We start from the raw sequence: 60,948 nt of genomic DNA, 5'->3' as shown, positions 1-60,948 counted from the left end.
CCCGTCCAATTCTTTTTTAAAGTCCTGAGTATATTAAAGAACAGTGACACAGATCAGGCAGCCTTTCCTCCCTTCCAACCATGCTTATGGGAGCAGTAAGAAAGCTCCTTCTTTGTGGCAGTGCTGGCAGGCCCAGGAGAAGCCCCCAGCATTCCTCCCACCAAGAAAAATAACAGCGGAAGAATCCAGAACAAGACCCAGTGTTTCTGGACAAGAATGTTCTTGGTGCACAGGATGGGAGAGGGGCCTGAAGGGGCTGCAGGGGCATGGAGTGCTGGGATTCTGAGATAGAAAGTTGCTTCTAGGATACAAGTGTGGGCAGCGTGTGCGTGTGAGGTGTCTGGGAAGATGGCGACCACCGTTAGGAACTGCAGGAAAGAGTGTCGTGCTAATGAATGAGCCACTGTTTATAAAGCTATTATTACCCCAGGGATGCTGGGTGTCTCTAGGTGCCAGGCTGGCTCAACCCACAATCTCAGGGGATACAGCTGTGGCTAGGTGGATTGTACAGGATGGTGCTCAGGGGTCTTGCCCTCTCCCCTCTCATTGCCTGCACAATCCCCCTGGCCCTGTGAATTTTCACTAGTCAGAAATCCTGGGTTGTGGGGAGGTTCCTGCAGGAACTGTTGGGGGGTGGGGGAAGCAGAGAAAGTCATGCTGTTCTGCAGGGTGTTTGGGGAATGGAGAAGAGGAAGGGCTGTGGCCCCCATCTGCTCCCCACCTCTCTCTCACAGTGGCACAATCTATCCAGACTGTCTGCCCCTGCAGCAGGTGGTGTCCATGCCTGATTACGGTTCCTGCTGCCTCTCCCCCACATGCTTACCATGAGTGCTGGGAAAGAAAGAGTAGGGGCCTTAATCCCAGCCACCCCCTTGCCACCTGGGGGAGTCCATCTCCCCACTCTCACACACACACCCCCATCTGTCCCAGGTAGTACGACACTCCAGGCAGTGAGGGCAGCAGACAAAAGGGCAGTCCTGTGACTCCTCCCCCAACTAAGCTACTGCGGATGCTGGAGCACTGGCGAGAGAGTCCCCAGGCCTCTCCCTGAGAAGCATGTGTAGCAGGGCTGGCTCGCTGAAGGGAGTGGAGTGGGACATCCCCTCCTCCTCCCGGTTATAGGGGCACATCCTCTTCATCCTCCTCCTCCAGGTCCGTGGAGCGCAGGCTCAGATCCTTGAGGATGTCTGAGATGTTCTCAGCAGCAGGGCCAGACAGCTCCATCTCCTCCAGCTCAGCGTCAGCAGCTGAGACAGAGCGCAGCCCCTTCCCCTCCTCAGGGAAGGGCGGAGGCTGTGGGGAAGGGGAGCTGGAGGACAGTGGGCTCCCCATTCCTGAGTCTGCAGCTCCTCTCACAGGCACCACACAGCTGTCCTGTCGGCTCCACACCTGTGAAACATGGCTACTCTGGTCATTGCTGACTGAGGTCCTGTTGGTGTCACGGAAGCTGGCGAGGGGCGGACGGAGGCGGACACCAGAGCACGTGGAGCCCTCAATTGCCTTCTGGAGCTATTGGAGGGGCAGAAGGTTAGAGGAACAGAGAAGGAATTAAAGGGCAGCTGATAAACCACAGCACAACAGTTCAGCTACTCTCCAAAATAAGGGGGCAGGAGACTAGCCCCTGGAAAGATCAGATTTTGCATTGCTACAGTGCCTTTCATCCCACAGCACTTGGCAAACTCCATGCCATCTCAATGTAGCCACTTCTGGGAGGGACACTGGCTAAATGGATTCGGCACGAGCCAAACAGGTAAGAGCCTGTCTCTCACAAAAAGGAGTAGGGGATCTTTAATATCCATGTAAAGCAGACAGGCCCTTAGTTTGTTAAGGCCCCTTCTGAAAAACTCACATCCAGAAACGGAATTTCTCCCCTCAGAAGGGAAAAGGGCTAAGTCAGTGTGCTGCCACGACTCAAAACTGGAATGCTAGGAAATGTACTGACTGCAGAGCTGAAACTTCCATCCCAAAGCTGGTTCTCGCCTGCTGTGGGATATTGCGATAACACACAGAATGTCTGAGGCTGAGCAGGAGGTGGGAGTGTCTGCACGAAAACTTGACTGTATTTACCTCTTCCAAAGCCAGCACTCCCTTCAGCTTCCCCTTACTGGTCACATAGGCATGGCTGAGGCCCAGCAAGGAGAACAAGGTGTGTGTCTGTGGGAGAAAACACAAGAGAATCTCCATTACCAGTTGCATAGGGCTTGATGTCCTCAAAGGCTGGGAATGAGAGTCTTGGTGCTAAGCCTAGGCCTGAGATCCCCTCTGGGCTCCAAAGCTAGGAGTGGGAATCCCAACTCAAATTCCTTTGGGTTTGGCACCACCCTGGTAAGAAGCTGCCCTAGGAGTGGGAAATCTAATGTTAATCCTTGGTGGGTAGTCTCATTGCACTTGCAGGGTGGTAGTGGGGACTCCGGAGGACCTGGAACTCCTGGTATATACCAGTAGTTAGCCCAGAGCAGCAGTCCCATACAGCTCAAACATTCCTTTTATTCCTGGGACTTCTAATCAGCCAGGACTCCCCTCAGGTCACACTGGTGCATGCTTGGGATGCTTTAGGGACACCCAGAACATTCTCACACTAACTCACATCCCCACACCTGGCATATGGCTACGAGGGATCAGATCCCAGTCCACCCAGCAGGGACCAATGCACAGTGGGGTAGATCCTGCTGTGCTCTGGGACTGAGAGTGTGGATTCCAGCAATGCTATAATCAGTGATAGACCCCTAATAAATACAATGATAAAGGCATTCTCAGGCAGGGAGGGTGAATCCCAGGATTCATGTGCTGGTATGGAGATCCCTGGTCCGAGAGGAGCCAGGAGTGTGAATCCCACCCCACACTGCTGCACGTGGACCGGCTAATGTATGAAACCCATCATTACTGTATCATTGCTTTTACAAACACCTAAGGTGTGGCTGCTTCTGCACTCAGTGCCTGAGAGTGGGAATCCCAGTGCTAATGTATGTGTATCTAGACAGCCCCCAGAGGCTGGGAGAGGGAATTCCAACACTAATGCAATGGCTGGCTGGATCCTAGTGTGGTTCTCTGAAGCTCTTTTATTAAACTAATCTGCTCACGTTCCAGGAGACTGCAGTCAGACACTGTGCTGATGGGAGCTCAGTGAGCTCCTCAGATAGCAACGGCAACAAAGAGAGAGCAAGAGAGAGAAAAATGCAAAGCGAGGGGAGGGAGACGGGGAGAGGGGAGGGGATGAGCCCTGGGGTGGGCTAGCACAGAGACAGACAAGTTGGAGAAGGATGGACTGTAGCTGGGAGGGAGGTCCGACCCACCTTGTGCAGGGAAGTCCTCTCCACTAGCTGAAAAGGGGAGGGGTCTATGCGGCAGCTGTCAAAGCACACCTCCTTATTCAGCTCGTCCTGCTCCCAAGCATCTATCTGACACAGGGAAGAGGGGATCACAATCACAGTGACCAACACTGCTCCCAGCCCATACTCCAAGCCTCCCCAGTCTCCTGCTGCTGTTTCCCGCTCCTCCCCATCTGCCGCCCCCAATATATTATTCCTCTGAGGTTTCCCATCCCTCCAGCATGAGCTGGAGCCTCCCTTTTGGAAACCTGGTGGTGCTGCAGCCACTAGAGGTGTCATTGATTGAGATGCCCCCAGCAAGGGTGACACACAGTGACACACAGTGAGAAAAATAGCCAGGAAGGTGAGGGCTTCCCCAGGCCTGCTTAGAGGGGATGAGAGCTCCTTGTCTCTCCTTCCTGCTTCAGTCACTCCAGGATAGGCTGCTCCATTTCCATGGGATGAGGGGATAGTTTCTCTCAGGATGGCCTCTCCTTGTAGCATATGAGCATATCCTGGCCACTGGACCCTCCCAGGAAAGAGACAACTTCCAAGGGTGAGAGGAGAGATCAGCCCGCCCCCCCTCTCCTCATCCAGACTTACCTCCTCTGGCTTCATTGTATCTGTAACCTCTACAGACTCCTGGGGAGAACAGAAAACACGGCCATGGTCAGTGAAAGAGTATGCAGCTCTAGCTCCACAGGAGAACCCCGGAGTACAAGACCCCCTTATTCCTAATCTCAGCTGTATCACCCACTCTCTGGCAACTAACCCTCCTGTCGCCCCACCCCATCCCTAAGCCCAGAAAGTCTTCATTATACTCAGGATCCCCCGCTTCCTGCTCCCCCTAATCCCCACTGTTCACCCCCCAGATACTCAGGGGCCCTCGTCCTTCCCCAGATGTCACCGTCATGGAGGTCGGAATCTGTGCACTGGGATGCTTCTGACCTGCACACTGATGCAGGTTCTGGTTTGGTGTGGGGTTTTGCTTAGGATGCCTTTTGGACAGCCCCCTTGGCCTATACATTCTTTAGATCTGAACAGATCATCATAAAGCCTGCCTCAGTACCTGCAGTTTGCAGTCTGCTTCCTTTCCCAGAGCTAGTGAAGAGCTCTGTATAGCTCGAAAGCTTGTACCTCCCACCAGCAGAAGTTGGTCCAGTAAAAGATATGACCTCACCCACCTTGTCTCTCTCAGTACTGGCAGCACAGACAGCACCTAGCCAGCAGGATCCTCACTTCCCCATGCATGCCATAGCCATTCTCTTCTGCGGAAATCCCTAATGCTTTACCAGGAGCTCAGTGTAACAAAGAGGGGATTTTCCCTTGTTATGTGGTCTGTGAGCCTATGTGAGTCTTACTGTTTTTCATGAATACTGTGTGTGTCTCAGTTTCCCTCTGTGCTGCACCAATGCCTAGGTGGTGGGACTTTGACTGAGACCCTCAGAAGCAGGTGAGGCTGCTCCAGCTGCCAGCCCGTAGCCGGTGCCCTTCGTAACCTGAGCCCCAGGAGGGGAATGCAACCAGGTGACACATTGCCTGGAAAGTGAGACAAAGACCAGGAAGAGGCGCAATGGGGGTCTTTGAGGTTGGGTCGCTGGTAGCTGGCCGATCTGCTTGGAGGGACTGGAGCGGGGAGTCCAGGGCATCTGGCCCAGGATTCCCCCAAGATGGACTTGGCTGAAAGTCACTGATTTCCGTGCTAACAAGTTCTGTTCTACGCTGTGTTCCTGTCGACTAATAAAGTCTGTTTTATACTGTTTTATGCTGGTTGAGAGTCACTGCTGACTGCGGAGTTGGAGTACAGGACCTCTGGCTTCCCCGCCCAGGCGGACTCGCTGTGGGAAGTGCACAGTTTGGAAGGGGATGCTGAATGTTCCGAGGTCAAACCCAGGAAGGTCGAAGCTGTGTAAGCTTCTTGCCCTGGCAACAGTATGCTCAGAGAGAGGAGGCATGCTACCCCAGAGTCCTGACTGGTTTCATATGGAGTAGTTCCAGAGCATTGGCCCAGTGACGCCATGACACTCAGCATCATTCATGCATCTCCCTTTCTGACACCACTGCCCCCACCCTATGACCAAGACCTCTCAGAGGGAGCCTTCTTTCCTTCACCTTCCCTCCCTCATTACTGTGCAGGTGAGCTCTCTGGGTCCCTAACCTGGGCAACACTCTCCATCTCTGGTGGCCGGTTGTAATGACACAAAAGCTGCTGGATCAGCTGCCTCAAGCTCCAGAAACTCCTGGCTGCAGGAAGAGAATGAACAAAGAGGAGAAAAAACGAGGACAAGTGAGAGACTAAACACAAGGCACCAGGCCTCGCCCAAGGCAGGCTGGGGAGAATTCAGTGTTAGTATGAAAGGGTCCAGCCAGTCAGAATACACTATTCCATTGCTGATGGGGCAAGATCTGAGACAGGCAGGAATCAACCACACTAATCCATGCAATATCCCCTACCTACTGAGGGGAACTAACTCTGCAAAGAGAGAGCCTTGGAAGGTGGCTATCCAGAGAGCAATGATTTCAAGAAGGGGCCAGAAGCAGAGGGTCACCCACGTGCAAGGTCCCAGTGCCATGCTGTTCACACAGAAAGGGTTGTAGAGACCCTGAGAGGACTCGTAAAGGAGGGGTGATGATGTCAGAGTGGTGGGTGAAGAACAGGAGTCTGGCAGCATTTTGGTTAAATTAGAGGGGAGCAAAAAGGGTGTGGCAGAGGCAGGAATGTGGTTTGGGCAGCAGGGACAGACAGGGCAGGATGGGATCTGGAGATGCCATCATAGACAAAGCAGCAGCTGAATTTGTCAACAGTCTGGATGTGAGGGGTGTAGGAGAGAGAGGGGTCAAGGATAACACCATGGGCCTGAGGCTGGGAATGGAAAGGACCATGGATTATTCATCCTGATAGGAACAAGAAGAGAGGAGAGCTGATATTGATACGCAGATTTTAAGCTGATGGTGACCCAGGAATAAAAATGAGGGAGGGGAAAGCCCTGTTCGGGCACATCTGCTCCATCCCCTCTTCCTCCTGCCACCTCAGGATGGCTCCCTGCAATCTATTCTGCAGGGCTTTGTCTAGCCTTGTTTAAAATGGCTCAAGCAATGCCCCCCCACCCAATTTCCTTGGGGTGACTATTCCTCAGACAAGTAAACCTTTGCCATCTGGTAAGTAGGGGGATTAGCTGGTATACTGCTCTGCAACCACACTGAGCATATAAGGGACCCTATTGTGCCTTAAAGGCACTGGCCCACATTGGTGGTGCTGCAGAAAGGGGATTGTGCCCAATGCTACACCCCAATGGAGTGCAGCAAGGAAGTGCTCTCTTCCCTGGCCAGCCAGCTCCACTGGCCAGGGTAGGGTGGAGAGTGAGACTATGGTCCCAACTCCCCTCTTCCCTTTTGGACAGCTACAAACACTAGCCAGGAGCCCTGCCTTCCTTGCTCACCCTCAGGAGCTAGCCACCATTAGGCTCTCTCTGTGCACAGGAGGCACAGAGAGAAACTACAACATGGAGCAACAAATGTGATTCAGGGATCAGAGGAGAGACGTGACTAGAGTCAGGAGAGCTCAGCTCATATGGTTCCAAACTGGGGAAGACAATATGTCACTGCACATACACCCCACAGACGGAGCTGGATAAGTAAAGATGTGTGTATATGTGGGGCAGGGAGGCCATTCAGCCTCAGGAGATGGCACTAAGGAGATAGTCTAAGCTATTAAGGATGAAAATGTAGGATAAGATGTCAGGACAAGAGTCTTCACAGGCAGGACAATGTGGAGCAGGTGGGCAAGTGGTGGTGGCAACTTCACCACAGGTTCTCTAGAGCTGGCTAGAAGAGATATTAGTGAGAAAGACGGTGTGATGAGTCCTGCAATGTGAGGGAGACAGACTTGGTGAGCCTGATCTGTCCACATTACCACGAGTCTACAAAAGGCTACAGAGGAAGTCACATGCTCATAGTATATGGTAACAAGGCACATTGCAGATAGTATTTCAACACAATCCCCTTAACATGCGGAGAGCAGATAAGCTCACAGCAGCCAGCACCTCCCCATCATCACTCATACAAACAGACACAGTGTCTCAGCTACAGCTGGTCAAACCTCACAATTTCCATTTTGCAAGAAATTTCCACATTTTGAAATTTGTTTTCATTCTGAATTGGAACAAAACAAATATATTCAAAATTTGTGTGCTTTCCCCATGAAACAAATTTCTATACAATGTCCATTTTGGAAAATGTGCATTTCAGAAAGTTTTGGATTTTTGTTTTGGAACTGTGAATCTTCATTTCAAATGTCAAATTTTCATTTTGAATTTTATTTTATTTTTCATCTGTATGCAATTTTTACCTTACTTCCTGACGTCAGTAGTAGTTGTGCATAATATTGTTAAAATCATTAAGAGCAGCTGCTACTTTTAAAAATAAACTAGCTCCACTATTATATTATGACATGTTAATAACAGTAGTGCATTACATGTACTATTCATATGGACATGTCAGGACACACTATAAGAAAAGCAAAAATAATGTAAAAATGAAAAAAATAACATTTGAAACAAAATTTCAAAATGAAACAAAAACATTTTTGTTTTGAGAAAAAATTCTGTAGTAAATTTTGTCAAAACTGACACAATTTGGTGAAAAAATAATTTTGAAATAGTTTTTCCAGTGAAAATTTTCCAGCCAGCTCTAGCCTCAGCCCCTCACACTCACACAAGCAATAGGCAGTGAGGCTTTCCCAGTGCTGACTGGGACGTGGCAAGCTGGGGCACTCTGGAGGTCACAATACCTGGGGTTTCCTGGGGCCCCAGTGTTTCTGGCATTGGTTTATGAGGCGCCACTGGGCCATTGGGTTCCTCAGGGTGACTGGGAGCAGGAGAGGGTTGCTGAGGTGGCTACAGAAGGAAAGGAAATAAAACAAGAATCACCCTGAATAGCTCCTTTCCCTCCCTTTCCCAGTGCCTCTCTGCTTCTCAGGGCTCGTGTACGCATACAGTGCTGCTGTAGCATGTAGTTAAGACTCTGCCTACGCTGTCGAGAGAAGCTCTCCCCTCAGTGTAGGTTCTCCACCTCCCTGACAGCAGTAGCTATGCTGGCAATGGGAGAATCCCTCCCAGGGACATAGTGCTGTCTACACTGGGAGTTCAGTTAGTATATCTGCGTCACTCGGGGTGTGGATTTTCCATACCCCTGAGCAACGGAGTTATACAGACATGTTTCTAGTGTAGACCAGGGCTCACTCTCTCTCTCCCCCTCATCTCCCCACCTCAGTCTCTCGCTCCTCCCCTCCTTACCTCAGCCTTCTCCTCTTCATCCTCATCCTCATCCACAAAAGCAAAAGATTCGCGTTTCCAACTGGGCATGGCTGCCCACTGGCCTTTGCTGTGCCCGTCATAGGGCGCCTCAGCCAGCTTCTGCTGCATCTCCTTGATGATGTGCAGGCGCCGTTCCTGGCCAATATGCCTCTGGAGAAGAGCCTGCAGCTCTGACCGCTCCACTGAGCCCAGCAGGATCATGGACTCTGCAGGAGGAGATAACATGGGGAGCCAGTCGAAGGATGTGTGTGGGCCAACACTCCCTGCCCAAACTGGCCACATTAGCCCTGAGGATCCCAAAGATGGTGTGGCAAGAGGTCCTCCTCATACTCATCCCAGCTCGAGGCCTCTACAAAACACTCCTGACTCCTTCTCCCTTCTGCTACCCAACAGATGGCCCTGACATGACACCCCAGCCAACTGACCTCCCACAAGTCCGAATTGCTGCTGAGCCCCATCTCTGCCTGACAATGAATCAGATCAGCCTCCTTCTGAAATACAACAGCCATCCCTGCAGCCAAAACTTTTGGCCAAAGTCTCCTTCCCGCTTTCTGCCCTCACCCACTCACTCCCCAGTGCCCCACCCTGCCAAGCTGCCCTCACAACCCGCACAACAAATGCCTATCCCACTCCCAGCTGTGAAACCCTCCTTGCAATCCCTTCTTCTCAAAAGTGCTCAGGCCTGAGTTTTTTCCCTCCCAGACAACTAGAGGTATTATAGTCACCAGTCTCTTCTGTGACAGGGGAATCCCTGTGTGGTGAGAAAAGGCAGCTACAGAGCCAGAGAGAACAACAGGGTCTGTCTTCTCCAACAGCCTCAGCAGAGAATCCCCCGAGTGGCATTACAGCCAAATCCTGTGTCTCTACCACAATGGCCAATTGACATCCATTCCAACCAAAGCAGAAAACTAATCATGTTCTTCATCCAAAGATCTCAAAGCACTTTATCCACGTGGATAAGGAGCATGATCATTCCCATTTTACAGATAGGGAAACTGAGGAATGGAGATGGTGGTGTTTTTTCGGACAAGGTCATACAACAAATCAGCAGCAGAGCTAGGGTCACATCACTGGGTTCCCAGGCTGGTTCCCTATCTTCCAAACTACATACCTCTGGAGACAGACTCTTTCAAACAAGGAAGGCTTCAGAAAAGGTCAGATTCCCCATACTGCGTACCTGGTGAATCTACCAGAGGCAAGGTCTTGACAGTGGTGCTCTGAAGCAGGGTCTGCAGGTCCTGGTATGTACAAGTAGAGGAGATGAATTTCACATCACAGACCATAATATCCTCAACAAAGATATTGTATTTGCTAGAGGAACAAAGAAAATAAAGAGAGGGGTTAACATACCATTCAAATATGTCTAAAAGAAAAGCTTCCCAAAGAGGAAAGCAAAACAGGAGCTCCTTTCAGGTGTGTGCTTTATACAGCCAGATACATACTTGCATGTGGGAGTAACTACAGGGGAAGTGAGACCATCCACAAACCAACTGGGTTTCTACTAAGGCATGGTTCTGCTCCCGCCCCTCATGGATGATCACCTCCTTCTCTATTGCCCTCCCGCTGTTTCTCTGCCTCATCCCACTCTATTTATGTGTCTGCCACCCCCCATCCCTGCTCCATTTCTTTGTGGCCTAGCCTATCCCCCTTCATTTCCCATTGCCAGACCCTCTTCTGCTGTGTTCTCCCTCCTCTCCCCAATCCCCACTGGTGGTACCACACCTTATGTAATTCCAGCCCAGGTCAGGCAGGTAAGGCAGCTTCTTCACCTGGATGATGCTGTCATAGAGACTGGGCTGCAAACTCTGGGCCACCATGTTGGCGAGGATGACGGCAACCATCATGGGCAGGATGTGGGAGATCTGACCCGTCAACTCAAAGCAGATCACTGCTGTGGAGACAGTGTGGCTCACTGCTCCTGTCAGGGCTGCTGCACCTTTCCCAGTTGTGGGGGAAGAGGAAAGACAGTGTCATGCAGACCAGGGGATTCATGGAGGAGGGATAGAAAAAAGAAAAAAGAGACTCACCAATGACGGCGTATCCTCCAGGTAAGATTTTGTAAACAATGCCATCAAAGAGGATCCCATCAGGGAAGAGTGATGCCATGATTTCACCAATGAGACGGCCGAATGCAGCCCCTGGAAAGCATCACATGAAGTCAGTGATTAACACCCATCCACCCAAAATGGCTGTGCTCTTCTGCCGATAAAAGCCATATGGTAATTTACCAGTGCTTATATGTTAAAACAAAAACTACATTATGACGGAGTTAAGGTAGAGATTTTGTATCAGTAATAAAAGGACAAAAACCACTCCAGGGAGGGTGTATTTATCCCAAAACACAGAAATACAAATCCAGGAAATTTAGAGTTAAGTTTACACTTAAAATAAATCCAAATATGTTCAAGTCTGAAAATGCACAGTTAAGGCACTCAAATAACCTTAACTCTGCCCTGTAGTGACACCATGCAATGACCATACAATTATGATTACTGTGAGTCTGTGGTCCCAGACTGGACAAAACTGGGTTTTGGATCATATTTTGCATGATGTCCATATAGTGCAAAGTTAAGGGTTCTTTGGGTGTCCAAACTGTGCGAGTCCAGCCATGTTTGGATATCTTTTAAGTGCAACCATAACTGAATTTCCTGGGATTGCAATGCTTGGTTATTACAACATTTTAATTGTTGGATAATTGCTTGGATAATTACAACATTTTACTCTAAATTACAGTAGAACGTCAGAGTTATGAACACCTCAGGAATGGAAGTTGTTCATAACTCTGAAATGTTCGTAACTCTGAATAAAACATTATTGTTCTTCTAAAAGTTTACAACTGAACATTGACTTGATACAGCTTTCTTACTATACAGAAGAAAAATGCTGCTTTCTCTTTTTAAATTTTTTTAGTAGTTTACATTTAACATGTATTGTATTTGCTTTTTTGTTTGTTTTTCTTTTGTTTCTGCTTCTGCCTTATTGTGTACTTCCAGTTCCAAAAGAGGTGTGTGGTTGGCTGATCAGTTTGTAACTCTGGTGTTCGTAAGTCTGAGGTTCTACTGAACTAATATGTACTCTCAGTACAAATGACACTTTAACATAGTTTTTTTTCTGTTTTAGGATTAACAATCAATAATCAGTCATCAACCACTTGTCATGAATCACTTGATAATCCATGGCTGAGGTTGTAAGGTACTGGTTCTGAGTGAAGGCTGGATGTTGCTGTCTTGTAGCTGGGCCCACAGAGAGGACAGGGGACCTACTATTAGTACTAGTTAGGGGAGCTTTTCTTCAAGAGGCAGGGACCTGAGTTTTTGGAACTGAAGTGTCAGGGTTCAAGTCCTGACCCTGTGTCTGATTTATCTAGTAAGTATGTCTGTTGTTTACTGTGCACAGTCCATTATGTGGAGAAACTGCAGGAATTTCCAGATCAGCATCTGTGAGTTTGGGGAGAAAGGAAGAGGAGCTGAAGGTCAGAGGCTGGGCAACTGGACTGTTAATGAAGCTCCTCATAGACAGCTTGTGGGAGCCATGATCCGAATTCCCTCTTAGAAACACCATTGTGAGCTTGCTCTCTCTGTCTCCCTGTCAATGATAATTTCTCTCTCTCTCTCTCTCTCCCTCTTTCTCTCTCTCTCTCTTTCTCTCTGAGAAGGCCAAGAAGGAGGTTAACACTCACCCAGTACAAAAACAGGCATGAAGCCTCCACAAGGTATCGGCATGGTAGTGGCGACGACAGACATCCAGAACTAGGACAGAGGGATATGGGGTCACAGTTAGTGTGTGGTAACAGCATCTCCTGCAGCTGCACCACATCCTCCAGCCTGCCTGCTTATGAGGAAATGCCTTCTGGGGAATCTGACAGACTCAGCAAGGAAGCCAAGGGCAGCTGGGAATGTGGGGAGCAAAGGAGAGTGGGAAGAATTAATGCAAACCACCATCACTCCCAGAGACTGTCTACTGCACAGAGCTTCCCAGTGACTGTTGTGCTGCTAGGGAAGCTAATCCATAAGGAATGGGCTGAACTTGGAAAATTACTTTCCCTTTGATCCATAGAGATGGGCCCCCCCCATGCTGCAGGAAGTTTTATTTATTTATAAAATGGTGCAGGCCACAACCTCTGGGAGAGCCACAACAAACTATCATGCTGGAACTGGGCACCCCTAAACCTCTCCCTAGCTGATCTCACAGTCACCTTCTTCAGGAAACAGACCAGCCTTGTCCCATGCCCTGACAGCCAACACACTTGGCCTTCATCAGATTAAAAGGGTGAGTGAATTCTACCATTGATGACTCCACAGAGAACTCTGCCACCCATCCCCAGACAGCTCACATCAAGGGATTCTCAGCAGGTGTGGCCCAGCAGATCTCAGCTGTTGAAGTGGTACAGTTCCTAGGGAGAGAGGCGCTGTCTATGGTATCCAGAGAGCAACACCTTGAATTTCCTCTAGGAGAGCTGAAAGTCAGTAAGCGCTTCAGAAAGTGGGTGTGACACACTCTGCATCATGTAGTTGCTGAATGCCTTTCAAGGGTAGCTTTGTGCAGAGTAGTTGATGTAAAAGGGCCATAAAGCTAGTATATCCAGCTACACCCCCAGCAGATGGAGAACCTCCAAGTGGTGTGGAGCCAGCAGAACAGCTCTACAGCTTCTAGTGTAGAGACATGCTAGGGGTGAGTATCCATGGCCTGAGCACCTCCACACTCTGGCTATTCTTGGCTGCTGCAGTGGGCCCTTGGGTCAGCAGCCCTGTGGCTACTCTAACAAAGAGGACCTGATTGGTTCTTGGCTGGTCCCAGAATCTGGAAGCTGCAACAGAGGAGTACAACCAGCTCTGCTCCCTTTCCACTGAGCAGTACCAAACTCAGCCCATATGCAGCTGAGTATTGGGACCAAGGTGCAATGCAGTGCAGAATCAGGCCCATGGGCGATGGATCGCATAGACTGGGGGAGACTTTGCCTCCCCAAACAGCCAGGTGTGACCCCAGCCCCTGCTTACCACTGCTCCCTGTGTGCGGCTCCAGTCCTTCAGCCCGCAGTGCTCCAGCTGGGGAGGCTGGGGCCGCATCATCCGCCTTCCCGGCACTCCGGGGCTGGGGCTGCTCATGCTCTGGAGCTGGGGAAGCTGGGGCTGCGCACCGCTCGCCCTCCTGGCACTCCTTTGGGCCTGGAGCCGGTGTCTGCGGTGGAGGGGGGGCAAAGGGGCAGGGCCTTGGGTGGAAGGTGTGGGGCTGGTTCACGCACGACCCATGATCAGGCCCAACCTTTGCCCAGAGCCACAGAGGCAGGGCTTCTTTGTGCGGTCTGCTCCTCTTTAACACAAACCAACACCAAAATAAGCAGCCTGAAACAGCCACTCTAGCAGTTTGTCACATCAGCAAAGACTCTAGAGGCAGGAATGACCTATAAAACTATATGGGAACATTCACATGACTCTAGAAGGATACACTTCTTGCATTGCAGATCAGATGTACACTGCACTGCTACTCCCCATTGCCCACCATCTCTCAGTTCAAATAATTAACCCTTTATCTGCATGCAATGACAAGCAATCCCAGCATTACCAAAGAAGCAGAACCTGTTAGCGTCCGTTGGAAGTACATACAGTCTGCCCAGGATGGTATATTGGGACCCCTGTGCCCACTGGCCATTATTGTCCAGTCCTGATCTGGGGGATGCTGTCTCTCTTCCTTCCCCCAGGATAACACACAGTTTGTCCTCATCATTATTTTTCTGTAAGGAAATCTCATTCTTGCTAGTTCCTATTTTGGTCACTGGAGTAGAAAATCTCTTTCTGTTTCAATCTCCTCTCTCAGGTAGAACTTTGTCATCAGCAGGTCTCAAAGCACTTTACAAACAGCAGGGTGGTGTCAAGAGCTCTGACCCCCACAAGAGGGGCGACACACTGCCAGGTCAGGATGGGTGGGCTTCCTACCTTCATGACGAAGAAAAGCAGGATGATGACGAAGACACTGACTTTGGGGTGGATCCAAATGGCAGATTTCCCTAGGATTTGTGGGTCCCCCATGTGCTTTGCCCAGGTGTAGTTATCAAACAGGGAGCTGATGGCTTCCCTGGGCATCAGCTTCAAGGAAAGAAGACAAGAAAACAGTCAGTGAGTCTCAAAAGATTAAATGGGGTCAATGTTATACCCAGGGTCCCCACCAGAGAGGAGAGAGGATCCCCACATTTGATTCTCTTTGGATATTTCCTCCTAGAATATGAAGCGTTAAACCTTAACCCGCTCAGAAAAGAGAGAGGGCTTTGGATGGAGGAGAATCTATTTAATCTCTTCTAGTGTTCAAGGGGTTACATTTCCACGCCTAAACCCCCTAGGTGGGAATGGAGGGACCCTCCCCAGATCTGCCTGAAGGGGAGCGTGGAGATTATTACTCTCAGAGAAATCTCTCCTTCCAGCCCAGGAGAGGTCAGACTCTTCCTAAATCTCTCCCTGCCTCCTGCTCAGGAAGGGGAACCTCAGAGTTCTTCTTACTCACCATGGTGTGTGTTTGTTGATTTGGGGATTCTTTCAGGATTACACATTTACTCCTTTATAACTACTCTTACCTCTCCAGCCATGAACTGCCCGAACCCCGGCGGGAAGGTCACTGTTGCTATCAGGAAGGTTATAACTCCTGGGTATACAAGGTGGCTGAAACAAGAAAGAAAGAAGTTTAACAAACTGTAATATTATGTTCTTTTCCTGCAGTCTTATTTCCTTGGCTGTGACTATGTCAGATCATACAAGCAGAGGTGGGCCTGGGGAATCACTCAATAATTTGCACTGTTCTGTTCACACCCTCTGAAGCATCTGGCACAGGCCATTGTCAGAAGACAGGATACTAGGCTAGATGGACCATTGTTCTGCCCCAGTGTGGCTGTTCTTATGTTCATAATGCTTGCAGAAGAGTCAACAACTAAGGTGTTAGACAGACTACAGAGAATAACTCACTAGGGGATGCTCTCCCCTCTGAGCCAGCACTGACCCCAAGGTGCCAGTGTGGTGCTAGGGGTCGCTGTGCTGCAGGCAGTGGGGTGGGTGGCTTAGTAGTGGGGAGGGTGCTCTCCCCACTGAATCAGCACTGATCCCAATGGCCCAGTATGATGCTAAAGGGAAGTATGTTGCTTAGCTGAGATGTAAAGTTGAGGCAATGGAATCCTTTGGGCAAAAATATGATTTTAGTGCAAGATATTATTGTTATTCATCACACTTTTCTGAATTCCTCTCATGCAGCTTTTAGTATTAAACACAGGTTACTGGGCTCAATACAGGAATAACTGGGTGACATACAGGAGATCAGACTAGATCAGGGGTGGGCAAACTTTTTGGCCCAAGGGCCACATCTGTGTTGTGAAACTCTATGGAGGGCCCGGTAGGGAAGGTTGTGCCTCCCCAAATGGCCTGGCCCCTGCCCCCTATTTGCCCCCTCCCACTTCCCGCCCCCTGACTGTCCCCTTCAGAACCCCTGACCCATCCAACCCCCCTGCTCCTTGTCCCCTGACTGCCCCCTCCCGAGACCTCCCAACCCTAACCACCCCCCGGGACCCCACCCACTATCCAACCCCCCCTGCTGCCTGTCCCCTGACTCCCTCGATCCCTGACAGGCCCCCCAGGCTCCCATGCCTATCCAACGCCCCCTGTTCCCCATCCCCTGACTGCGCCCCGGAACCTCCTACCCCTTACCCAACCCCCCACACACACACACTGCCCGCCCCCTTACCATGCTGCTCAGAGCGGCAGGAGCTCGCAGCCCCACGGCCTGGCCGGAGCCAGCCACACTGCCTGCGCTGCCTGGCAGGAGCGGCGAGCCAGGGCGCTGGTGGCACGCTGAGGCTGCGGGGGAGGCGGAATAGCAGGGGAGGGGCCAGGGGCTAGCCTCCCCAGCTGGGAGCTCAGGGGCCAGGCAGGACGGTCCAGCAGGCCGGATGCGGCCCATGGGCCGTAGTTTGCCCACCTCTGGACTAGATGATGTAATGGTCCCTTCTGGCCTTAAACTCTATGAATCTATGGAAAAGTTGTTCACAGATATAAATTAAAATACTTGCTTCTCGGGCTCTGCTCTCCTTTTACACTTACTTTGTCATATTTTAGATTGTTCTGATGGTACCCCAGCAAAAGGCTCCATAATGAATGAAAGAAAATTCTGCCTCCACATCATTAATCCAGTTCTTTTGACACTCAAAGGGAAATGTCACTATTTTCCTTTAACTAGGAGCTCCTCACTACTCAGACCTGCAAATTGCTAGCTGTTGAGGCCACTCAGCAACTCAGAGGGTAAGGACCTTAAAAATTTTAGGAGGCAATACAATATTTTATTTATTCTTTAAATGAACAATGCTCACTTAAAACACACATGTTGCAAACAGACATGTTTCTTTCTCTGTGTTGGTAATAATAATTTAGGATTTATTAGAGGTGAAAGATATTTCAAAATGTCCTGCACAAATGTCATTATTTTAAAGCTCTTTGTTATCTTTCTTTTTAATATGGCTTTCAGCTGGGACAAAGAACATCAACAGAATCAGTTTCACTGTTTGTTCTCAGGGATGCAATATTTGGGTTGATGTAAGGCAGTGTTTAATTGTTTTTTTAAAAATCACTTTTTCACTGGAATTTTTTTTAACATGGAAACATTTCTGTCAGCCCTAATTTTATAAATGTCTGTTTTACAAAACTGAAATACTGGGTCAGATTTCAACTGGCATTTTCTCTTTGATATATTCTAAAAATAAACTGTGGCTGTTATGAAGAAATTATTGATTTTCTACTTTAAGAACATTTCCTTTCTAACCAGTTATATTTTCTCCTCCTAATAAAAATTGCAGGGGGTTGTTAGACTGTCTCTCCTGGACCAAGAAGCCATTTATGGCTTGTAAAGACAAACGTTCAGCCCAGAAGAGATTTTCTTCCCTGCAGATAAAAATATTTTATCATGAATTAGACTCTTAGGGCCAGATTCTGATACTCTTACTGATGTTGAGTAGCACCTAACTCCACAGGTATTATCCAGTGTCAGGAAGGGTAATGGCCTCTAAGGCAGAGTACTGCTGCTCAAGCACACTCACTATTTGGTGAGAAATCGGCTCAGAGCTGTATGCCGTCGGACACACAGAACCACCTGGCGATTGAGGTAAACGAAAAAGGCTCCAAGGAACCCACAACAGATCCTAAAGTGGAGGAAATGAAATAAAGTAACATGAAGCACAACCCACAAAATGCCATTTATCCACCAGGGAATAAAGTCTAAGTATTTTTCACATATGGATATTCACCTGCCTTTTAAATGGCAACAAATGGGCAGAATCAAAGTTTGCACCTAAGGCTGCGTATCTCAGTCAGAGCAGCCACTTACTGATGTCACTGGGGTTTCTGGTAAAGGGATAAAAAACGTATTATAACTCCCTTCTCCCCCACTTTATATCTTAAACATTCCCATGTCCAAAAGGGGATCCAGAACATGTGTTAGAAAGGGACGCCCCAGTCCTGAGTGCCACAGGAACCTTCCAAGGGTGTTCTAGTCTTTTGTCTGCTGCTTTCCAGCTTTTTATTTATTTTTTGGAGAGTGCCATCTGTTACAAAGGCCTCCAAAGATGCTTTCTGGAGGCACACACACCCCATAGGGAAACCCCACAGTCAGTCTGTGTTACGTTGGTTGCAGGGATCCGGTGCAATGGAGGGGATACCGCTTTTGCTCAGCAGTGGGATATAAGACTTGTCAGAGGTTCCACTTGGCATTACCAAGATGGAGACCAACCACACTGCACATCATTGTAGCTATGTGTACGAGCAACTGACTAGTTGCTCAGATACCAGGGTGATGGGCGAGGTATAAGAAACTATGAGAGTTTGATAGATCCAATGGGGGGATGAAAGAGGGGATCCGGGTCAAGGTGGAGGACCAATCTGGCCAGAAGAATTGAGAAGTCAGATTGGACCAGGAAATACAATCATACAGAGTATACAGAGACTCTGGCCCTGATTCAGCAAAGTAATGGTACCACTCATGTGCTTTAAGGAAAGCACATGCTTAAGTGCTTTGCTGAACAGAAGCCTATGTTCCTAATTATTCATTATTTTACCAAAAAGTGTGACGGACTCTCTGTGCTAGCATTTGCCTCTGTACTTCCTGCTGTAATCAGGACCAGGGAATGTAACCTGAGAGACAGGGTTGCATCTCATTCACCCAATGAAGTTAAAAGGCAACATGCTGGAAACTGGTAAAAGGAAATACTGTTTTCACAGCACATAATTAAGCTGGGGAATTCATTGCCACAAGATATCGTCAAGAACTCACTTTTCATTGCATGCATTTTCAAAATTGATGAATTTTTCATTTTATGAAATTTTCTATAGAATTTTTTATCTTTTTAATTTCCAACTCAGCCATTCCAAATATTATTTTTTATTTCAAAATTGAAAAATGACAAAAAGATACATGTCATTTTGAAAAATTCCAGCCATGTGACTGGCCCCACCAATCAAAACTGGCAATGGGAACAAAAACTACTCACAACCAACCACTGGGCCTCACTGGCTGCACAGGCCACAAAAACCTCTGGCCAAGCTGCACGGGCCACACCTGCCACATCACAAACACCAACAGCCCGACAGAGAAACAAAGACAAAAACACCAGCAACTGAGTGTTTCACATACAGCATCTGTCCATATTTTTCAAAAGAAGAAAAACCCTAATGAGGAAACTTTCACCAAAATGTTCATTTTTAAAATAAAACCATTTTTCAATTAAAAAGAGTTTTGTTCAGAAAATGTTGACCAGCTGCCTTTACTCAAGAGAGAAATATTTTTACAACCAGACCTTTAACCAAGCTCTAAAATATTTTCTGGGTATATCCACAAGGAAAATGTAATCTTACTGCCAACCCCAAGCACTCAAACTCATGAGTCAGGCCCCAAAAAATCTTGAGATTGGCTTAAAAATCATGAGATTTTTAAACAATAAACAGGGGAGCTGTATTTCTTGGCCTTCCAGTTTTGGAGCCTTTGACGTGCACTCAGGTGCCTTTTCAAGCTTTTCTTTGAAATCACAATGGCTAGAAACTTACTTTGTTTCAATGAAAGCTGAAATTCTCGTGAAATCACATAACTCCAGGACCTGGTGTTTTAACAGAAGTGCCAAACAGCATAAGACATGATAAAATCACATGTGTTGTCTACACTATGTTTGTAACATTGGTTCATTTTCTGGTTTTAATAGAAAAGAAATTCCCTTTGGTGGATTCAGGTGTGCTCTCTCTAATCTGACGTGGATTTCTGTGCTCTCCTCCCCACCACCCTGGCACTGAGGGGAGGCGGTGCTCCTCTTAGAACAGTCTTGTACATTTACAAGCCCAGGAAAACAAAATCTGTTCACTCATGTTGCATGGACTTGTGTCTTTCTTTGTGCTTCCTGAAAGTGAGGAAAGATGCTGGCTAGAGTGGGGGAAATGCATTTCTAAATGGGTGGAGGATTAGAGCTATGCTGCAATGAGCTTTGTGAGTTCCAAGGTGGCACCTGGCTTCCCCCAGGGGAGGTCGCTCTCTCCCTTTATACCACACTGATCGCTGTGATATTTGACACTCCTTTTCAGCTTCAGAAGGGTTTTTTTAGTGTCCCATCAGTACACCCCTTTCCCGGAGGGGTGGTGCTGGAGAAGAACAGAACTACAGTCTGAGGCAGCTCAAAAGACATCTGCAGGAGCTGTCACAGTCCTACAGTTTCAAAGTTAAAAAGCAATTTCCCCTTGCCCACCCAAACAAATGGACTCACCTACAGTCAGTAAGTGAGTGGACTTTTGCAAGGCAGCCTTAGAAGCAGGAGAACAAACTGGATGGGTGGGATTTTCAAAAGTGCCTAAGTGACTTTCAGTGGGACTCGTGTTCCTAGCTCACTATGGTATGTCCACACTGTGAGCTGGAGGTGTAAATTCGAGCTTGGATAGACATATCAGAGCTAGTGCACTACAAATAGAGTGTTGCCACAGTGGCACAGCCAGAGGTGCTGGAACAATTTGTGTAGTGGGGGTGCTGAGAGCCATTGAACCCCAGTGTAAACCCTGTATATGATGGAAACCACTTCAGCACCTCTAGTTCCAGCACTGATGGACATGAGCAGTAGGAGAGGCTAGCTGCCCCCAGTATATGCCTAGCATCTCAAACGAGTACATATGTACTCAAGCAGCTAGCCCCTCCCATCGCTTGTGCCTGCAGCTACACTCCATTTTTAGTGTGCTAGCTCAATCAGACCTAGCATGGATATATCCCCTCATGCTGGAAGGTACGCCACCAGCTTGAAGTGCAGACATTAGGTGCTTTTGAAAATTCCACTGCAGTTCTATACCCCCCTAGAATGGATTTGGGTGCAGCCTCCCAAAAGAAGGTGAAGAACCTGAACTGGATTTCTGCACTCTTCGAATGGGCTCTGGGCTCAGACCCTGTGAGCAGTCGAAGAACTGGGACTGGGTTTCCATGCTCATTCAAACATGGTTGTTCTGCAATATCTCTAAGGGCAAGCCTCCAGAAAGAGTCCTATGGTCTAAACAGGTTTCAGAGTAACAGCCGTGTTAGTCTGTATTCGCAAAAAGAAAAGGAGTACTTGTGGCACCTTAGAGACTAACCAATTTATTTGAGCATGAGCTTTCGTGAGCTACAGCTCACTTCATCGGATGCATCCGATGAAGTGAGCTGTAGCTCACGAAAGCTCATGCTCAAATAAATTGGTTAGTCTCTAAGGTGCCACAAGTACTCCTTTTCTTTTTATGGTCTAAACAGACTGTCATTCCATTTTATATGAAGATTTGCAATGGGGTCAGCTTGATATCAGTTTAGCACTGCAATTTGTTGAGTCCCTTTGGACTTACCCTATCACAGCAAAGGCTGGCAGCTCCTGCAGATCAAAGGGGAAATCCATTCGAAAGTTAGTTCTGAACAGGGCCGTGATGGTGACTGCGTGAGAGAAGAGAGAGCAAGAGACGGGAAGGGGGGGGGGGGAAAGTGTGAGAAAGTACAGTCTGCATACTGAATGAGAATATGAGATAGGATCTGTGGGGAAATAGCAGCATGGGCTTGTGTAATTAAAGACTGCATGGCAATGCACACACCAAATTAAGTGTGTGCAGACAGCTTTAACTTGGTGCAAACCCTTAATGTTCTTTTAATTTGTGTGGAGATGGAGGGTAGAGGGTTAATGGAAGTGATGTACTTTCAATCTAACCTCAGTTTGTCAAAGTTTTCTGCTTGGGAATAGTTTCTTATCCTCAGAAGATAAATGGGATTTTTCCTTTCTATTCACTGCATTTCAGTCAGCCCCTGATAAGATCATCCCTGTCACAAATTGACAAGATCACCTCATGGGGACAAAGCTGGGCTCCTCTCTGGGAACTGCATTTACCCAGTTCTCATAAGAGGTACAGAAGGAATTATCACAGTCATAGAAATCAAAGAGGGAAGAGACCAATTAGGTCACATCTTATCCATCAGCCCCTTCCTACCTTCTGCTCCCACACCCTCACTGTTTTCCACTCTAGTTTTAAATGACTCAAGTGATGGGGTTACCACTTCTTCCCTTGGAGGCACCTACCCAAGAGTTAAAACTATAAACATCTACATACTAATGCAAGACGTTCAAAAGCTAAAATCAGTGAACTAAGAAGGTCTTGCAGCAGATGAGGATTTTAATACAATAGGCTTTACGGAAACGTGTTGGAATGACAAAAATTCATGTGATACTGCAATATCTGATTATAAACTATACAGGAAAGGCAAACTAAGCTGAAGAGGTGCGGGAGTAGCTTTGTGACTGAAGGTTTCCATAGAATATGGTGAGATACAAATGTAGAGTGGACAGAACCACACAGCTAAATCTCTAGGATCTCTAGGATTTTAAAATCTCTAGGATTTTAAATCTCAAATTCCAAGATGTAAGAATGTACTACTGGCCTCCAGATGAAGCAAAGGAAATTGAGTGCACAATGTGGAGAGAGATCAGAGGCAGGAAAACCTAATAAATGGTGATAATGGGGGGACTTTAGCTACCTAAATATAAACTGGTCAAACAGCACAACATGACCAAATTTAGAGAAACAATTTCTTGACACTGGGGTGATTGCTTCTGGGAACAGCTAGTTCTAGACCACAAGTGAAGAGAGGTTATTCTCAGCTTACTCTTATGAAACAGAGTTGCTAATTCAAGAAGTGACAGTAGATGAGTCACTAAGGGCATGTCTACACTTACCTCCGGAGCGATCGATCCAGCAGGGGTCGATTTATCGCGTCTTCACTAGTGAAGACGCGATAAATCAACCACCGAGCGCTCTCCCGTCAACTCCAGTACTCCACTGGAGCAAGAAGCATAGGCAGAGTCAACAGGGGAGCATCAGCAGTCAACCTACTGCAGCGAAGACACCGCAGTAAGTAGATCTAAGTATGCCGACTTCAGCTACGTTATTCACGTAGCTGAAGTTGCATAACTTAGATCGATTCTCCCCCTCCCCCCACAGTGTAGACCAGACTTAAGTAACAGTGACCACAGTATAATAAGGCTCAACATCCCAGCGGCAAGTAAGGTACCAAAAAGTGACACTATACTTTAAAAAGGAACACTTCAATAAATGAAATGGTTAGTCAAAAGGCCCTAAAGCTGAAAGCAAAGGAGGTGAAAGCCCTCCAGGTGGAATGGATGCAATTTAAAGAAACATTAGTACTTTCAGAAGACATGTGCACCGTTGAACAAAAAGACAACCAGGAAGGCAAGGAGTAAACAAATATAGCTTCAGGCAAGGCTTGAGAGCCTATCCAAGCCAAACAAAAATCCTTCAAAATTTGAAAATCTGACCCTAGTGAAGCCAGTAAACAGGAAAACAAACTATAGCAGGCATTAAGTGGGAGGGAAATTAGAAGGGCTAAAATGGAGTTTGAAGAGCAAATAGCTGAAGGTGTAAAAACAAGTATATGGGAAGCAGAAAACTGGAGAAAGAATTGGTGGGTCCCTTTGATCACCCCCAGGAGTTAAAGGGAGAAATTAAGGAAGATAAGGACTTGGCTGAGAAGGTAAGATGCATCTGTCTTTGCTGCTGAGAGTGTTGGGGAGATTCTGACCCTGACCTTCTCTTTCCTAACATTAGAGATGAGGTCTCAGAGATTGAGGTGTCAGAGAAGAGGTGCTGGGACAAACTGATAATTTCAAAGGCAATAAATCACCAGGCTTAGATGGTTACACCCAAGAGTTCTGAAATAGTTTAAAGATAAAGTAGATGAGTTGTTAATAAAAAATACACTGTCTCTCATTAACAACAGCCACTGCTTCCAAAGATTGGAGAGTAGCAAATGTACCTATATTTTAAAAAGGTTCTAGAGGTGCTCTGGGGAATGACAACCCAGTGAGCCTCAGATCCATAAACTGGTTGAAATGATCATTAAAAACAATAACAAAGTTTATGATCTGACAGGTTGTAACCTGCATGGATTCTACAAAGGCAAGTCATGTCTCATTGATCTCTTAGAATTCTTTGAACATGTCAGTAAAATAGGGGCCGGTTGACATAATTTATTTAGTCCTGCACAATATGGTAAGAGGCAAAGTGTTCTCATGGAGAAAAAACTGGCTATGAGACTGAAAGCAAAGAGTAGGAGTAAAGGGTCCATTTTCATCATGGCTAAAGATTAACAGTGGGGGCCACAAGGTTCTGTAATAGGTTCTGTTCAGTTTAATATATTAATGATCTGGAAAAGAGGATGAGTAATAAAGTAGCAGAATCTGAAGATGAGAGTTATTTGGGTTAGTCAGGACCAAAGAGGCCTGGGAAGAACTTCAGAGAGACCTAAACACACTAGGGGAATGAGCAACATGGTGGCAAATGAAATTCAGTGTGGATTAATGCAAAGTAACACACAGTGGAGGGAAAAATTTAAGCTGATACACAGTATAGGGTTCTAAATTAACTGTATTAACTCAGGAAGGGGACCCAGGTCTCATAGACAGCAGTGGTGACGTTTTCTTAATGTGCAGCTGCAATCAAAAAAACAAACAAGATGCTAGAATGCATAAGGAATGGGATGAAGAATGATATGGAGAACATTATAATGCCTTGATAGAAATCATGGTACAGCTTCATCTGGATTTTGTTTTCAGCACGGGTCACCTCATTTCCAAAGGATATTAAAGAGCTAGAGGGGGCTCAGAGAAGAGCAATGAGAATGATTGAGGACCTGGAAAAATTCTTGTATGAAGAGAGATTGAAAAGATTGGGACTGTTATCTTAGAAAGGAGTCAAATAACAGGGGACATGATAAAAGTCTATGACTGGTCTAGAGACGGTAGAGCAAGAACTTCTATGCTCCTTGTCACTTAACACAACAACAAGGCGACATTCAATGACACTGAAAGGTGGAAAATTCAGAACTACAAAAGGAAATACTTTCCAACCCAAAGTGGGATTACACTGTGGAAATCACTGCCCCAGGAAGTACTTGCAGCCAAGCACCTAGTAAGATTCAGAAAGAGACTGGACAAGATTAACAAGAATATCCAGGGTTATCATAGTTAATGACAGTAAGTATTGGAAGGGATGTTAAACCCCATGTTTCAGGCCCTAATTTAGTCTCTAACTACTAGGGACTAGGATGAGGCCTAATGTGGGGGGGCAGATCTGCACACTGCAGTGCTCTTATACCTTCATCTGAAGCGGTTGGTCCTGGCTACTGTCAGAGATGGGACACTGGACTAGATGGACCATGCACAGTTTAACAACCCCTCAACATTAGAAGATATTTTCCTCATATCCAGCTACTTAATCTCTCTCTGTCTCCATTATTGCAATATCTGAAACTTTCCCTTTACCTCCCTGCACCATCCTGAACAAGCCTCACCCCCTGTGGTGTTTGTGTCTGCATGAGAATGCATTTACCCTCTTCTGCTACCTGTAGAGTTATTTTGTCCTTTTTCATCATCATTAACCAGTATATTTTGCTCTTTCAATCTTTCCTCATAAATCAGTCCTTCCAGCCTCCTAATCAGTTGGTTATTGCACTTGTCTGAATTCCCTCCAATTTGTTACCTTTCTGCTTGACAGGTACCCAACCAGAGCACAGCATTCCCAGTGTGAGGCTGCAAATACTGTCACCTCCCTGCTCTGGGATGGCATGCCTCTGTGTATGCAGCCCCACATTACATTGACCAACTGTGAATTCTCACCTCAAGGATCCCCCCAGTTCTTGGGGACTCATGTATCTGCATGGTGAATTTTTTGGGTAACCCCAGACACACCTAGGCCTCAGAGGAATCAGGGAGTTAGCTAATTTGTGACAAAAGTTTGCCATTCTCCCGCTTCCTTCCCTGTCTTTGCCTGTTATGTATGCAAGGAAAATGGTGGAGGAAATGTCACATCCCCACTGTATTTCTGGATTTGGGGAAAAATTGGAGATGAAGTAGATAATAGAGGCCTATGCACCAGACACAGAGGTCATGGTTCTAGCCTTACCTGCATCCTTGTTCCACACGGCGAGCACTCGGAAGATGAAGGCACTGAATGTGGCTGCGAAGAAACCACGCCAGTAATTGCGCACGGCAAAGTAGGTGGAAGTAACCTCAATGCTGAAGAGCACCCCTAGATAAAACAGAGATGTTATCACCTGGACATATACTGGAAATCTCCCCAGAATGTCTAGAATCCCGTCCAGCCATCCTTGGCCACTGCTCCCATCAAGTTTGGATCAAAAAGAGTTTGCAAAGGAGGCAGAGTTGAAGGGATGGCAAAAGTGAGAGGGCAGAGTCTCTTGCTGATGGAGGGTATCTCTCTGTGGGGAGGACATAACAGGGAATGAGTGTGGGTGAGGCTGAAACTACAGGGAATGGTAATTGAATTGGGGGTCGGGGACGAAGGTATCCTGAGGAAAGGCAGAGGAAGGGGAGCAGCCACTTGCCTCCAAGTGGTGTCCCGAAGCAGCAGCCAACCCCCACAGCACAGCCCACAGTTAGGACATCAGTGTAATAATACGGCTGCTACTGGTGGAAGAGACAGAAGAGAGACAGACAGACAGAAGACAAGAGGAAAGAAAAGGGAGAGTGAGTGACAAAATTAGACCAAGTGTCACAGCTTGTCACCAACCCGCTATCACTAATGCTTGTGGGGTGTATGTCCATAATCTCTCTCTCATTCCTCCCTCCTGGACACCTCCAAAATATCCAAAGGGGCTGAGGTAAAATTGGGTCTGGAATAAGGCATAGGCACTAGTCAAGTGATGAGGGCACAGTCTCAGCTCTCATTGAAGTACATGTATTTCTAGCCCTCATGGTTGTGAAAAAATGCCCCAGCCAGGAATTCTGTGTTGTGGGGACTCTCACAGCAGCCACTTCATCATGACTGCTGGTGTGGTGTCAGCGGAGGCCCCATATGCAGACCAGTGGGAGCTAAGTCCTTCCTCCTCCAGTGCAGAGGCAACGCGTGGGGCAGCATGGGGGGGGGGTCAAATGCAGGCAGGGAAGGAGAGGGACTCTATCCTCCTCTCCCTGTGCCTCTCCCCCACCCCAACCCCTGGCACATTCAGCCTCTCTCCCTGGCAGCCAGGCGGGGAGTGGGACGGAGCTGCAGCTGCCAGGGAGAGCAGCCAAACATGCACTGGAGCGGCGCAGAGAGCCCAGCCCCTCACAGATAATGTGGAATGGGGAGAGTGCTGTGGCCCTGGGCTGGGTTCAGGGCGGGAGGGGTCACTAGGCAGGGAAGACATGTGGGGCGATCATGTGTCCTCACATTTACCTTGTGCCCCTCCAGTATGGGGAGGCACCAGTCATGTATTGCCTGTCTGAAGAAAGGGGGTGATGGTCTAGAGACAGGGGAGGCCCCAGTTTTCCCAAAGAGGAGTGCTAGTGGGTCAAACACCAATTCAGCAGATCGCTCTTGTGCGGATGGTCCCTGACACCCCAAGGAGGGTAGAGGCCATAGCTATAGTGCAGGAGCAAGGCCCAAGGGTACCCACAAGTGGGGAAAAGCCTAGGGACCCATCTTGATTTAATCTTGCCCTGTGTGAACCCCTGAAATCCACTGCTTAAAAATGAGGAGAGAGGAACACACCATTCCGTGGTAAAATATATATCAAACAGGAAATTACCTCAGAACAAATCCATCCAAACAGGAAATAACATTAAACATATATCTGAACAGGAAATAACCTCAAAAGGAGCTAGCTAGGACAAGAAATGTCCTCTACTTGCTTCCGTGGCAGAAACAGGAAGCTAAATCATGGTTAGGCTCAGAAAAGCCATTATGAAAACATGGTATCTGGGTATCCCTGCATTTATTTGCCTCACCTTCAAGGCTGGTGGGCCCAATCAGTTGGTGAGTCTGGAAGAAGGTTTCATCTCACTGCTGCTAGCACCCCAGCTCATTCCAGCAGTGTTTGCTTTGTGCATGCATATCTCTGATAAGCAGTGAGGGTCCCACAATTAGAGCAGACACAATGAGCTTGGCAAAAGCCAAATGAAATGCCTTTTGCTCCTTCTGTGAGTCTATCAGCTCCACATATGGAGTTTGGGGGGCCGGGAGACTATGGGAAGAGATTCTCCTGTGGTATATCTATCTTTGTAATTGCTACGTGCAACTCCTGTTTCCTCTGTGCTGCAGTTCTGCATGTCCAGGAATCTGCTGTTTGCTGGGTGGCTACCATTTTTGTAAGGGGGCGTTTCTGCAGCCTGTTGCAAAGGAGAGACACACGTTGGACTGTCCCATGGAGAGGCCACTTTCTTTTGTTTTTGTTTTGCTTTCTTTTACCACCTCCCCACAAAAATATTCCTATGGGAAGCACTGGATTCCTCCTCAGGTATTGTCACTGTTGGGCTGTGGTACCCCCGCTCCTTCTAGGGATCGGACAGCACACTCAGTGGCCAGCACTAGAGTTGCTCCACACACCACGTTCACATTCTGCGTGAGCAATGGAGGATTCTTTACTAAGGTTTGGAGACAAGAAAAAGTCCATGTACACTAGGTGCAAGGCTTAAACATGTATATTAATGGATGTTGCAGTCCAGTAGAGAGGTAATGGGCTGTCCACAGGGGTTGAAGTGAAGTGGGGTGGGGGCATTTCTCCCCCTCCTCTGCTAAATGCAGAGGGAGCTCTCCCTCTTCCCCCTGGCTTGGGTAAGCAGTGCCCCTTCACAGCTCACCCTGCTTCTTGGCTGATGCTGTAAGAGAGCCTTCTTCTGTTTTAATCTCCTTTAACCCCTAGTTGCTCCTCTAGTCCATCCCTCTCTTGGAGGTAATTAAGAGTTGGCCTGCAGACCCCACTGGCCCATCATCTGGTGGGAGCCCCTTTGCACTGTTCTCTTGTCATCCAGATAGTGAGAGTCTCATGCCTCGTGTTTGTAGAGGGCTCCTCCTGTGTGGTGTTGCTGGCCCTCAGCCAGTCACAGCCTGCTTCTCTGCTAGACACCTGGCTCTCATCCAGCCTCCTTGTTGCAGCTCTCAGGCTGCCTGCTATCTAGCCTTCCCTCTGAAGCCAACATCAAGCTGTCTCCGGCCTGCTGCTCCATTCTCACACACATACCTCTGTCTCTTTCCCTTAGAAGGATCCCCTGCCCTCTGGATGTCAGGTCTGTTACCAGTCTGCTAAGCATTCAGAAGCCCTCTATTGGCTAGATGCTTAACTGGCTGCTTTTTGTTTATGGCAAACAGTAATGAAATGAACTCTTTCGGATGGCCTGAGCCAACTGGGCTACAGTTTATTACTCCCCTCACTCACTCCATCTAAAGACAGGAAGTGAAGTATTTGTCTCAAGGAAATAACACAGTATTTGAACAACCATCAAACTGTGAATACCCTCAAAATTACCCTGGGCACAGCGTCCAAGTGATCGGAGTAGTGCCTTGGGGTGGGGTGGGCACACTCAGACACCCGCTCAGGACTAATCAAAAGGGAAACATTCTATGACAAATGATCTATGTATCAGTTTTCTCCCTCTTGACTGGAGGCTGTTGCACCTTGTGTACTGTTGCCCTGGGCCTTGCCCATCTAGCTGAACAATAGATATATATCTATATCTCTGTCATACGTGTTATTTAAGAGAGTGGCTCTGATTCAGAAGCAAAGATGTGAGTGATTAACACTCACATTTCTCTCCAAAGCCTTATTATTCTCTAGCTTACTGATAAAGAATTTATTTTGTGCACTAAAAATATAACTTCCTGTTCATGAGTATTATCACTTGCTGCCCATGAGTGATGTCACTCCCCGCCACTAGTGTTTTTTGGTCCTTCCTCTCTATTGTGGAAGGTGGTCTTTACTGATTGTGTAGGCAGACCCATCTTTGGAGGTTCGGCCTGATACTTGGGGACTAAATAGGCTCAGCCATTAGTTATGACACTTCCTGCCCAAATGTCACTTCCTCTATGGCATTCCCCCCTCCTTCCCCCTGCCTTGCCTTCCATCCTCCATGATTACATGAAAAAAGAAATAACATTTCACCACAGAACTGGAAAGGAGGTAAGTCTGTGCAGAACTTGTTTTCATGTAGGAGATTCACAGTGAGACAGTTGAGGTGATGTATACAAACTGTTGTATATAAGAATACACTTGCCTCCGAGAGGAGCCCCGAAGCAACATCCAACTCCAACCGCGCAAGCCGCCACCAGGAGTTCTAGCTGCCTGTACACATTCTGGAACAGAGAGCCCAGCCAGAGAAGGGCATGCCAGGGTTAGAGGGAGCACAGCCACAGGGTTAGTCCCCCCATCCTCCAAAATGAAGCAACAGCCAGCAGCAAATGCAGACGTCTCTGCTATGGTGAGCCGGGCTCTACACATTGCCAGTCTTTAGTACAGTAAGCTTGTCTCTAATATGGAGATCTGGTCACTATGCACAGCCAAGGTCTACTGTATTGCTGTGATGTGGTGCCTGCATGCCACCAATCTACTCTTGTGCACCAGTCTCTATACAGATCTGGTCTATATAAACAACTGCTGTAGTTATCTTATATTACACAGCCAGTCTCTGCAGGGAGCCAGTCTGCACAAGCTGTTTCTATTACAGTGAGTCAGTCTCTCTATATAGCATATAGTTAGCCTCTAGGGACACTGCCAGTCTTAATAAACAGCTCATCACTACAATGATCTTTTTACTGTAAAGGGTGTTTCTACAGCAGATATATAGACCACTCCTATGATTAGCAGTGCTCTGTGCATGCACATTCTAAGACAAACTGGTCTTTATGCAAAGCTTTTGGCAAGTCTTTATGTATGGAGAGTGACTACAATGAGGCAGCTTATGGCTTCAGCACTATCAGAATCCAGACTTGCCAGATCATATTCCTAGCCAGTCTGTTCTGTAACTTAGTATGCCACATACCAGGCCAGTACTTATAACTTACTGGACTGTATACCTGGCCACTGTCCATAATCCTGGCCAGTGCATGTAATGTACTGGTCTGTAACACCTTGGTGAACTGACTGCGTTCCCTGTACCAGTATCCTGCCCCCTCCCCCTGCTATGCCCTCCTCCAGAGAAGAAATCATGTTGTCTCTCCCAGGAGATGGAGAGCTTCAGGACAAGTGTACACAGAAACCTGTGCCTTACCTCATACACGCCACAGAAGATTGACATGAACTTGCTGAGCACAGCAGCACAGATGCTGGCAATGTGCACGAAGGGACCCTGTCAGAGAAGAGAAGGGAAAAGATGATGAGGAAAGAGGGTCAGTGCATTGTGCAACTGACATGGATTTAATAAACACAGAAGTTGGCGCACGCTTTCCTCTCTCTCTCTCTCTCTCTCTCTCTCTCTCTCTCTCTCTGATCATCTCTGTCTCTCTCCTCCCACCTCTCCCCTCTTTCTCTCAGGTAGGAAATCACTGATTTGAAGGTATCTCAGCATCTTCCTGATAGGTTTGGTCACAGAGACCCCCCCTTGGGACTGTCACCTGATGTGCTGAGATTACCTCTGAGCCCATTTTCCCTGCCAGCTTGGGACTCCAAAACCCTGCCTTGTTGAGCCAGACACACTAGCCTGCTGCAACACAGACCCAAGTCTGGTCCCAAAGCTGCAGACTTTAACCAAAAACTGCTCAGTAGGTCATCTATCTCCAGCACCCAGACACCCAGTTCCCAATGGAATCCAAACCCCAAATACATCCATTTTAATCTGTATAAAGCTTATACAAGGTAAACTCATAAATTGTCCACCCTCTATAACACTGATAGAGAGGTATGCACAGCTGTTTGCTCCCCCAGGTATTAATCATTTACTCTGGGTTAATTAATAAACAAAAGTGATTGTATTCACTATAAAAAGTAGGATTTAAGTGGATTCAAATAATAACAGACAGAACAAAATAAGTTACCAAATAAAATAAAGCAAAAACACGCAAGTCTAAGCCTAATACATTAAGAAACTGCTTACAGATAATATCTCACCCTCAGAGATGTTCCAATAAGCTTCTTTCACAGACTAGACTCCTTCCTAGTCTGGGCCCAATCCTTTCCCCGGTACAGTCCTTGTTAGTTCCAGCTCAGGTGGTAACTAGGGGTTTTCTCATGACTGCAGCCTCCTTTGTTCTCTTCCACCCCCTTTTATAGCTTTGGCACAAGGCGGGAATCTTTTGTCTCTCTGGGTCCCCACCCCTCCTTCTAAATGGAAAAGCACCAGGTTTAAGATGGAGTCCACCATTCTTCCTGGGCTGGCTTACAGGAACACAGGAAGGCTTGCAAGTAAACAGAGCCATTTACAACCAATTGTTCTAGTCAATGGGAGCCATCAAGATTCTAAATGATCATCAATGGCCCACACTTTGCATAATTACAATAGGACCTCAGAGTTATACTTTATACTTCTAGCTTCAGATACAAGAATGATACATGCATACAAATAGAATGAACACACTCAGTAGATTTTAAGCTTTGTAATGATACCTTACAAGAGACCTTTTGCATAAAGCATATTCCAGTTACATCATATTTACACTCTTAAGCATATTTCCATAAATCATTATGGAGTGCGATGTCACACTTCCTTTAACCCCTTCTCTAGCAAACCTTTTACAGAGTCAGGAAAATGACCAATGGGAGGTCAATGCTGTAGGGAAATTCAGAAACAAAAGCAGAGTGCGAGGTGGGGGGAGAAATGGCCCCTTGTCCATAAAGATAAGCTATTTATAGCCCCTTCCTCCCCAGGGCTTCACAGTGCCCAAAGAGACACCTATACCTGCCTCCCCCTCCCTGGCCATTACTCCACACAGACACAACAGCAACACTCACCTCTTTCCCTATAGGCATGCCACTCCCCAGCCCAGCTGTCAGGCCTACAACTTTGGCCACAAAAGCTTTGAGCGTGAGGTATTCCTTGAGGACCACTCCCCGCATGATTGTTTTCAGCTCAGGAATCCCAGACCCTGAAAAAAACCAGACCAGAGAATGAATAAATAAGCCATAGAAACAAGGAACATGCCATACAGAAAAAGAGACAGACAAAGGCAGATCTTCCCTTGCCCCCTGCTCTCACCAACAGCCTGTGGGGAGACAAGGTGGCAGAAGACAGCAGCAAAGAGGATGAGGATGAGGGGGTAGGTGACCCAGGCCAGGTACTGCATAGGGACACTCGGGTGCAGCTCCTTGTACATCCACTTGTAAGCTGTGGGCAGACAGAGCAGGAGTCAGCGAGAGCAGTACCTCCCCAAAGGGGCTGATGAGCATCAAACAAACCCAGCTCAAAATCAGGATAGCCCCACCGAGAACAATCCAACCACGTTCAGGACTGAACCCCTCAGCAGAAAGGGGTCCTGCCAGCAGACAGCAGGTGTCACAGGGAGCAGTGTGTATTAGGGGGATGTGAAACACAAGGCTGAATGAACCTGAAGACTGAATTCACCCCAGTATAAAGAGGACGTGGGGACTGGATTAGAGGAGCTGTGTGTACGTATGTATCTTGAGAGGAGAAATATAATATTAAATTAACACGACTTCATGGTCAAGCCATACCATTCTACCTTGGTCTGTAACTGTTAAATATCCTAAGCTAAGCAGAGGATGTCTGGCCTATATTTTGAGGAGCAACTTCCAAATAAAATGAATGTTCTGCAAGATCTAGTGTGACTCTTTAGAAGAGGATACTCTCCCCTCTAGGTCAGTACTGATCCCAGTGCCCCAGTGTGGTGCGAGAAAAGCTGTACTCAGGGAGTGGTGTGGGTAACAAACTAGGGGATATTCTGCCCTGGGAGTTAGTACTGACCCCAATGGCACTATGGGGCAATGTGCTGCAGGGAACTGGTGCTGAAGGATGAGGAACATGAGACATTAGGCATAGAAGTGAATTGTTCATGTGATTTATGAGGCAGTTTCATAGCACCTGAATGGGACCCACCCTGCAGGCTCTTGGCGCTGGCATAATCCATTCCCCAGCTCACCAGTGCCATGACCAGACCCAACAGAACCAGGAATATCCAGTCTTCTCCAAGCTTCTTGGTAACATATTTCTGAATGTGTCTAGAACAGTCTGTGGATGAGAAAAAGTCTTGAGACAAGAGGGTAAGCCAGGGAGGGTCAAGAAATATTGAGGAAGCCCCGTGTCTGTCTCTTCTTTCCCTTATTGAGGATGGCAAGATAGCAGTGTGACATTCTATACCTTGGGGGAGCACCCTGTAACCTCCATATTCCTCATTTATATATATTTGTGATCTTGCATATAAAGCAAGCCATGTGAGGTATCAGGGGAAAGGTTATAATCTGCTGAAAGTCATTTTTCTATCCAAATATGTATATCATTAATGCCTATGAAGTTGTGAGATTGTGTATGGTTGTCACTAAACCATGCTGTAAATTGGGGGATCAGCCAGATATTAGCTCCCCAGAGGCAACAGCAAGGAAAATAACCAATGTCCGGGTGGAATGTCAAACAACCCATCAACAACCATTGTCCAGCAAGGGAGTTGCAATTCAATGACTCACCTGAATGCATCATGAGGCCACACCAGGGGAATTGCTCAACCTTGCCTGGAGACTCAGCAATGCCCCCAGACATGCCTGGACTTGTGCTCCCCAAGTACATGGGACTGAGGGTATAAAACAGAACACAGTGGCCACAAGCTGGACCTTTCCCCTGCCCCCACCTACGCTGCAAGCAACAAGGACACTCTGAAGACTCCAACTGAGGGGACTGGCCCAGATTTCAAGGGTGAAATCTGTATACTAGGGACTGCAATATCCAGTGGGGTGAGAAAAACTGCTTAATCTATATGTTGCTGAGTCTAATAGGGTTGAAAATTTAGACAGCGTGCTTATATTTTATTTCTTTTAGTAACTAACTCTGACTATTTGCCTATCACTTAAAACACTTAAAATTTATCTTTTGTAGTAAATAAATTTGTTTAACTATTTACCTTTACCAGCAAGTTTGTATGAAGTGTGTGGTAAATCTGCTTAGGTTTTGCAAAGGCTGGTGTATGTCCACTTTCCATTGATGAAGTGGTGAACCAATTAATAAATCGGCATTGCTCATCATAAGCAGTGCAAGACAGTATATTCCTGGGGTACAGTGCTGGGAGCTTGGGGGATTTGACTCTGGTGCCTTTCTCTATGTGATTCATGAGTGGCTCTGGGAGCATTCATGCAATAAAGCTGGGTGTGGGGCTCCACATGCTGTTGTGTTGAGTGATCACAGTGCCTGGAGGGGCTTGCTGTTGGTTGCTAGCAAGGCATTGTGAGAGATAGCCCAGGCTGGAGAGAGTTCAGGGCACACAGCAGTCCCACACTCTCAGGCTGCACCCTGGAGATCCCATCACAAGCAGCTCCTGTGGAAACATCATGTCTGAGTGCTGGAGGACTCGGCACATATCCCTGTGCTATACAGTACTGCAAAGTCATCTGCAGTATGGGCAGGATGGGGTGTTTAACCTCTTGTGCACCGGAAGGAGAGATCTCCTCAAATGATCCCGCAAGTGTGAAAAGGCCTCTTTCTACAGATCTCCCCCTACAGGAGATCTGTAACCTACTGTGTGATGGAAGGAGAGACTGCTCTGAGAAAAACTATCCCTTGCTGTCACACATATTCCTGCGGGGCAGATGGGAAAGGAAATTTAGCCTCTATTAGCTTCTCCTCTTCCACCCAGTGGGACTTCTTCCTCCTTCTCCTGGAACAGTGTGCACTTGTCCCCCTTTTGCCCCACTTGAATTCCATCCCTCTGCACCTCCAGCTTGAACTGTCCATCTTTTGGTAATAAAGTGAGCCTGTCTGTCCAGTGCGGCTGAGTGGTCCTACCTTGGCATTTGGAGTACCGCTCCTCTTTGACTTCTGTCTGGCTGTCCTGTTTCTGGGGGCTCTGGCTGTTCCCTTGGGTTTCTTTCTCACCCAGTAGTTTTGCCGCTTCCTTCTGTGCAAAGTCAGAGAGCTGGTCTGTGTACTGCCTATAGAGCTAGAGGAGCCAGAAGAGGGAAAGATGAGAGGAAAAAGCAAGGTTAATGTCCCAATTCACAGACAGAGACAAAGAGACAGCTCCACAGATGGACAGAGAGTACCACAGACAGTCAGATGCACAAACCCAAACAGAGAAGACAGAAACTCAGGAAGACCCAGACAGACAGAGTTTGTCTCATTGTTCTTCTCCTCTGCTGGTCCTTACCTATTGGGAGGAAACAACTTCACACCCAGAGTAGCCCATCCACTGTTCCCTGCCTACAATCACTCCCCATCATCTCCAGCCACTTAAGACTGGGTGTGACCACTGTGAGCAGCTCCTCTCCACAGCAAGCATGGTCTGGGATTGGGGGGTGGCATGAATATTACATACTCCATGTGACTGATCTTCCCTCAAACATGTCTCCTGTCACCATATTGCTGGGGCCAGGCCATCATCCACAGTCTACTCCAGGGCTACAGACTCCCAACAACTTCCATTCCTAGTAAGGACCAACAGGCTCATTTAGGGCAGAATGGGGCTTTTGCTGACCATCCCATCCTCCCTCCACATTGTGCCAGAATTGGGTGATCGTTAATCCACCAGTGATAGAGCTCAGCTTGAATCTCTCAGTGGTGACAAATCATCTTTCTCCATTGCCTGGACTAAACTATAGTATTAAAGCTGCATTTTCCCTACAATGGTTTGAAATACGGCCTTGCTTTCATAGAATCATAGAATATCAGGGTTGGAAGGGACCTCAGGAGGTCATCTAGTCCAACCCCCTGCTCAAAGCAGGACCAATCCCCAACTAAATCATCCCAGCCAGGGCTTTGTCAAGCCTGACCTTAAAAACTTCTAAGGAAGGAGATTCCACCATCTCCCTAGGTAACGCATTCCAGTGTTTCACCACCCTCCTAGTGAAAACATTTTTCCTAATATCCAACCTAAACCTCCCCCACTGCAACTTGAGACCATTACTCCTCGTTCTGTCATCTGCTACCACTGAGAACAGTAAAGATCCATTCTCTTTGGCACCCCCCTTTCAGGTAGCTGAAAGCAGCTATCAAATCCCCCCTCATTCTTCTTTTCCGCAGACTAAACAATCCCAGTTCCCTCAGCCTCTCCTCATAACTCATGTGTTCCAGTCCCCTAATCATTTTTGTTGCCCTCTGCTGGACGCTTTCCAATTTTTTCACATCCTTCTTGTAGTGTGGGGCCCAAAACTGGACACACTACTCCAGATGAGGCCTCACCAATGTCGCATAGAGGGGAACGATCATGTCCCTCCATCTGCTGGCAATGCCCCTACATATACAGCCAAAATGCCATTGGCCTTCTTGGCAACAAGGGCACACTGTTGACTCATATCCAGCTTCTTGTCCACTGTAACCCCTAGGTCCTTTTCTGCAGAACTAATGCCTAGCCATTTGGTCCCTAGTCTGTAGCGGTGCATGGGATTCTTCCGTCCTAAGTGCAGGCCTCTGCACTTGTCCTTGTTGAACCTCATCAGATTTCATTTGGCCCAATCCTCTAATTTGTCTAGGTCCCTCTGTATCCTATCCCTACCCTCCAGCTTATCTACCTCTCCTCCCAGTTTAGTGTCATCTGCAAACTTGCTGAGGGTGTAATCCATCCCATCCTTCAGATCATTAATGAAGATATTGAACAAAACCGGCCCCAGGACCGACCCTTGGGGCACTCCGCTTGATACCAGCTGCCACCTAGACATGGAGCCATTGATCACTACCCGTTGAGCCCGACAATATAGCCAGCTTTCTATCCACCTTATAGTCCATTCATCCAGCCCATACTTCTTTAACTTGATGGCAAGAATACTGTGGGAGACCGTGTCAAAAGCTTTACTAAAGTCAAGGAATAACACGTCCACTGCTTTCCCCTCATCCACAGAGCCAGTTATCTCATCATAGAAGGCAATTAGATTAGTCAGGCATGACTTGCCCTTGGTGAATCCATGCTGACTGTTCCTGATCACTTTCCTCTCCTCTAAGTGCTTCAGAATTGATTCCTTGAGGACCTGCTCCATGATTTTTCCAAGGACTGAGGTGAGGCTGACTGGCCTGTAGTTCCCAGGATCCTCCTTCTTCCCTTTTTTAAAGATGGGCACTAAATTAGCCTTTTTCCAGTCGTCCGGGACCTCCCCGATCACCATGAGTTTTCAAAGATAATGGACAATGGCTCTGCAATCACATCCGCCAACTCCTTTAGCACTCTCGGATGCAGCGCATCCGGCCCCATGGACTTGTGCTCGTCCAGCTTTTCTAAATAGTCCCAAACCACTTCTTTCTCAACAGAGGGTTGGTCACCTCCTCCCCATGCTGTGCTGCCCAGTGCAGTAGTCTGGGAGCTGACCTTGTTCGTGAAGACAGAGGCAAAAAAAGCATTGAGTACATTAGCTTTTTCTACATCCTCTGTCACTAGTTTGCCTCCCCCATTCAGTAAGGGGTCCACACTTTCCCTGACCTTCTTCTTGTTGCTAACATACCTGTAGACACCCTTCTTGTTCCTCTTAACATCCCTTGCTAGCTGCAACTCCAAGTGTGATTTGGCCTTCCTGATTTCACTCCTGCATGCCTGAGCAATATTTTTGTAGTCCTCCCTGGTCATTTGTCCAATCTTCCACTTCTTGTAAGCTTCTTTTTTGTGTTTAAGATCAACAAGGATTTCGCTGTTAAGCCAAGCTGGTCGTCTGCAATATTTGCTATTCTTTCTACACATTGGGATGGTTTGTCCCTGTAACCTCAATAAGGATTCTTTAAAATACAGCCAGCTCTCCTGGACTCCTTTCCCCCGCATGTTATTCTCCCAGGGGATCCTGCCCATCAGTTCCCTGAGGGAGTCAAAGTCTCCTTTTCTGAAGTCCAAGGTCCGTATTCTGCTGCTCTCCTTTCTTCCCTGTGTCAGGTTTCCTGAACTTGACCATCTCATAGTCACTGCCTCCCAGGTTCCCATCCACTTTTGCTCCCCCTACTAATTCTTCCTGGTTTGTGAGCAGCAGGTCAAGAAGAGTTCTGCCCCTCGTTGGTTCCTTCAGCACTTGCACCAGGAAATTGTCCCCTACACTTTCCAAAAACTTCCTGGATTGTCTGTGCACCGCTGTATTGCTCTCCCAGCAGATATCAGGGTGATTGAAGTCTCCCATGAGAACCAGGGCCTGTGATCTAGTAGCTTCTGTTAGTTGTCAAACGAAAGCCTCGTCCACCTCATCCCCCTGGTTCGGTGGCCTATAGCAGACTCCCACCACGATATCACCCTTGTTGCTCATGCTTCTAAACTTAATCCAGAGACTCTCAGATTTTTCTGCGGTTTCATACCAGAGCTCTGAGCAGTCATACTGTTCTCTTACATACAATGCAACTCCCCCATCTTTTCTGCCCTGCCTGTCCTTCCTGAACAGTTTATATCCATCCATGATAGTACTCCAGTCATGTGAGTTATCCCACCAAGTCTCTGTTATTCCAATCACATCATAATTCCTTGACTCTGCCGGGACTTCCAGTTCTCCCTGCTTGTTTCCCAGGCATCTTGCATTTGTGTATAGGCACTTGAGATAAATGGCTGATCGTCCCTCTTTCTCAGTATGAGGCAGGAGCCCTTCCCTCTCACCATCTCCTGCTCGTGCTTCCTCCCGGTATCCCACTTCCCCACTTACCTCAGGACTTTAAAAAGCATGTCCACATAAATGCCATGATAGGGCTATGTGTTTATCATTTCTTAGCTCAAACGTATGCAGTTTACTAGTAAAAAAACATTTTCACCTGCTGCCAACTTTGCACATTCAGCCTGGTATTTGAGAGTCAAGCTGGGCTCCTTCCCTCTTCATAAACCATAATAAAGGTTCTGCTACACAAATTGTGTCCTCACTGACACCTGTGCAACCACATTGTCTTCAAAGTGTAGTCTTATCTGTGCCTGTAAACTGCCCCCCACCACCTCCCGAAAGGCACAGGTGTCACAGAGAGCCTAATTATGTTGATGTTGTGCAGGATGGAAAGATCCCAGCTTGACCCTCACATCTCAAAGGGATGTTGTGGTGCTGCTTTTAAAAAGAAAACTTTTTTACTTGTAAATGGAGTACAGTTGATCTGGAATCATTGAGATGGTAAATACTAAGGCTATGTTTACACTTTGAGCTGGAAGGTGTAATTAGCGGCTTAAGTAGACATACCTGCACTAGCTCAGACTGAGCTAGGGTGCTAAAAATAGAAGCACAGATGCAGTGGTGGGAGGGGCTAGCTGCCCACAGTATGTGCCTTGCATCTTGGATGGGATCATACTTGTGGCGGCTTGCCATTTGCACCACCATGGCTACTTCTATTCTCAGTGCACTAGCTAAATCAGAGCTATTGCAGGAATGTCTACGCAAGCTGGGAATGACTAGGGTGACCAGATGTCCCGTTTTTAAAGGGATAGTCCCGTATTTAAGCCCCCCTGCAGGTGTCCTGACTTTTTCTTTAAAATGGGTAAATTTTCCCATATTTTCTGTCTCCCCCCACCCCGCATCAGTACTGGCGGGTCCTGCTGCTGGCCAGATCCCTGCTCGTCAGTCACCAGCCCACTAGCAGGGAGCAGGGAGGGGGTACAGTGACTGACGATGGGGGTGCGTGTGCAAGGCTGGTGACGGAGCAAAGATGCAGCGCGCAGGGCCAGCCGCTCCCCACTCTGGTCTGTCAGCACAGCCCCTGCTACATGTTGGCTTTTGGCCCTCAAGACCCGTCCCGCATCCCATTTCTGGCTGGCACTAACTGTGCATTGCAAGCTGTGGTGGTTAGTCAATGCAGGCAGGCACCAGGCGGCGGCCAGTTACGTGTCACCTTTATGGACTCCCCCTCTCACTGTCCTCTCCCTGCTTTGCCCCTTCACCCCCTAAGCCCCGCTGCTCCTCCATATCGCCCCAGGTGGGGCACATCCTGCTCCCAGCACTGTGCAGAGAACCAGCTCCTGGTCAGAGCTCTCAGCTCATCACAGCCTGGCTGTCAGGCTCCTTCCTTCCCCCACTGCCTCTGGCTGGGCCAGCGCCCTGGGAAAGCTCAAGACCCACCGGCCCAGTCACTGGCCAGGAGGAGCCAAGCCCTACATGTGCCAAAGCCCTGCACAGCACTGGCATGGGAAAGCCTCTCCACCCCTCAGCTTAGCTCTGGAGTTGGGGGGGGGAAGCAATTTCCAGCTTGTTCCTGTATCCTCCCCTGCTGAGCCACCTCTCTGGCTGGTTCACTGAAGGCCCTGAAGTCAGGTTCCCTGGGCCCTGGTGCACAATATGTCCTTAGGGCTTAACCCCTTCCTGCCCATGCTGGAGCCGGGGGACAGGAGGTGGTTGGGTTATGTCAGTGCCCAGCAGCAGCCTGGAGGTATTAGCTGCCTGATCCTGCTGCTGTTGGGGAGGGTTAACGTTGTTCTTCTTGTGATTATTCAGATTTTCTCTTTAGAGAATTATTTTTGTAGAGCTCTTCTTGGCAGAAATATGAAATGTGGGGGGCCTATTTTCAAATAAAAGTTTTTATTCCTCTTGTAAAAAAATAAAATAAATACAAAATTAAAAAAAAAAAAAAACAATGTGCAGGGAGGAAGGAACAAGCTGCTTCCAGCTGGGAATGGGGGGCATGAGGGGAGAAGAAAAAGAAATGAACTCTGCAAAGACATGGCCAGGTCATCCCTTCCTCCCCTCCTCCCCTGCTGCATCTGGAAGTAGCTCCTGTCACTTCCCTCCTTCACAGTGCCAAAAGGTTGCTGCTGACCATATTGTGGTGTGAACCCTGGCAGAAATCTTGGGGGGTGGGGGTGGGCATGTGACCCTGCATGCCCCCCCCCATCTGTTGTCTCGGCAAGACATGGCACCAGGTATCGGGAGAGCATTGTCTCATTCTGTAAAGCCCATGGGGGTATTGTTTTGAGCTTAATAATAGTAATAATACAGTGTAAAGGTGTAAACATCCTCAGATCCCTCTCCAGGGAGGCCTGACTCCCCTGTCAAAAGTCTTTAGTGTTTCCACTCCTGCTCTCCTTGCTCGCCTTGTCCCTATGTCCCAGCTGTGGATCCACTCCACCTCACGGGGCTGACTAGTGTGACCCTGCTTCCCCTATTAGAAAAGATGGGCCAAATTCAGATCTCATGCAAAGCAGTTGGTTTCACTGGAGGAGCACACACTTACACCAGGACTGAATTTATCCCTCTATATTTTAATCTAAATGCATGGTCTGCACCCATCCCCCTTTCAGGTGCTATTACTTCTGCAAACCCCATAAACTAAACTGGACTATGCCTGGTAATAGTTGGAGGAGAGACCTTCTGAAAAGGCCAGGTGTTGCACAGAGTGGTGTGGGTAACTCAAATAAGCCAGCAAATATATAGAGATGTACAGTATGGTATAATCAAATGTGAAATTTCTTCTGGTTACAGACACTCCCTGGAATTGGTGCAGATGTAAGGGGACTGTTGTAATGATGCTGCCCGTGGGAGCCAGCTGAGGTCACTCAATTAGGGTGAACTGCAAACAGAACGGGGCAGACAAACCCCAAAACCTGGTGGATATTCCAATATTTAGATATACCAAGCCAACACAAAACAGCTTCTATAGTACAGTAACTCCACACTTAAAGTCCTCTCTCCTTAACGTTGTTTCAAAGTTACGTCGCTGCTCAATTAGGGAACATGCTCATTTAAAGTTGTGCAATGCTCCCTTATAACATCGTTTGGCTGCCTGCTCTGTCCACTGCTTGTAAGATTTTGTGGAAGAGCAGCAACTTTACAAGGGAGCATTGCACAAGTTCCCCTTCTCCACCTCCTCCCCCTCCCTCCCAGCGCTTCCCCCACTTTCTGGGAGGGAGGGGGAAGAGAGCCCCCTCCTTTCCCACCGTCCCAGAAAGTCAGAAAGCGCCACGTCTCCACTCCTCTCCCTCCCCCCCAGAAAGTCCTAATCGCCGACAAACAGCTGTTTGGCAGCGCTTAGGACTTTCGGGGAGGGGGGAAAGGAGCTGCTCCAGATGCGGTGTGCTCCAGAGAAGAGGTGGAGTGGGAGTGGGAAGAGGAGGGCCTGGAGTGGAGCGGGGACAGGAAGAGGTGGGTCTGGAGCATCCCCTGGCAAAGTCGACGCATATTCTTCTCTGGGTAAGCTGCCACTGCTGCTGCGAAGGTGCTTCCTAGCGTCCTTGCCTGCAGTGGGCTGTGCCTGTGTGGGGTAAGCCAGGGGCACTTCCCAACCACAGTACAGTACTGTACAGTACATAATGCCTTTTGTCTGCCCAAAAATTTTTTCCTTGAAACCTAACCCCCCGCATTTACATTAAATCTTATGGGAAAATTGGATTCGTTTAACATCATTTCACTTAAAGTTGCATTTTTCAGGAACATAACTACAACATTAAGTGAGGAGTTACTGTACCTCACTGGTTACTCAGAAGTTCAAACAATGCAGTTCCCTTAAAGTACCAAGCCTCAGGCCTCTATCCAGTCACACGTCAACCATATAATGATGACTTGGAGAGGAAGGGGTAGCTCAGTGGTTTGAACATTGGCCTGCTAAACCCAGAGTTGTGAGTTCAATCCTTGAGGGGGCCATTTAGGGATCTGGGGCAAAAATTGGGGATTGGTCCTGCTTTTCAGCAGGGGGTTGGACTAGATGACCTCCTAAGGTCCCTTCCAACCCTGATATTCTATGAATTCTGAAAATCTTACTTCATCATATAAAATAACAGGTTTTCCCAATCCCAAAGGATCAGGCCCCAGACCCAGGTACAATTATAACTTAGATCTTACCCAAAATACACACTATAGTCAATTTTTGTTAACTAAACTAAAATTTATTAAAAAAAGAAGAGAGAGTGTTGATTAAAAGATCAATCTCCATACAGACTTGAATTCAATTCTTGAGGTTCAGATAGATAGCAGAGATGAGCTTGTAGTTGCCAAAAATCCTTTTAGAAATGGTCCATAGGTTATAGTCCAATGTCCATATTCAGTGTGACTCCAGTCAGTGACTGGGGATCTCAATCCTTATGGCTTAAGGTTTCCCCCTCTTGAAACCCAAAGTAGATCTGAGATGAAGAAGGATCATGTCCCAAGGTTTTTATAAATTTCCAACAGCCTTTTGGCCTGAGAAAACAATAGGCTTAACTTTCCTTCTCCTAAACATCATGGCAATTAGCACAGGGTAATTTATCCATTAAACAGTTCAGATACAGGTTACCACAACCTTCAAAGAGACATATAGACAACAATACAATTTTACTCAAGTGTCTTCATAAATGTTAATATTCCTTTTTTGATCTTTGAATCAAAGCTATAGCAATAGACAAGACTTGTTTGCTTACATCACAAGACCTGAGCACATATCTACCCTTCTATCTCTAATAATGCAGGCTTGCATTTTAAAGCTCTATTCATTTACATATCTTCCTAACCAGTCTTTAAAGTTCAGCTATGGGTCAGGTCAGTCTGTGAGTTAATTAATTCTTTCTGGCCTTATCTCACCTTTCAATGAAATATTATACTACACTCATAACGTCACAGGGGGTGTTTTGGTTGGCTAGCTCCTAGTACCAAAAGAAAGGGGAAGGGTCGATGGGAAATCAGGACCCTGAGACTGAGAGTCCCCATGAACAATGGGGAGAGGCCAATGCTCCAGGTCAGCCTGATTGACAGGGCCGGCAGGCTAATCAGGGAGTCAGGAGGCCAGTGGGGTCCCATCTTCTGTGTGAGCTGGAATTGCCTGGGTCAGACAGAGTGGGGCTGAGCTAAGAAGAAAGCCTGGGCCCAAGCTGAGCTAGGGAGCAGAGCTATGTCAGATCCAGAGGGGTTAGAAAAACAGCCCAGGAAGCAGGTCAGTGCTGGGAGCAGAGTGACAGAAGCAGCCCACACAGCAGACTTGTCCTGGGAGCAGATCTGCAGCAACCAGAGCCAGAGGGGCCAGAGAAGCAGCTCAGGGAGCTGGAGGCAGAGCAGCAGCAGCAGTGCTGAGGCAGAGTGGAGCTGGGCCTGGACCAATCCGGAGCCAGGTGCAGTGAGCAGCTGGGGAAAGCAAGGGGGACCCTGGGCAGCAGTCCCAGTGCAGGAAGACACCCATGCAGGCCAGACTTCGAGGGGGATCGTAACCTCGACGGGGCGGGGCGACACTGGGAAGAAAGGTCCTGCCACCTACAGCCTGAGAGCATATGGCCACCGCCAGAGCAAGTGTCCGACCCGCAGCATCCCTGCAGCACAGCCAGGGCCTAAGAAGGAGGCCTGGGATTTGTGAGGAACAGACTGTGAACTTCCCTTACATTCCAGAGACGCTGGTTGTGATGTCCCCGTGCCACAGAGCAGGGTTATGTGTTTTCCTTTAACCTTTCCCATTTTTTCCTTATTTTTTTAATGGATTGCTGTTTAATAAATTGTATTTACTTTGAACTGTATGAAATGATCAATGGGTCAGGGAAGCATCCAATCCAGAGAGAGCACCCCGGAGTGGGGACATCCTAGCCCCTACTCTAAGTGACCACAACAAGGTTGGGGGTCAAGCCCCCCAGGAATCCTAGGCCCAGTCTTGTTGGGGATACGAGGACTCTGCCACACAGGAGAGTGGAAGGGGAGCCCTTGAGGTCAAGCAGGCCTCTGGTTAAAGGAAGTGGGAGCAAGAACTCAGATCCTTTCTCTAGCCCACTTCACCAGGGTAGTGGATAAGCCAGGAAAGTTCCCTACAATAGCAGGACCATTCCCCCGCTTACACAGATGCCCTCGGGTTTTGACATGAAATCCCATGAGTTGCAGTGGGGCTTTCACTCACTGTTGCATTGTGATGCCATGAGAACACAGCATTCTCCCCAGGGAGTGGAGGCTGCAGCAGCTATGGGTGTGCATGGGACTCTTGAAATTATTTTACCACTTTAGTTATCCCACAAAGAATTCATAAACCCCGTGGGTGTCCTGGGAATTTGGGGATAGGTGGAAGCTCCACCCTTCGCTGTAGACATTGCAGGTGCCTAAAGCAAACTCTACCTCCCTGAATGTGCATTTTTTAAATGGCATTTTTAAAAATTTGTCTGAAGGTGGCAGGGGATAGGGGTTTGCTCAGTATTTCAGTCTTTCTTCCACCACCTGCCAGCCAGCCCTCAATCTCCTCTGAGACCCCCTTCTTTGGGTACCAGATACAACCACAAGTATCTCCAGCTCTCTTCAGCCAAAGAGAAAGTTGGGCTGAGAGATACCATTTGGGGGATCGCTAGGGAACACATACAGGGGGCTGGTGCAGCTCACCGTAGGGTGATGCCCTCAGGGCTGCCTCATGCATTAGCCATCCCTGTCACACCTCCCTGCAGCCAGCTGGGATCTCTCACGTCCAGATGGCTGCAAGAATTGCCTCCAACTTCTCTTCCTGCCAGGGTGGGTGGCTGTGGGACTGCCCTGCAGGCAGCGTGGCAGCCACTCTGCCTCCCCTCTCGCAGCTACCCGTGCTGGATTCCAATGGGGAGGGAACAACAGGCAGAATCAGCAGAGACATGTGAGGCAGACCTAGTGCTGGCCTCAGCCACTCCCTCAAACAGCCCTCTCTGAGCACATAGCTACCCCAGACCTCAGAAACAGCAGCCACTCAACCTACCACTCTCCAGCACCCCAGACCACTACCCAGCACCCCCACACCTCCACACCTCCTCCGCCAGAGATGCCTACTTCTATGTGGCTCCACACCCTGTCTCCATCACTGCTTGAAAGTATAAGGCTATGTGCAAATTAGTTAAAATATGCAAATTAGGTCATTAAATAATTTGCATGAAATGTCCCACATTGAGCTGCACCAAACTTGGCAGCCATGCCACCTCACAGAGAGAAAGAGTGAGAGCAGGAGAGATCTCTAGGCAGGGACACACTTGAGCTGAGGGAGACAGACCAGCTCAGAACAGTATGACTTCCCCACCCTTTAATGTCCTCAGAGACTAGGTACTCTTAGAAGGTCCGGGGTTACATGGAAACTCCAGGTTTCAGAGTAACAGCCGTGTTAGTCTGTATTCGCAAAAAGAAAAGGAGTACTTGTGGCACCTTAGAGACTAACCAATTTATTTGAGCATGAGCTTTCGTGAGCTACAGCTCACTTCATCGGATGCATGATGATCCGATGAAGTGAGCTGTAGCTCACGAAAGCTCATGCTCAAATAAATTGGTTAGTCTCTAAGGTGCCACAAGTACTCCTTTTCTTTATGGAAACTCCAGGGATCCTGGCTGTGCTCTCTTGTAGGGTATCAGGCTCCAGAGGGAGTAGCTGCCCTCCCTCCTTCTGGGCTCAGCAAGTAGGGTGGGGAGTGATTTGTTTGAGAAGCTGAGAATAGGCGGCTCCTCGTCACATGCCCTTCAATGACCCGACGTTGGCTTGAGGGCTCATTGAAGCTCGTGTTCCCCTGCTGGTGGCATGTCCTGAGGTCTTGGCACTTCACACCTCCCAGAATGTAGCCCTCCCCCACCCTCCAGCCCACACACACAAGAGTCCTTTAAGATTTTCTGAGTGCCAGGAGGGGGATGGGCCTTGCTTGGAACAGCAGAACCAGACACTTCAGCAGGAGAATCACAGGATATAAAAGAGAGAGACATAAAGCATCATGAGTTACCCTGAGCCCCATACATGAGGGTTTGTCCAGACTCATTTGTAAGTGCTGCAGGAGATGGGGCTGCCATCACGTCCCTTGGGGATTCTAACCAGGCCAAAATGTCCCCCATTTGCTGAAGTTCAGCTATCTCCACTTGTACCAGCCTGAACAATCCCTCTCTAGAGTCTTTGGTGTTTACGCTCTGGAGATACTTGTAAGCAGTTATCACACTCCGCTCACTCAGTCACTGCTTTTCCAAGGCGTTTTCCTGGCTGTCAGAGACTGCCCAGTTCCCCCTGCACACTGTATGGTCCCATACCACCTGCTGGGCATGCTCCTCAGCTAACTACCCTGTTGTTGGAAATGCTCCTTATCCCTCCTCCACCCTAGAAATGCACCTTGCCTGCTGCAAGGCTACTGTAGGCCATCCAGGGATAAGGAGGGAACTAGTGGGCAAGGAGTAGAAGCTGGAGGGGTTAGTATGTATCTTGAGTACTTGGAGGGTGTTAGATCATTTCTGTAGTGGGGATGTTGTGTAACTGGAGAACTCAGCATTATAGGAAGGGAGTTGGGAACTGAGTGAAGGAAACCTACAGTGGTGGGGCCAGGTTGGGCACTTTTGGGAGGCAGAGGCAGTCTGTACACTGAGATGGAGCCAAGTCTCTGTCAAGGGGAAAAAGGGACAAAGAGTTAGAACAAGGGATTTCATACTTAATGCCAGTCTTTTAGGATAAATCCATCTCCCCCGCCATTAACACGAGCAGGAGTTACCCACACTGAGTAACATAAGAAGATCTCTTCCTCCTTTTTGTTCTTCCAGACCCCAGCTGGTGGTCACAAGGACAGCTGCCCATACCAGGAAACCTAAACGTGCTAGGCAGAGGAGCTCAGAACTCACTGCAGGCAGGTCTGGGAAAGAGAGGGTCAGTTTCATTTAGTTACTAACTGCTTCCCTGGTCAGACATTTCCATCCAAGGATCTCAAAGCACGGAAGACATTAAGCCTCACAGCCTCCTGAGGCGAGGTAGGTCAATATTATTATGCCCATGTTACGAAGGGAGAAACTGAGGCATCAGGTAGGAAAGGGACTTGCTCACATGGCAAATAAGTGTCAGCATCACAAATACAACCCAGGAGTTCTGACTCCCAGTTATCTGCCCTGGCCGCCAGACCATGCGCCATCTCTCATTCGTTATGTGGATTTCACCCGGCCAATGCATTTGAGTGTATCTGGATCACCTCACCTAATGTTTGCTCCATTATCACACATGGACCAGGAATGGACTGTCATTAGTTCAGGTAAAATGAACAGCATCCAAGCTATGAACTGGAACCTGAGCGATGTATGATGCTCAAACAAGACTGCTTTGACTCGTCTAAAGAGGCCTGAAAGCAGAAACTCCAGGGGACCACCCAGCTGAGTGCTGCTGCCAGCCAGTCAGCCTCCTGCTGCACTTGCCCGGGCAGCCTCATTTGACAGGAGGATGAAAGAATCAGGACTTGGAGGAAAATGAGTTAGTCCCAGGGGGCAGGGAAAGGACTTGGAAGAAAGGTCTGTCCAGTGAAGACAGGTTAAAGTCTGTATGGAGCTTGTGTGTGAGTGTTTGTTTGTTGGGGCTGAGGAAGAGTCTCACAAGAAAAAGGAATATGAACTAGAAGAGGCCAGGTGAAAAAACCTATCTGGAGTAGCTAGAAAAATTTGTTGATTCAGGCTGGTTAGACTGGATCAACTGGAAGGGTTGCAATAGCCCAAGTGAAAGGCCTTCATACAGCAGGTCCTGCCCAACTGGAAGCAGGAGATACCAAAAATCACATTAACTGTCCAGTTCTGATGGCAGACCAAATATCCAGGCTTCTAGGTGCTTCTAGACCTCTGGAATTGTCTGAGATCATAAGGAGGAAGGGGTAGGAGGAAAGAGTAGGACAGAGCCTTGAAAATTAAAGCGTCTGGCATTCCTAGTACTTAGGAAAACTGGGATATGCCAGGAACTCCCCATTCTGTCAGGGGAGAAGAGATGTATAACTAAAAAAATAGCACAACAGGTTTCCTGCCATTGACTGGGGGTGGGGTATGTGTGTGAGAGACAGTCCCTCTCTTGATGGGACTAGTTCAGTGACTTCACTTTTTCAGCACAGGGAGCAACCTCAGTACCAGAAAAAAACAGGAAATTTGCAGAGGATCCTGAGAAGCAGCTGGAGGGATGGACCTGAAAGGAAAGATTAAAGGGGCTAAGTATGTCTAGCTCGGCTAAATGATGACTAAGAGGGAACATAATAACAGGCTCCAAATATCTGAAGGGTGTAAATACTGAGGAGGGAGAAGAAGCTAAAAGTAAATTAAATGAAATTGGGCAATGGTAAATTTCAGGATGGATATAAGAAAGTATTTCTTAGTGGTGAAATCTAGTAATCTACTAGAGCACAGAAGAGATTCCCAAAGGAAGTGAGGGAAGCCTCATGCCTTGAGTTATTCTAAGGGAGGCTGGAGAGAGCACCAGGTAAAATGTATGTATGTAGTGATGATCTCACAAGACTTACCGATTTGCTATTCTTGTCCTGGGCAACTGCATGCAGTTGCCAGTATAACTCAGTCCAAAACACGAACTGCTTCCCATTCACCTTAGCCTTAACAGCAGCCTCCTCATCCCCTGCTGTCCCAGTGCTGGGCTGCCCACACAGCCCTGCCAATGCCCCTCAGTCCTGCCCTGCAACCTCCATGCTATTCCAGTGCTGAGCTCCCCACACAGCCCTGTCAATGCCCCTCAGTCCTGCCCGGCAGCCCCCTGCTATTGCAGTTCTACTTCAACTAGCAGTGTGATGTGGCCACAGTTCCTCTTGGGCTTGATGTTTGAGACCTCACTATATTCATTTCATGTGTAACTTTAAATATCAAGATAAGTCTCTAGACCTAACGGGACATAAAGTCATTGCCTCATCCACCATATCTCCCACAGCAATCTCCTGGTAATTATTGTACCTCCAATTCCCCTTTTGCTCGCCCACTCACTGCTCAGAGAACCCCCTGCTGCGAGTGGGGGACTCAGAATGGGAGACTGTTCTAGTGTGACTCACAACCTGCTTGCTGCACTCCCTGCAGCACCTGGAACTTCTTTGGGAAAGCGTCTTATTTAAGATGTAGAGATAGAATGATCCAAAACTCCACTGTGCAGCAGCATTCATGTATAGATGATTCTTTGTGGGTATGCATCGGACAGTGCATGTGCATGAGGGTCTCTCTGTGTGTGTATGTGGCAGAGAGCAAGAGAGAGAGAGATTCTGTGAGTGGGAGGTTGGGAGGCTGTGTGCATTCACATATATGCACAAGAGGTTATGTGCATGCATGTGTGTCTGTGCAAGTTATGTGTGTGAAGCTGTGAGTGTCCACATATGTATTTATGCTGGGGGGTTGTGCACATGCAATATATGTGCATGAGAAATGCGTGTGCAAGGCATGTTTGTGCATGAATGTATCTTTTTGTGAAGCTGTATGTGCATATGTTTGTATGTTTGAGACCTATGTACATATTGCTGTGTGTCTGAGTGTGTGCATGTGTTCAGTGAGTGTGCAAACATCTGTGTGGCTGCATGTGTATGGATGTTGAAGGAGAATGTGTGAGACCATGTACGCATATACATGTGGGGGGTATGTATGTGTATGTGCATGCACACGTGTGACTTCATGCTGTTTTTTGCATGAGGGCGTGTTTATGCATGTGCACTCAGGTAGAGGACATTGAGGGAAAAACATGTGTTTGACTACTTGAGGTATGTGTCTGCTTATAACTCCATGCAGTGTCTGGGAACCAGGGCATGTGTGTAGGGTGTTTGGTGTCATTGTTTGTGGTGTCTGTGTCCCTGTGTGCTTGTTTGTGTGTGAGAGCGGGTGGACATGGGGGTGGCTTTGTGTGTGTCTAGGTAGCTCTGCTTATGCGTGAGGTTGTGTGTGTTAGTGTACTGTGTTTGTATGGATGTGCTTTGATGATGGAGCATGCATATATTATATATTATCTGGGTGTGTGTATGTGTATGTGTTTATCCATCTGTCTCTCATTCTGTGTGTTGTTAGGCAATCTTTAGAAGAGAACAATTTATATATAACAAATTTAGACTACTTTTCTGTTTGCAGACACTTTCCAATTTTTCTATTTTGGCTCGTTCTTCCAAATTATTCAGCAAATGGTTCCTGTGAATATATTTCGGTCTAGGGGCCACTTGTAACTCTTTGCTGTGGCTGCTATTGCTGATGAAAGTTTGTTATTTTTGTCCGTGTGATTGGTCACCTAAGCCACATGATCTGGCATTTTGCTCCCCGATTGGATGGCTGACACCTTTCTATACAGGAGGATAGAAATCAAAGCATTCTCAAGATGGGAAGCTGTGCATGAATATTCACCAGATTGTCACTTTCTGATACCAACAAAAATCACTCATCTAAATATTTATGAAAAACAACTAGAAAGAGGCTGTGACGGGTTCGGTCACAGAGACACCCCCCCCCCCCCCCCGGGACTGTCACGTGACGTGCTGGAATTACCTCTGAGCCCATTTTCCCTGCCGGCTTGGGACTCCAAAACCCTGCCTTGTTGAGCCAGACACACTAGCTTGCTGGAACACAGACCCAGGTCTGGTCCACACCCCAGAGCTGCAGACTTTAACCAAAAACTGCTCAGCAGGTCACTTATCTCCAGCACCCAGACACCCAGTTCCCAATGGAATCCAAACCCCAAATACATCCATTTTAATCTGTATAAAGCTTATACAAGGTAAACTCAAAAACTGTCCACTCTCTATAACACTGATAGAGAGGTATGCACAGCTGTTTGCTCCCCCAGGTATTAATCACTTACTCTGGGTTAATTAATAAACAAAAGTGATTTTATTAAGTATAAAAAGTAGGATTTAAGTGGTTTCAAATAATAACAGACAGAACAAAGTAAGTTACCAAGCAAAATAAAACAAAACACACAATTTTAAGCCTAACATATTAAGAAACTGTTTATAGATAAATCTCACCCTCAGAGATGTTCCAATAAGATTCTTTCACAGACTACACTCCTTCCTATTCTGGGCCCAATCCTTTCCCCTGGTACAGCCCTTGTTAGTTCCAGCTCAGGTGGTAACTAGGGAATTTCTCATGACTGGCAGCCCCCTTTGTTCTGTTCCATCTCCTTTTATAGCTTTGGCCCAAGGTGGGAACCCTCTGTCTCTCTGGATCCCCACCCCTCCTTCTAAATGGAAAAGCACCAGATTTAAGATGGATTTCAGCATTATGTGATATGGTCACATGTCCTGTGAGCCCTCATTCTTCATTCTTCTAGGGCTGGCCCGCGTGTACCCAGGGAGGTTTGCAAGTAAACAGAGCCATTTATAACCAATTGTCCAAGTCAATGGCAGCCATCAAACTTCCAAACCATCATTAATGGCCCACACTTTGCACAATTACAATAGGACCTCAGAGTTAGACTTCATATTTCTAGCTTCAGATACAAGAATGATACATGCACACAAATAGGATGAACACACTCAGTAGATTATAAGCTTTGTAATGATACCTTACAAAAGACCTTTTGCTTAAGCATATTCCAGTTACATCATATTTACACTCATAAGCATATTTCCATAAAACATATGGAGTGCAACGTCACAGAAGCCAGAAAAAACATCCAGACAAACTGGCAGCATTTTATTCAAACAAATGTTTGCAAATACTTTCCAGCCCTGTTCACTCTCTCACTCTGTCTTTCACTCTCTCACTCTTTCTGTCTATAATCACTGGGCTAAATTCACTGTCATTGTAAAGCCCCTTTGTTGCCAGCTAAACCTGAGCAAAGTGGCTGAAAAGCAGACATAAGGGCCTCCCCAGGGAATACCAGTGGAGGAGGCCTTTTTGTCAGGCACAGAGCTAGCATAACCAGCTCCTCATCTGCCCCCGCTGGAGCCTCTGGTGCAGGGAACATACCAGAGGCAGGTCATGAGCATGGCAAGGGGAGGGAGGTTGGCATGGGTGCAAATCAGAGCAGCATTAGGGGTTGAATAAATCTTAATCTGCACGAGGAGTCAAACCAGCCCCCAGAAGCCCCAGGATCAGGGAGGGGGTGGTGAAAGCTGTCTCTTGTTGGTCCCTGTGCTGGGCTCAGCACTAGTGCAGGGATAAATCATGGCATCGGGTGTGTATCTTTGTCTATACATCTATATGTGTTCTCTCTCTTTTTCTCTCTCTCCAGATCTCTCTAAATATTATCACAGTGGTGTCTCAGTGCTATGCTTTTGTGGTAGACTACATTTCTCTTATCACACTATACATATGTTATGGGGGCAGTTTTCTTCCCCCCACCCCACTTTCCCCATCTCCACGAAGTACTCTGTGTCCCCTGAAGGGGGGACAACCCTGGACAGCACTATTCAGTGTTCCTGAATGTAAGTGCCACCACAGAAGCCTGGTGGATGGGCCAATTCCAGCTCTGTGGGCCAAGGAACAAAGGGAGGGAGAGGTTTGGAAGGGCACTCTGATAGGGCTGCATGCTCCACGGCACCTCCAGGAGGACTCCCCAGAACCATTTCAGCCTCATCCGCCCATGTCACCCCACAGAGATCTATGCTGCCCCAACATCCCCATTGCCCAGCCCTACCTGTGGATGGCTGAGGGAGTTCTCCAGATAGTGCAGGTCATCCCCCGTACCCCTCACCTCGCACCCTGCCTCCGACGGGATTCCGTAACTGGTGCACTTCTCAAAGTGGACATAGACGTACTGAGGAGCACCACCCCACAGGGTTGAGTCCGATCTGGGCTCTGCCATCTTATGTTCAGAACTCTCCATGATGCTACTGCCCTGCCCCACAAACACACACTCTCAGCTGTGACGATGGTGCTGGTCTAGGCCCAACCCTGAACCACCTAGCCGGCTGGCCCAGAGCATGGCCTCTGCCTGTCATGTACTCCTACTCCTTATCTCTGTCTTTCTCTCTCTCTCTCTTTCCCCCCCTCACCCTCCTCCTTGTGTCTCTCTTACTTTCTCCTCTTCCTGCCCAAAGGCGTCTGGGGCAGTGATTGCAGGGTTTAACTATATTTATAGCAACCGTCCTCTGTCACATGATCCCCCCCCAGTGCCACATCTGATCTGAGCGAGAGGCATTAACTCTGCCAGGATTGAGTATCAGGTGTGTGCGAGGGGGGAATCCTGAAGGAGAGGGAAGGGGGGAGAAGAAGGCACTGAGGGAGAGAGAGATACACAGTGAGAAAAAAACCCAGAGGTACAGAGACACAGAAGGAGGAAGTGTGAGAAGGAAGGAGTGCCCGTCCAATGGCTCCCCTGTCCCTGCACATCTTTCCTGTCATGAGTGTGCCACATTTACAGTACCCCGTTAGTAGGTTGTTTCTTTCCTATGTTTCTCCAGCTCCCAAGAGAGCCTGGGGAACCAAAATTAAAAGGTAAAGGGGACCATGGGGCCCAGTGTGGAATCATGCAACTAGAACAAGCTGGGAATGTGCACAAAGCCCCATAAGTGTTCAAGGCCCTAGTGGCTGTGAGAGTAGCAGCACATGGAAGACGGGTCCTAGAGCACCTCCTGAAGGTACTTATAACTAGTCTTTAACCACATCCCTGCTGACTGCCCCAAGGATTAACTTGCTGTAAGAATGTAACTGAACTGAGTTTTGTGGGTGCTCAGCCTTGGCTCCTTTCAGAAATTTATTTGTCCTAGTGCTAAGGTTCCCATGGACTGGAGCAGCTGGGACCTTCACCCCATCTCTCTGCCTTCCATTTCACAGCTCTGCTTGCAGTCAGGCTAGGGAGCACCCAGTTCATCTGGGCCACTGAGCCTGCCAGCCAGTGACAAGAATAGGGAACACTTTCCTCCACATGGCCCAGCCGCAAGTCTTCATGCTGTTATTGGCCTGTCAGTGACTTTATGACTGTTAATGGGCTTTTAATTAATGAGGCAAGGAACCCAGGAATATTTCTTTGGCAGGAATCGCATGCAGGGAAAGAGGAAATCATATGCCTGAGACACAACTGTCCAGGAGCTGTTATCAGCCCCTTCCTTCCTCCTGTGGAAGCTAAAAAGGGTCAGCCTCTCTGAACGGTCCCAGTCCCTTGTGTGTATCTCCTGGGGTTTGATCACTCTCTCCATGATAAAGAGGCTGCCCCAGTCCCCACACAATCCCCCCAAGAGCAGGGATTACCCAGCTTTTCACTCTGGGGACCACTTTGCGGGGAAGATGGCCCTTTCATGGGCTCAGTCCCATACTGCTTGGGGTCTCCAAATGTTCCATTCCACAGTCCCAGTTTGAGACCCCCTGCTTCAGCTTTCCAACCCTTCCTTCTCTCGTTCTGTGGGAACATTAAAGGGAGATTCTCTATTTAGATCTGCCCAAAATCCCCTGGTGAGGATCCCCTAGAAGAGATTCCCCCTCTGCGTCTCTCAGCCCTTCTTTCCCTATGTGACTCTTACAAGTGGTCACCCAGCTCGGAACTGCCCATACTCCTGTGTGCATCCCCTGTCCGTGTCTGTTGCCATCAACCTCCCACCTCTGCTGTGAATCACCCCAGTTCATCCTCCATGTATCCACTGAAGTGATATCCCTCTCTGTCTCTCACCCTCCCCCCATCTCTCTTACTGCCCTCAGCCCCCCAAGTCCTCCTTGCTACCTGGTTTCATCATTGCTTGGCATATCACTCCCCTTCCCCCAAGACACAGCAGCATTGTACTGTGGTGCTTGGCAAGTGACCCATGTGACCCCACTCCAGGACCAGTAAACATTTCTCATTTTGGGTAAGTGTACAAAGCAGGGGACAGTGCAAGGAGCCTTCACTATTGGCACAAACTCAGGGGTGGCTCCTCATTACTGCTCCAGCATCTACCCAAGATAGCTGACTGTGCAAGAGGACATATGCTGCAGAGCTGAGCAAATAATGGATTTTGGGGTTCAGGGGCCAAACTAAAAAATCTGGGGAAAAATCCACTTTGATTCGAACTGAAATCAATTTTTTCAACATTTTCCATCGAATTGAAAAACTAGGAAAAAATTGATTTTGAATCAACCAAATCATTTCAATTCATTTGAAATGATTTTTTTCTCCAGATTTTCATTGTGATTTGGCCATTTTGGGTGTTCTTCACCCTCTTTTGTGTTTTTTTTTAATTGGCCAAATTTGAAAACAAAATGCCAGTTTGAAATGAAAAAAATCAAAATGAAATGTCTCAAAATGGTTGAAAAGAAACATTTTGAATTTTTGGAAAAAATCAGGGGTTTTGTCCAGTTTGATCCAATTCATGAAACATTTCAGAGCCGCAAAAAAATGCATTTTTGGTGAAATTTCTACTCTCTGAAAAAATGTCACCCCGTTCTAATATGCCTCAACCCCTCACAGGTGTGGCCCCTCTGCATGCCTGGCAGCACTGGGACGGCAGATCTGGATTCCCCCAAAGCACAGTGCTCATGGCACTCCCCTCAGGTTGCAAACCCCCATCTCAGCATGGGGCTGTGACTACAGCCCTGTACTCTATTTTTATTTAAAACAGCATGAAACAGAAAGGAAGAGAAATGGAGGGAAGACTCACATGAGATGGGAGTCTCCTCCTGTCAGCCATCTGTCTCTCTCTCTCTTTCTCCTTCCCTCGCCAGCTCACTCTCAAGCCCCACGTTCTTTTCTGATCCCCAGTCTCTCACTCCAGGCCAACACTCACTTCTTCTGTCTCTAAGGATGCTGCAGTCACCTGTTTAGACCTGCTGTAATATAGTTCCTAGTCTCCCACCCACTCACCCTCCCAAACCCTTCCCACCTGCCACCTTTATGATGTAAACAGTGAGACTTCTCCTCCCAGGTTCTCACTGAAGAGGAGTGAGAGGAGGGGGCGATATCTAGACCGACCTTGGGTGCTAGCACCTCTCTCACAGCCCTGTCCTGGAAATTTATTACCTCAAATCCCAGTGCTATCAATCACCAGGAGTAGGACTAATACTACCCACTGTGCCCTGCCCATACAGTTCTCAAACACCAGGTTCTGAGCCTTGTGTTCAAACCAGGGATTAGAGGAATAACAATCTCATACATTTCTCTGGCACTTTCATTCTAAAAGGCCCTAGAGCGCTTTACAATCTCTGTGTATAAGAATCTCAGGACCCCCCATTAGAATGCAGCCCCCTCCCAGATGGAACATGACAGCTGTTTAGTGGGCCATTCAGCAATGCTACACAACAGCTTAGAGCAAAGGGTGATGAAGAATCCTATATTGAATTAAAACTTCAGGGAGATGAGGGAAGAATTTGAGGAGGCAGAGTTACTATTATGCAAAACAACTTGTACAGAGTGCCAGCAAGGTAGACAGAGCTTTACACACACATAGAGCACGGCACTTTCCTTATACACATGTTCTCTGTGTATATAAAATCTCCTCACTGTATTTTCCACTGCATGCATCCAATGAAGTGAGCTGTAGCTCACGAAAGCTCATGCTCAAATAAATTGGTTAGTCTCTAAGGTGCCACAAGTACTCCTTTTCTTTTTGCAGATACAGACTAACATGGCTACTACTCTGAAACCTTTCAACTGTAGGCTACTAGTCCAAATCCAGCCTAACTCGGTAGTGAATGAAAATTGTTTCCACCTGACAACTGCTCTGTGAGCTGTTTGAAATGAGTTAGGTGGGTCTTTGTCCGTTTCCTAGTAGGACAGGTATCCACATTCCAAACAGCAGCATCTCAATTGGTTCCCTTACAGGTATTCTCAGCAATGGCTCATAGACTGAATGGGGCATGCAGACTCATCCTTAGAGACTGGTTTCCTTAGAGACCCATATGCAAGCTTGTGATACTGCCAGCTGTGTACCTGTTGTGGGGATACTTCAGTCTCCAAAGCCATCAGTGAAGCACCTTTCACAGTTGGGTAATGCTGCCATCCCAGACCTATGCTGATGAAATCTTTATAACACAACATTCCACCATGAATCCTATATACACATTAGCATTGGGTTAGACAAGTAGAGCAATGGAGTCAGTACTAACTCAGACTGAAGGACAACCCCTACTAAGTCACCACCCAATGCTCTCTGCTTGGAAGGAGACACAATTCAGAAAAAAATCCTTTGTACAGTGCAGTAGAACTGACATACATGCCAGACTCTGGAATTGCTCGTTGTCCAGCTTCAACAGAGTGAACCTGAAGATGTGTAGGTTTTGAACCACAGCTGGTGGGGCTGCAGGGATGTGTGATTGGTTTGATTTCAGTTTTCAGAAGTGTAGAAGACAATTCTTTAGGGCAGGGGTGGGCAAACTACAGCCTGCGGGCCAAATCTGGCCTGCAAGCCATTTTAAGCCGGCCCCTGCTCCAGTGCTTGGGCCAGGGCACTGGGTCGGGGCTGCACCACACAGCTCCCGGAAGCCAGCATAGCCCCGCTCCAGCTCCTATGCAATACCCCTCCTGCTCTCCAAACCCTTCTATTCCAGCCTGGACCACCCTCCTGCACCCCAAATATTTCATCCACAGCCCCACCCCAGAGCCTACACCCCCAGCCAAAACCTGCACCCCTTCCCGCACCCCGCCACAGCCCTGATCCCCCTCCTCCCCTCCGAACCCCTCTGTCACAGCCCAGAGCACCCTTCTACACCCCAAAGTCCTCATCCCCAGCCCCACCCCAGAGCCCACACCACCTCCCACACCCCAACCCTAATTTTGTGACCATTCATGGCTCGCCATACAATCTCTATTCCCTGATGTGGCCCTTGGGCCAAAAAGTTTGCCCACCCCTGCTCTAAGGGGAAAGGGGAAACCACATATCTCTCACTCTTTCTTACATGCATTTAGGGCTAATGTAAACTACACAAGCTTTGCAGATACAGCAATATTGGCAGAACACCCTTGTGTAGACACAGCATATGTCAACATATAGCCCTGGTCTACACTACGGGGTTAGGTCAAATTTAGCTGCATTAGGTCGATTTTAAAATGAATGTGTCTACACAACCAACCCCATTCCATAGACCTCAAGGGCTCTTAAAATCAACTTCTGTACTCCTCCCTGGTGAGGGGAGTAGCGCTAAAATTGACCTTGCTGTGTCGAATTTTGACAGTATTGGCCTCCAGGAGCTATCCCAGAGTGCTCCAATGTGACCGTTCTGGACAGCACTTTGAACTCCATTGCACTAGCCAGGTACACAGGAAAAGCCCCAGGAAATTTTGAATTTCATTTCCTGTTTGGTCAGAGCGGCGAGCTCAGCAGCACAGGTGACCATGCAGTCCCCCCAGAATCACAAACGAGCTCCAGCATGGACCGAAAGGGAGACCATGGATCTGATTGCTGTATGGGGAGAAGTATCTGTGAAGGCCGAACTCCAATCAAAAAGAAGAAATGCTAATATATATGCCAAAATCACACAGGGCATGGTGGAGAGAGGCTACAACAGGGACACACAGCAGTACTGCCTTAAAGTTAAGGAGCTCAGGCAAGCCTACCAAAAGACAAAGGAGGCAAATGGTCGCTCTGGGTCAGAGCCCCAGACATGCCGCTTCTATGATCAGCGGCATGGCATTCTATGGGGGGACCCTACCACTACCCCACCACTGTCCGTGGAGACTGCAAGGGAGGAGTCTCATGCAACAGGGAGGAGGATTTTGTGGAAGAGGAGGAGGAGAATGTGCAACAGGCAAGCGGTGAATCCGTTCTCCCCAGCAGCCAGGACCTTTTCATCACCCTGGAGCCAATACCCGCCCAAGGTGGGATCCCCGACCCTGAAGCCGGAGAAGGCAGCTCTGGTGAGTGCACATTTGTAACTACAGTACAGGGTTTAAAAGCAATAGTGTTTAATGTTTGATTTGCCCTGAAGAATTGGGATGCATTCACGGCCAGTACAGCTACTGGAAAAGTCTGTTAACCTGTCTGGAGATGGAGCGGGAATCCTCCAGGGACATCTCCATGAAGCTCTCCTGGAGGTACTCTGAAAGCCTTTGCAGAAGGTTTCTGGGGAGGGCAGCCTTATTTCGTCCGCCATGGTGGGACACTTTACCATGCCAAGCCAGTAGCAAGTAGTCTGGAATCATTGCAGCACAAAGCATAGCAGCGAATGGTCCTGGGTTTTGGTTGCATTCAAGTAACATTCAGTCTATATCTTTCTGTGTTAGCCTCAGGAGAGTGATATCATTCATGGTCACCTGGTTGAAATAGGGGAATTTTTGTAAGGGAACAGTAAAAGGACCCTGTTCATGCTGGGTTGTTTGCACTTGGCTAAAAGGAATTATCCTGGAGAATAGCCACATGGCTGGGGGAGGGGTGAAGAGATCATCCCAGGGAATAGCCACACGGTGAGTTGGGGGGAAGTGGGTGCTACACATCCACCTAAAAACAGCAGCCCCTCCTTTTAAATGTGAAACCCAACCAGCATTGTTTGCTATGGGA

The 60,948-nt window shown here is 47.9% G+C and overlaps 1 protein-coding gene across 1 annotated transcript; it reads right to left on the bottom strand.

Moving 5' to 3' along the window:
• Positions 1 to 1,116: 1,116 nt before the first annotated feature.
• Positions 1,117 to 54,374, bottom strand: CLCN1 (chloride voltage-gated channel 1). Its single transcript, XM_073331061.1, has 21 exons — positions 54,186 to 54,374; positions 35,850 to 36,003; positions 33,957 to 34,088; positions 33,099 to 33,227; positions 32,855 to 32,988; positions 31,179 to 31,256; positions 26,540 to 26,618; positions 26,098 to 26,223; positions 21,481 to 21,565; positions 17,688 to 17,789; positions 15,189 to 15,273; positions 14,557 to 14,706; positions 12,303 to 12,372; positions 10,651 to 10,761; positions 10,346 to 10,559; positions 9,801 to 9,934; positions 8,603 to 8,829; positions 3,912 to 3,950; positions 3,294 to 3,398; positions 2,068 to 2,154; positions 1,117 to 1,509 (listed from the first exon to the last, which is right to left on the bottom strand). Exons 1-21 carry the CDS (start codon positions 54,372 to 54,374, stop codon positions 1,117 to 1,119), a joined length of 2,823 nt encoding a protein of 940 aa, XP_073187162.1.
• Positions 54,375 to 60,948: the final 6,574 nt, after the last annotated feature.

The sequence above is a fragment of the Lepidochelys kempii genome, chromosome 1 (genome assembly GCF_965140285.1).
Source record: "Lepidochelys kempii isolate rLepKem1 chromosome 1, rLepKem1.hap1, whole genome shotgun sequence".
In the NCBI taxonomy this organism is placed as follows: Eukaryota; Metazoa; Chordata; order Testudines; family Cheloniidae; genus Lepidochelys; species Lepidochelys kempii.
This window is presented reverse-complemented; position numbering and strand designations above follow the sequence as displayed.

Bases quoted from the DNA above. Each gene is read 5' to 3' on its own strand.
- CLCN1 (XM_073331061.1), bottom strand. From the start codon at position 54,374: ATGGAGAGTTCTGAACATAAGATGGCAGAGCCCAGATCGGACTCAACC. The intron at 26,619-31,178 runs GTAAGGCACAGG...TTCCACCAGTAG, and splicing joins TCTTCTGTGGCGTGTATGAG to CAGCCGTATTATTACACTGA. The intron at 17,790-21,480 runs GTAAGTCCAAAG...CCTCCACTTTAG, and splicing joins CCAGCCTTTGCTGTGATAGG to GATCTGTTGTGGGTTCCTTG.